This window comes from Apium graveolens, chromosome 5, assembly GCF_009905375.1.
Source record: "Apium graveolens cultivar Ventura chromosome 5, ASM990537v1, whole genome shotgun sequence".
Lineage (NCBI taxonomy): Eukaryota > Viridiplantae > Streptophyta > Magnoliopsida > Apiales > Apiaceae > Apium > Apium graveolens.
This window is the reverse complement of record NC_133651.1, coordinates 32858388-32930476: the sequence shown is the minus strand read 5'-3', so window position 1 is coordinate 32930476 and position 72089 is coordinate 32858388. Positions and strand designations below refer to the sequence as shown.

Below are 72089 nucleotides of genomic sequence, written 5' to 3'. Positions count from 1 at the left end.
AAATCTTATTCCTCAAACTATGGCTCTCATCTAAGTTCTCATCCTTACGCTCTTGAACTTTCGGAACCCAAATTCTATAGGAATACCTCATTATTCCCTTATCATCTTTCTCGATATTAATCTTTTATCTAATTGTTGGCTCCCTGCCTTCATTCATAACTTTTTCTGGCACAATATGATCTTTTCCAATAATTCGGGCTGTATTGCAATCTCAAACAGCTTTTCGGTACCGGCTCCGGTTACCTTCACTACTATTTCCATTTTCTCAAAATCTCTTATAAACTCTCCAAAAGACATCATCATCTTGAGTCTCTCCTTTTTACTAAGGACATCAGCCACCATATTGGCTTTCCCCGCATGATAAAGAATCTCCCAATCATTATTCTTGATTAGCTCTAACTGCCTCCTCTGGCATATGTTGAGCTCTTTCTACGTGAAAATGTACTAGAGTACTTATGGCTTAGGTAATTCTCGCACTTCTCTCCATACAAGTAGTGCCTCCAATCTTTAGGGTAAAACTATTGCCACGAGCCTAAGCTCATGGGCGGGGATATTGAATTTCATATTACCTTAATTGTCTTGACGCAGACGCGATTATCTTGCTGTGCTAAGAAGCACCCTAATTCCTTATGCGAAGCGTCACTTACAAATCACAAAATCTCCTTTTTCCATCCGGCAATGCCAGCATAGGGGCCATCACCAACCTCGGCTTCAGTTCTTGAAAGCTGTTCTCGCATTTCTCTGTCCATTCGAACTTCTCAGTCTTACGAGTAAGCCGCGTTAAAGGGGCTACTATCTTTACAACTTGAACGAACCTCCGGTAGTGACCGGCCAATCCTACCTCTGGTAGTCGACCAAACCATGGTCATCAATTCATCAGTGGTCCTTTATCCAATCCTGTCAGGATCCTCCATGGGATCCTCCTCAATAACTATCCCTTCTAGGACAACATCCTCAACCGCTAAATCCTCAATATCAACCTCATCCGGTCCTGCATTAGGACACTCTATCGGATCCAAAATCCGATCTCCAATTAGTAATAAAATATCATCGCGATGTTGCTCCTCAACCTCAGGGTTCGGAAGCCCGCTACCGTCTACGATAACGAACTACGCTTCTATCACGATATTTATAAGGGTTCCCATAAGGGTTTTAACTGTCAGTACTACGTTAGGTAGCCCGACTATGAACTTGGCAAGAGTTCTTATTATCTTAGTGAACTTATTATCTTAACGTCACATCATCTCTGAGGTTTATAACGCTTAGCTCTGATACCATTTCTGTAACACCCCCAGATCCGGGGTCGGGGATCCGGGTCGTCACGGTCTTTCTTTCCACAATATCACTTCACTTAATTAATAATAAATAACCTTATGCTGTGACCCCACACTAACACACACCACAACCCGTTATAGTCTCAGAGATGAAATTTAAATAAGTACAAGTCTTTGAATCCACAATTTAAAAGTTATTACAACCCAAAATGATTACTTGATAAATTTACAGTTAATTGCCATTATCTGCCACAAGTTATAATTATACATAATTGATTCTCAAAAGTAGATGGTCTGATCTACAATAGATCTACCTCTGCAGCTATAGCAGCTACAACATCAACGGGAAGACGCGGAACGCTTCCCACGCGCTTGCGCTGGGTCTGCTGGAGTCTGGCCATCTTTCCTAACTGTTGTTGTGTGATGAAGAAATAAAGCAAGGGTGAGCAGCAAGCCCACCAAAATAATATGTATAATGATTTACAATATATGAGCCTACTCATAATACTCATGAAAGTATTGGTCAAAAGAAATGAACCAAGTTGATATCTTAATGCGATGAAGTCGCAAAATATTCAGTATATATATATATACATATATACTTTTCAAAATCTTGGAAGTCCTCTTCCATGCATAATATACACAAAGTCCCAGTGTATAACTGTATATAAAAAAAAATATCGTTGCAAGGTGATCTCATATATCTAACCTTGTCTCAACGTTTTTCTGAAAATCTTTGTCATACATAAGACAATTATTAATTAGATATAAGTTTAAAAGATGAGGTTACCAAATACCCCAATATACTTATATCTTTCCCAATACTACTTGAACTACCACCGTTCAAGTTATAATCAGTTTCAAAAGTTCATCACATAGATGAGACTACAAGACAAGATTTGAATAGATTCAATCTTTGAAATATTATTGAATGAAAAAGTTATGAGATACTTTATTTAGTCCCGATATATATATATCCACATATATATATCTCTAAAACATTTCCTGGAACCTCTGTTATGTAAAGTATGAACAGAGTTGCAATATCCAATGAATTTGGAAGGAAAAGAAAACCTTTGGCATAAACCAGATATCTTGCTGATCAGGCAAAGATACCCATAAGTAACCTTTTCTACTAGTAGATGGACGAATTCCCCACTGGTCATCACCCTGGCCGCATTAGGACCTATGTTGGACTGCCACTCAGCCACTTATGCATTTGATGGACTCCCACTGAGCCACTTACACTATCATGGATGCCCACTGAGCCCATGTTGCTTATGCCGACTCAATAGATGGACTTACTTCCCGAACGTTGGGTAAGAATCAATTCATTTACCAAAACTGCAACCTTGTTGCGAATATAAAATACACCACAGAGCCGGATTCCCCAGGTTTTGAACGAGTATTTAAATCCCCTTTAAAAGGAAGATCTTAAATATAAAAATGAGTTTTGGGATCCGCTCTAACTTTTAAAAATCATTTTGAAGACTCGAAAACACTTTAAAGAGTGTTTGGAGTAAAGCTGATTTAATGAAGTAAATCAGTCCCCAGAATATTTAGAAAATGACTGAATATTATTATTTAAATAATATTCCCATAAAGAATAATCTTTTATAAAAATAATTGAAGTAGAAGTTTTAAAACTTATACTTGAAACGAGTATTAAATAACCAAAGATATACTTATATGAAAGTATTATCTTTATTTGAATAATCGAAAATAAGTTTGATTATTAACACCTTATTCTTTAATAAAATAAAGAATATATTTCAGCAAATAATCGGAGTCATAGATCCTCAAATGAATATTCAAATAATATTCATTAAATAATATAAACTGAGTCATAAGCCTTCGAATGAATATTCAAATAATATTCAAATCAATAAATAAAAGGAGTCATACGCCTTCGAATAATATTCAAAATAATATTCATTAATAAAATAAAGTTAAAGTTATCGAATAAACCTTATTCGATTAATAGTTTTAAAAACTATATCCATATATATATATATATAAATAAATATATATATATATATAATATACTCGGGAACATCGACTCCCGGTTTAGAAATATGTTTACCTTTTATCCCCTATACTAAGGGTATACGCAACTACTTGCTTATTTCTAGCATAGGTATTATGCAACTATAAGCATTGAAATCAACAGATAGATAACCAGATTACGAAACAGACATGCATATATACCATATTAGCATGCTCCAATATATCGCAAAATTTGCTAATAACAATCATGCAATATCACAAGATAATGCATATACGTATATTTACATCACAACAACAGTATAACGGGTAGAAAACTTGCCTGAGCGACTGGGGGTTACGAATGGCTCGGGACGAGTCTGGTAACCTATAAGCAACAAGTAAGTTGGAATTAAACCAAAGTCACTTGTAAATCTATACTTTAACTAACTTAGACTCTAACGCTCGTTTTGCGCTCACTGATTCGCTTAAGTCACTCGGGTACCCTCGGCTCCACCATTTTTAATAATTTAACCTTTACGAGTTTTAAAGCGATTCCTTCGCGAGTGTCTTACCAACTGCCTAACACACTTACCATAAATGTTTCATACATTAATTAACCCTTTTTGGTCTTTAACCTATGTTTCAAAGTAAGGCGAGGGAAAAAGTTTCGTTCGCGAAACGCCGTTACTTGAAACGGTCGTTTCTCCTAAACCGTGCATCGGAATCGAACGAACTACATATCAAAACGAAGCTCGTAACATGAGCTATCTAAACATGGCAGTGGTCATAATCTAGCAGGGGGGTTCTCGGGTCCTAATGTTATGCACAAAAACAGTCCAAAGAAAATCGGACGTTACGACGGCTATGTTTACGCGATTACCAATGTTTAAACCATTCAAACCCATTCCAAATCAACCTCAAATCCAACCTCAAATCCATCATACAACAAACATCCATCCTTATCACATCATAACAACCCCAACAAATCCACATTAACCATTTATACTTATTCCTCACATGAACTAAAAGCTTTACTTAGGTTCTTTAACTAATTACCAAGATTTACAACTCCAACAATGCAACAAAACCAACTAATCTCTACAAACTCAACCAAACTTCAACCATTCAAGCATCATGCTTCACATATGCTATATCAAACACATTCAATCCTAATTACTCAAAACTAAAGCTAGGGTTTGTAGTTTATACCTTCCTTGGAGAGTGGAGAATCAAGAGAATGGCTTGGAATCACCTTTAAAGCCCTTATCCAAGCTTAATCTAAACAAAACTTCAAGAACACAAATTTTAGTTCTTGAAAACACTATTCACCATCTTCTTTCATGATTTATAGAAAAAGATTGGCTTGGAATTAGAAGCTTAAACTTATAGGAAGTATGTAACTATCCATGGGGAAGCTTAGATAATTACCTTGCTAAATAGTAAGTGGAGGAGCTTGGACTTTCATTTTTTAAGAAAACCACCCGAGAGCTTCATGAACAAGCCTTGGTTGCTTTTGATTTTTGATGAAAATGATTTTTGCTTGGCTTGGTTGCTTGGTTTTTGTGCTTGCTTTAGTCAATTACCTTCTTGCCCTTGAATTTGTGTGGTTCTCATTCAACCACACCTCCTTCCTTCCCATGTCATGCTTATATCATCCTCATGATGTCATCCTCCCTTCCTTGTCCTCTTTCTATTGGTTGGATGACATCATTCCCACTAATCCCTTTGATTAACTTCCTAATCGTTTGCCTAATGACCGCTGATCTGTTATACGGTTCGCTTAACTTTCGTTTTCATTTATCGTTTGAGGGATCATACCCGGGATCTTATTACTTAGGTTCCCTTAACCTTTCTCAATATATTATATTCCTTTTATGATCCTCTCCTATAATCCTTTAATTTCAATCCTTTTTATCCTGTTACCTTATACTCAATTCTCTCCGTATCTTGTGGATTTCCGGGAAAAATCAAAATGTTCGGGATTGGATTCTGACGATCTTTACATACACTTATATACCACATAGAGTACTAATAATATCCCATAAGATCAATAACAGAACCCCTACATAGTGTGGCATGAAAAGTTTTCTCGTTCAGCAAAAACACTATTCATAAGGGTTTCAAAATTTCTCAAAAATTGGGGTTATTACAGATTAGGTGCAAATGGCATATTAGCAAACTGTGCATTCATATTTTGTGTAGACATAGCATTCATAGGCATAGAAGGCATGGCATTCATGTTGGGAAAATGAGATGGCACAGATATGGAAGTAGGCATGGCAGTTTTGCAATTAACAAACAAATGATTTACACTACCACACTTGACACAGATTTTTCTAGGAGCATATTTATCAGGTGTGTAGTTGTTATGCTTGTTAATTCCTACTTTACCATTTCTATTGTTTTTCCTTTTAGCCTCTGTTTTAACCTCAATCTTTTCCAGTCTGTCACTCAATTGCTTGACAGTCATATGACCAACATTAGCCTTTTTCTCCTTCTTCACTTGACCGGATTCTCCTGGAACAAAATTCTTGGAAACTGATCCATATTTCTCATTTAACTTGACAAGTTTGGCTTTACTAACAGGCTTGCTCACAGTCGACGGATGAGGATTTATATCACTCGACGGATAACCCTTTTGTTATCCGACGGATGACCCTCATCATCCGTCGAGTCTACATCTGTTAGCAATCCTTCCACCAAATTGGATTCCAGCTTCTCCTTGTTCTTCTTCCAGGCTGCATCACAAAAGGACTCAATACCTTGAACTTTGGTGATTTGAGCATGAACATCTCTGGATGTTTTCCATGCCTTAATCACCTCATGTTCTCGTTCAAGCTGCTTCTTCAGGATCTCTTCTTTCTTCAAGGACTAGTTAATTCATCCTTAGCAATTTTACACTCAATTCTTAATTTTTCAAATTCAATGAGATGAGACTCTAGCACATTATTCCTCTCACTTAAAAACAAATTGTTTTCTTTGATTTTAGCATTTTCCTTAGTAAGAGACTTAAGTTTAACACGCAAATGATATATTTATGTAGACATGTCATTTATTGCATCATTACACTCAGCTTTAGATAAATGTGCAAGGTTAGTGGTGATTACCTGATTGCTTAAAGAACTTGTCTCTGTTTCATCAGACTTGGCCATTAGGGGTAGATTGACATAGCTAACATCCTCATCCTCATCCAGACCATCTGATGCCTAGTCATTCTCTTGTGTAATGAAAGCCCTTTCCTTTTGTTTGAGCAACTCAAAGTATTTCTGTTTATAATCCACAGGCTCAAACTTCTTTTTGCTGGAATCTGTCTTTCTACACTCACTGGCAAAGTGCCCTGCTAAGCCACATTTGAAACATTTGAATTTTGATTTATCCACCATGTTTCTATTTGGCTTAGTTGCTCCAAAGTTCTTCTTGAACTTAAGCTTGGCAAATCTTCTGGAAAGAAATGCTAGATGTTCATCAATATCTTCCATGTCATCTTGGCTCAAAGAATCTTTATTTTCTGCTATCAGCCCCTTGCCCTTGTTTTTACAGACCTTTGAACTTGATTCAAAAGCTTCCAGCTTCATCTCCTTCTCTTTCTCTAACTCAGCAACTAGTGCAATGGATCCTCTTTTCTTCTTTCCTCTCTCCATCCTCTCATCTTGCTCTATTTCAAGCTCATAAGTTTTCAGGATGCCATACAGTCTATCCAAAGTAAACTCCTTGTAATCTTGAGAGTTTCTCAATGAGACTGTCATAGGTTTCCATTCCTTTGGAAGAGATCTAAGGAATTTAAGATTGGAGTCTTTTGTCTAATAGACCCTTCCATGCAATTTCAGAGCATTTAGTAGTTTTTTAAATCTAATAAAAATGTCAGTGAGAGACTCACTATCTTCACTGTGAAAGTGCTCATATTGTTGAATTAGTAGCCGCATCTTGTTTTCTCTAACTTTTCAGTGCCATCACAGATAATCTGTATTGTATCCCAAACTTCCTTGGCAGTTTTGCAATTGATGATATTGTCAAACATATCACCATCAACCCCATTGAACAGGATATTCATGGCCTTCTTATCCTTCCTGACTTGTTCAATATCTGGATCAGACCATTCATGCCTTGGCCTGGGTACAGATGGCTCATTTCCAGTTGCAGCTCTCATTGGTACATGAGGACCTCTTTCTATGCAGTCTACATAGGCCTCATCTTGAGAAAGTAAATGAAGATACATCTTTACCTTCCAGTGATGGTAATTATCTTTGTCCAGAAAAGGAATCTTGACTTCAACATACTTTTTGTTCATCTTGTTATTTTGTTGTGATCTTTACACTCTTTGTTTATCAAGAGCTTGCTCTGATACCAATTGTTAGTCCTTAATAATGCAACAAGAATTACAGAAAGGGGGTTGAATGGAATTCTTGAAACTTTTTCAAAAATAAAAAGTGTTCTAACTTAAATATATATCAGTGTGATTTGATTTGCAGAGTGCAGAATAATAACTTGAAATGAATCAAAACACAAGTAACTAAAAACACAAGTCTTTAAAAACTTTCTGGTGGATTTGAAAGTATCCACCAGAGATATATAATATATCAAGAGAACTCTGTTTAGCAATTAGCTCACAGCTGCTTACAAATTTTAACAACTAAGATTGCAGAGAAATGTTAAGAATACAACTTACAAATATTTCTCTATTGGTTGCTTAGCTAGTTGTTCTATTTGCTACTTCTTGGTTTATATAACACCAAGATTACAAAGTAATAAGACAAGATAATAAAACAAAACCTATCAAGTCTAATATTATGCTGCTTCATTACTCTATTCCAGAATCTTTGAATATCTTTATAATAGCATGGAAATGTCAATGCTTCTTTATCCTCTAAAACCCAGTTGAATAGGCTTTCACATTCCATTTGCATACACTCGACGCATGTGACTGTGTTGTCACTGTCAACAGATGTTTGAATTCTTTATCCGTCGGGTTCATGATCATCCATCGAGTTCATGATCATCCGTCGGGTTTTCTTGTTGATCATCCGTCGAATGGCATTGTTGTTTATCCGTCGGGTAGCAATCTGGCACTTGACTTCATTTCATTTATGCAGAATTACAAGACATCATCTATGTATAATTAATCAACCTATTTTGCATATCTAGTTAAAGTCAACATGACTTGAGTACTACTTATAGAATCTAAACAATGTGTATGCAGAAATGTGCTACAGACTTATTATTACACAAGTTACTCACTCGATGGATAATAAATCATCATCCGTCGGTACTATATTGAGTTATCCGTCGGGACTATAATCCTTATCCGTCGAGTGCTACATTTTTCACTAAGTAAAATCTACCAAGGTGTTTTGTTAATTAAATCATCAAGTTCACAACATATCCACAACAACTACTCACTAAACCTGTACAGCCGGAAATCTGCTGGTTTGAACCGGTAATCTGCTGGTTTGAACAACCATCTCTTTCTGTAAAAAATCATAATTTGCCATTACTGGCGAGTGCCAAATGAACGAGACTGGAAACAAGAACCAACATATGCACTATAACCTGCTGATCAGTCATGATACAGTGCGGATTTATACCCAACTACATAGACCCAATCAACATAAGGGGTACTCAGGCAACTATGGCATCATAATAAAGGGTTTGGTTAATACCCGGGCCACATTATAACCATCCAGTCCATAGCTTAGCATTCGGAACAATCGGTATGCTTTCGATGTATCCCAACATCAGGATATATCAGAGTATATGTAATTAAGGGTATCAATATTGTAATATGAATAGAGGATTCAATAAATTGGGAGAAATCAAGAATCGAAATAAAATAGAAACAAGAATCAATAATTGTGTATCAGTATACATGAACAAGAATTATCAAAGTGTAATTGATATGGGAAGTGGGGTATATTTCACTATTCTGAACTTAGAATAGGGGAAAAACTTTCCTGGCGCGTACTTCACCTTGTATGATTCACTGCCTTCTGTCTCTTGCTTGATTCGCCTTGTGGATATGGAATCTATTGTAATATCCGGGACATATCAAGTAATTATTTTTGCTAATAAATATTTATTATGAATGTTCAGTATTTATTCTGTGAATTATTTGTTAAGTGTTAAATGTGTTTGGATGTTTAAAAATAATATTAATTGAGTATTTTAATTTTTATATTTCCAAAATAAAATATAGATAATTGTCATATCTTCCTAATTATTTTTATGTTGATTTATGATTTTATAGGAAATATATGGATTTTATAAAATCTTTTTCCGAGTATTTAAAAATTATTTTATACAATCGGGAACCAACCGACGTCATCCGTTTTTACGTTTTTATAACCCGAAACTCTTCCGAGAACTCCTTCCTAACCTAACTGCAATATTTCCAGCATTTTCCATGTTTCGACTTTTTCGATCCGGCGTACGGTTTGTCTTGTGCGGTTCCCGGCGCAATATTTTCGATACATTATTCGTTTCAGCGCAATAAAACTCGTATTTTCGATAAACGGGATCTTTTATTAAACTATCACAATTATCACCTCGTAATACGTGTAACCAGGCGCTGAGACCAAGACCGCGGTACAAATTGTACTGGTTTGGATAATTATCCCGAAAACCGGAACCGTTTGGATCAGTTTTTATAAATAAACGTACCATTTTATATCTGGAATGATCCAACGGGATACTAATTTTCCGTAATTATAAATAGCCTTTACCGTATTTTATTGTGTACCAAAAATCATTTGCAAACAGTAATTATAGAAATTTACAGAGAAAATTTATATATTCATAAACCTTTCTGAAAATCAAACAAATAATCGGAGGTGTTACTGGAATCCGTTTGGAAAGCTCGAGTACTCAAAACGAAGGTCTTAAGGTGTACTATCAGAATCTGTGTTCCATATCACTGCAGAATCAAAGGTTTATTTTCTGGAAATTTATTTATTTTCGAATTATTTTGATTAAAAATATGATTTTTTGTTCGGGTGATTGTTTGGATGATTTGATGTTTGCATGTTGTAGAGCTTGTTTTCCTGATGATTTTCATATGTCATATGACTGATTTGGAGTTCAATAACATGTTCAAAATTGAGTTTGATTTTCGAATTTTGAAATTAGGGTTTATAACCCGTATGAATGTTCTTAATTGAAATTTAGGGATTTTTTATCTATGGGTTATTAGTTGTTGTATTATAGTGGGTTGTGTTCCTTATAAAATTTGTAATCGATTGGCATATAGCTCGTTAGCAGAGGATGTCTGAATCAAAGGGAGTTGTGTTTTGAAGTTCTCGTCGGGTCACCGGAAACCGGTGAAGTTCTTGGCCATTTTCCGGCCAGGTTTGGGGTTATTAGGACAAAATGATTATTGGGATGTGTTTCTCATGAATTGTAGATGATATTTGGAGCTCCTGAAGGTGTGACGATTCCGGGAACGCCATCTCCGGCGAACCCCGATCGTTTTCCGGCGAGCCCTGTAAAATTTGCAGTTTGGTACCTAAACTTTTGGGGATGATACAGTTTAGTCCCTGAAGTTTCTGGAAAGTTGCAGAAATAGGATTCATATTTTAAAAATATTTAAAAATCATATTTTCTATTTATTTTAATTATAAAAATTCGTTTTTAATTTCTGAAAAATCCAAAAAAAAAATTATTTTAATTCCAAAAATTATTTTTAATTCAAAAATAAATCTGAATTAATTAGTTAATAAATCTCAGTTAATATTTTATTGATTAATTGGTCAATTAATTCAAAAATTAATTGATTAATTGATTTAATTAATTATTAATTGATTTTAATTAATTATTTAATTAGATTTAATTATTAAAAATGATTTAAAAATTCTGAAAAATAGTTTCGAGCTTTAAAATATTATTTTAAATTATTTTCAAGCCTCGATAATTATTATAAAATTGTTTTGAAGCCAGATTTGGCCAACCGTATCCTGTTTATTACTCTGAAATTGATCCAACGACCGGTTTTAATTCCGAAAAATGTTTTAAAAATCATTTTAAATATCCGAAAGCATGTTTATGACCCGAGACTCCTTTAGAAATGATATGTCATTGATTATTTGATGTGTTATGTGTTATATGTGACATGTTGTTTGACTGTCGATCTATATGTTCGATGTTTACTTGTTATTAGCGTAACTTTCGATCCGTTAATCGGATTTGAGTGAAACGAAGGGTAGATAGAAGTATGTTTCGAATATAATCGTATAAGTTGAGTATTGATAGATACTTATAATATGTGAGCAGAAGAGGCAAGGCATAGGAAAGGGAAAAAGATAGTCAAGGAGTAGACGGTTGTGATTGGAAGTTAGTGCAGTATAGCAAGCTAATACCAGGCAAGTGTTCTGAACTTTCTCGAGATATATTATAGTTGATTGATAGTCCTGTTTTATATTGCAGATGCTTTGAAGCACTGAACCCAAAACCCTGATTCCAGTTATTGATCTTGAGTCGTAAACCTTATTCTTTCTAAAACCATTGATTGTTGTACACCCAAATACGAACCACAAATATACGATACTACTCCACAAATACATACAAACTAAATACCAAACACTGAATTGAATTACTTACATACTCAAACCATTGTACCTTATGTTTTGAAAGACCAATTCCTGGTAACCCTGAAACATTGATTTCTTCGTTATCCAATTCTTTTATTACCTAACAGTGAAGCTTTGAAATTGCCATAGTGATCCTTTGTGAAGATAGAAACCCTTTCATTATCAAACATCCAATGTTGTTTATGATTCTGTTTATTGCTTTACATTATTTATTCTGTTATTATAGAATTGGATTGTTTTTATAAAATTGTGGACCAGATTCGTGGTCAGACCATATTAATGGTCAAGTTAGGCCAATGTGTGCCTTAGATCCAGTAGTTAGAGCAGTGATATGTGCTTTACTCAGGGTTAGTGCGTGACTGATCAGCAGCCTAACCTTGGTTTTTAAAATAAAAATATAATATCCAATTTTAAATCATAATTCATTGTTCACTTGATATCATAACCTTTTCACTTGATGATCATTATTCTCAGTTTTGTCATTGTGACTTGCTGAGCTAGTTAGCTCATTTGTACGATGTTGTTTATGTTCTTTTCCAGTTAAGAAGGAACCAGTTGGTAGCGAGGATCCCCAGTCCAGCGTGAGAGCTAGGGGTTCAGGTTGATCGAGTTAAGCTAGTAGGCATCTTTTGAGATAATTTAAGTTTGTAAAAGTTTGTAATAATGCTTAATACTCAGTTTTCAGTTTGAATAGTTGGGATTTGGACGGTTTGTAATATAAGTGTATGTTTGGCGTGTGTGCATACTTTAACCTGTTGCGGTCCGTGGTAGTTGGTAAGTAGGGTCACTACATATTATTATTATCGTTATTATTATTATAAGCAGGTTATAAATAAGGTGTGTGTGTGTGTGTGGACCCCAAACTTCTGACCCGGGTTTGGAGGGCGCCACATCTATCATGGAAAGAAAGTTATCTAGATAACTTATCTCATATGCGTATCTTGAATTGATACCACGTAGCCCTAATTGTCTACCCATATGATGCTATCTGACTCGCATATATAATTATATAAAATATAAGGTTCACATAAGCACGTAAAACACATAGCATATAAGGCACATAATTGATTTTAGACTCATAATTATTTTTAAAATCGATACTAGACTTGAACTCGCATTAACAAACACTATCTGATTCGATTTATAATTATTTCAGGATTTATTAGGCTCGATTCTACCCCTAATAGGGCCTACAAGCAATTAACTACCACAAAACGACTCGCTTCCGAAAGAAATTATGATTTATAATTATTTTTAATGGAATCGGGTCATTTTTCTGAGTCTAAAGGTCTTTGTTTCACTTAAATAGACTAACGGTTCAATTACTAAGTAATAAACAAGATTTAATTAATTATAAATCAATTATAATTAATTAATCATAATTAATTAAACCTTATTTATATTTTTAAATAATTATTTAATAATTATTGTATTTTAAAATAATTAATCCTTAATTTTTTGGAATTAATTACAAATTTTTACAATTAATTACAATTAATCACAAATTATTACCAATTATACGATTAAATCGACTATTTACAAATAGTTATTCGATACGAATAACTATTAAAATACCATTCGAATAAATAAACAACATTCGAATAATAATTCCAACTTATCGAACTACTACTCGTATTATTCACTCAATTATCGAATTATTAATCATATTATTCGATGTATTTAATCTTATTTATTAATTAATTATTTAATTATTAAATAATAGATAAATAATTAAATAATTAACATAATAATTAATTTCAAATTTTTAAATTAATAAAATAATTTAGAAATTAATAATAATTTTCAGAGTTTTAAAACTATTTTTAATTGATTTTTGGGATTATTAAAACTGACTTTGATTTTATAAAAATATAATTAAATAATAGAATTACAGAAACAGAAACAGGAAATCGGGTTGAGGGTTTATTGGATCAAACCCGGGTCGAATTCTGGATTGAAACCAGGTCGATCCCGGGTCGACGAAGAACAGCCCACCGACGTCGTTACCGGTGGGTTTTTCCGGTGAGCAAAAAAAATTGACCAAATCGTGTGGCTTCGATCCCGTTTTTCATCGTTTTCAATCAATAACAACACCGCAACCACATCGTGAACGATCCCCAGCCGTTGTCCTCCCTTTCTCGTTGTCCCCAACGTCGGGAACCAAGAACACGGCGGTGGCGACGCCGTTTCCGGCGAGCCTAAAACGGTAACCAAACTCGACAAAACTGGTACGTTTCGATCAGAAATTCGACGATCTACAATCTTCTAACAACGGAATCATCAAACAACTACTGAATCTTAAAACCCGAATTCAAGAACTAAACCCAAAACCATGAATTAAAAATCAACTAATCAATCAACAAAAAAGATTACATAATCATAAACTACGTTCAATAAGCTTCAAAACGACTACTTACATGATCGATTTGGTGCACAGAAACACTTCCAAAATCCGGTTTGATTCCAAGAACTCCAATCCTTAATTTCAGAGAATTGGGGATTTTCTTGAATTTTCTGATATTTTTATGATTAATTAACTAATTAATTATTAGTAAATCAGCCATTTATATGTATGAAAATAATACCCCTAAATAAAATTAAGGGTCTAATTACACATCTAATAAAAATATTTGGCCCCAATTTTTATAATTTTTGGGTATCAACTATGAATTTTTAATTATCCATTAAATATAAAATAAATGCCAAAAATTTCCAATAATTATGAATATTACAAAAGTCCAAAGAAAAATGATGTTTGATAATTTCATAATCATATAAAAATAAAAATGTGATCTTTGTGGGGTTTTTGACTCCCGAAGGGGTCCGGAAAAGTCATTTTTCGCGAAAGAGGTAAATTTGTAAAACGTCTAGGGGTTCAGAATAGCGATATTGTTAGGTCCCAATTTGTTTGTAGAAGGGGGGGTTGAATGCAAACAATACCGTTTAGTCGAATAAAATGCGGAATAAAATTGTGAAACAAAATTCAAGTTAAATAAAACTTTTATTAAACTTGAAAGGTGTTACAACTATGGTATCGGTTACAAGGGATTAATCTCAAATCAATTATTACAAATTTAGAATAAATTCGACATGAACTTTTTCTATTTTTGTAATTAAAAGATCAAATGCTAAAAGCGATTTGAGATTAAGTTCTAGGGATTTTAATCCGCTAGATTGATACACAAGAACAAGATAAGTATTTCTAGTTGATTGGATATAACTTTACAATCTAGAAATTGATCTTGAAGTTGCAGAATAGATGTAATATTTTTCTGCTTCTTTTTCTCTTTTGTTCTTCTGTATGTTCTGTTTTTGCTGAGTTTTTGGATGATCTTTTCTTCTGCTTCTTTTGTTTCTTTTTAAGTAAACAGCCGAATGCAAATGAACTGCAATGACAATCCTTTGAACCAGCATGACTTTCGGTATGACAATTGATTATCATACCGATTGTTACATAAGTACAATTCAGATTGTCTTGCAAAGATTAATAACAGATTTTTAATCTAATAAAAATTCTAACAAGACAATTAAATGAATTAGCATGACTTTCGGTATGACTATTGATTGTCATACCGATTGTCATACTAATACAATCAGTTTGCTTTGTTTCAATTTAAATAGATTTTAAACCAATTAAAATTCTGTAATTCCTTAATATTAATTCTAAATTAATTAATCAATTTAATTCAATTAATTAATAAATTAATCCTTGCAGATATAATTTATTTTCTTAATTAAATTATATGACTTAATTAATTAATGGAGAATTAATACTAACGCTGAGCAGCAACCATTCTTCTGTCAATCTTCTGAAAGTCACTGAGACTTATGAATCAATTCCGTCACTTCAATGCTGACACTCGATGTACTGTCTGGTTCATGAGTGACTAACTTTCGTGACGTTTCTTCATGTCTTGACTTTGTTGTTCTGATTGAATCCTTGTAATAAATGATACCTTGACGAGATCTCTGTCACTTGATTAAATCCACGATCTTGATTTATATCACTGAGGCATGATCAAATTCTTGAACTTCTTCCAGTGAATCTTCAAGTCTGCAGATGAACAATGTTTCTTTATTCTTTGACAGATGTTACTTTGTGAGATCTCTCTGATGATTGATCCACTATTTACTTATTACATTCTTATTTGAGTTGAGTTAAATACTCGAATAAACGAGTAGGCTATGACATATGCCTTTCAATCTCCCCCTATTTGCTTGTTAGACAATAACAACAAATACCTAGAGGATAACTCAACTAACAAATAAGAAAAAGATATAAACAGTAATGTAAAGTAAATAGCATAAAAGTTCTGGATTATATTTAACATTTTCCAGATTCCAAATGAAATTTACAAGTGAATACAAGATAGATGTTCCTCTAGCCTGAACATATAACTACATTAGTCTATCTTGATTCATAACGCTCTAATCATATTACATTGAGTTTTGAGCTAATTGACTTTAGTTGTCTTCTCTTCTGACTTCACCTTCTTCTAAATCTTGAAGCAATTCCTTGTCAAAGACACGATCTTTTTCTGAAGTGAAGCTTGCAGGTCTGACTGGTTGAACTCCAACTGACTTCAACTTATTCTTGAGTTGATTGTACCTTTTAACATTCTTTTCACAATAAGCTTGAATCAAGTCAGCAGCTTGAGTCTTCAACATGGATGAATATCCAGCAGTTCTCAAATGATGTTCCATCCAGACCAGATGCTTAGCTGAGTAGTCTTTAAGAGATTGTACATCTAGCTGACAGATTTGAAGACAATCAGACTTAAAGAATCTCACCTGATGAGGATTGTTGACCACTTGAGGACTAGCCCTGCTGGCAAACTCTTTAAGCCTTTCCCGAAGAACTTCATTCAATTCTGAGCTTCTTTTGACTTTGTTTAAAAGAACCCAAATCTCTGACAACGAACGATTCTCAAATAGATGAAGTGACACCTTGAATGATCCTTCACTCTGACAGTATACAAAAATGCTCATCTCATTTAGGGATCTATCAAAAGCAGCTGTGATCCTTGAGACTTCAGTATTGATAGCATTCATGTACATGTCATTGTTAGGATTTGAGATTTCCAGCTTGTCAAGAAGATGTAAGAACTGCCTATCATTGTTAGTGCATAGCTGAGGCATATCGAGTACTCTCCTAGCTTCATCCCACTTTTCACCAATCTTTAGTCTGACATCTCTTCTCCTTTCTTGAGCTTTAATGTCATGAAGACGTTGCTTTTGAAGAGTTTCTGTTCTTTGTATGTCTTTTCTCCTGTCAATGATCTGTGAGACCTTCTTGAGTTCAGCTTCTTTTCTTTGCATCTCTGACTGCTCTTTCTGAAATTCTTTCTCAAACCTAGGATCCACTGTATCTTCTTCTTCCCAATCTTCAAAATCACTTTCTTCTTCAGCTTCAAATAACCCATCTTTATCTTCCTGAACTGGTTCAGTGGGAATGTCAAAAATATCGAAGTCATCCTGTTCTCCACTGTAGTAGGCATCATCAGCCTTTCCTTTATCTCCAGCAGAAGTATCTTTTTCTTTCCCTTTGGTACTACTCCCTTTCTTCTCCCCCTTAGTTGAGGGATCCTCTGCTGACTTTCCTTTGAAACCTCCACCACTTCCAGAGCCTGATCCTCCACCAGACGGTCCTTCAAAATAAGCTCTTTGTTCTTCATTAGGGCAATGAGAATTCTTGATCATGTAATATAAGTGCTTCATCCCTTCATTTAGATGTTCCATGCCCGTCTCTATCTTTAGAAATCTTGAGTTGTCCAGTGAATGATTCATCTCAACGAGGTCTTCAAGAGAAGTCATTCTTGTATGTAGGGAGCAGAAGTTGGATATGTCATCAGCTGATAAATTTGGAGTGTCCTGAATAGAATTGAGCTTTGGTATTACAGTAGTCTTTAAATCTGAGATGTCATTCCTTATGATTGCAAGCTGATTGTTGACAGAGGTGGAAGAAGAAGACTGTTCAACCACTTGTGCTTTAAATGCTTGAGCTTCAGCTTGACTTTTAGCAAGTTCTTCTTTCAGGGCAGCAATTTGAGCTAACAGGTTGACAGTATCAGTGTCTGTGTGTGCTCTCACCTGAAGTTCACTCGTTTTTGGTTCACTCATCTCACGTGCATGTGTTTCTCTCAATATGATTGCTCGTGAGGAGTCTTCCAGTTGCTGTTCTTGTGTACCTGCATTAAAAATCACCCTAGCCTCTTCAAGAGAGGTCAGTGGTGGTGCAATGGGAATTCGCGAGTCCCGATCCTCAGTCAATACTATCAAATCTTTTGGAATAGATGTCTGAATTGCTTCAGGGATAGATTGACCGAGTTGCCCTCCACTTTCTCCAAATAAATCTGCGAGTGGAGAATCCCATAAGGGAGCCAGAGGTGTTGGATCTGGGAGGGGAGAAAATGACTCTATTAAAGATGGCGGAGAGTCAGATTTTCCCTCTGAAGCATGTGACTGCTCTTCTGCCGTAACTATGGCAGGCACTGTAACCGACTCTACGTGCACTCCTCGCTGTGTGTCCTGAGTATGATCTGGGGAAGTGTATGGTTCCATTGTGAGTAATGGAATTGTGCTTGACTCAGTACAAGATGCCATGGCCCTATGGCGAATTTCAATAGATGCATCCTGTTGAGAGAATGCCTCTAGTAACTGTTCATTGGCCATTTCAAAGTCCATGTCCTGTTGGGAGGACAAGGATGGGCTTTCAGATGCCTCAGAATAGGTTTTTCTTTTCTTAGGAGGAGGCAGAGCTGAGGGTTCACTCATATTTGACAATGTACTACTTCCTAGTAATCTCCTGGGTAACATTTTAGACAGTGGGGGAGAGGTTGAGATAGAATGAGACTCTGTGTTTGGCTCTATGACCTGGGATTGAAGCTGTGGTTCTACAACTTCATGGTCAGCCCTATCAACCACTGAGGGTCTTACAACAGAAGTAGGAAGAGAGTGAGAGTGAGGAGTTACTACCTGTAATGGAAGAGCCTGGGTGGCTTGAACCACTGGAGATTGAGGTTGCTGTTCATGGCCGGGAAGATTAAAAATAGGTAAGGGAATATAATTGGCCATGAAAGCAGATACAAGTACTGGAACTTGCATAAATTTGAAGGTTGTGTCTTGGCGAGTGTAAATCTTTTTGCTAACTGGTGGGGGTTCGGTTACAGCAGAGTTAGCAAAAAGTGCTTTGTGTTCAGGGGTGAGTAGATGATCTGCTATAAGCATAAGAAAACGAGCATAGTAACATGATACCCTACGATTTGTAGAATGATCACGTAAAGCAGAAGTTAGACGTCTCAAGAGAATGGGAAAAAGTAGTTTGCCAAAATTGATCCTTTGATTGAAAACAACCGCAAGACCAATATACTGCAGGGTGGAAGTAATGTTATGAAAATTAGATTTTGTGCAGTTGGCAAACACTTTGGAAAGTGTATCGAAGAATATATCCCATTCAGACACCAAATATGATTTAGAAAGTTTGGTTAAATTGATCACCCCCTGATAGTGAATAGCATTGAAAAAATTTGTGATATCATTTTCAGAGGGTAAATTACAGAAATTGTCTAGTGGAAAATTTAACGCACGATTGACGACTGTTTCATCAACTACATACTGTGTGTTTGCGATGGTGAATGAAAAAGATTTTGAATCATCGGCCACAGTAGAAGTTGTGCAAATCAGTCTAAGTAGATCGACGTTTAAAATCACATTTGATTTAATAGCAGAGCTAACAATCGAATGGTCATTTAAAAATCTAATCCATGGCTTAAATTTTTCAACATCACATTTTTCCGAATTAAAATAACCAACCTGATTATGCGCGACAATTTGGAAATTGAGAGCCATTTTATAAAATAATAATAAGACACAAGCTTTTCAGAATTTTAAGAATAATATTAAGAAAATTCGAATTAATTAAATTAATTTAATAATTCGAATTAAATTAATTATAATCGAAAAATTTAGACAGAAATGTATCTCGTTAAAATTCTTAACTCACAAACACAGTTTTGACAAACCAAAAGACACAAATCAGAAATTAAAATTAAAATAAAAGGTTCAAATCCAATAACACAACTGGAATTTGAAGGGGCAAACTGATTTTTATTTGATTTTGCGTTTTTTATAATAATTTTTATTTAAGAAAAATTCAACAGCATCTCTTTATATATATACTTGTATGTATATATCACAAAGTGATGATTTTGTGTGCTGAGTAAAAACTCGAGCAAGGAAGAAGACAGATTGTTGGTTTGGTTCGAAGAGAGAGAAGAGAGAAAAATTAGGGAGAAAAACTGTTCAAAATTTTTGAAATGAACTGTTATGTTGAAATGGTTTAAAACAAAACAGCAAAAGCCTTTATATAACAGCTGGTATGACAATCCGGGATTGTCATACCGATTGTCATACCAGGCAAAAAGAAGGAAAAGAAATAACAGAATAAATATTAAAATTATAACTGGTATGACAATCTGATAGTCATACCGATTGTCATACCAGTATAATAATAAAATGAAAATAATTATCTATATGGTTTATAACTGGCAAGACAATCCAATAGTCATACCGATTGTCTTGCCAGTATAAAACTATACTGAAGAACATAATTAACATAATTTACACTGAAATGACTTTCAGCAAGACAATTTCAATTGTCTTGCCGATTGTCATACCAGCAATAAACACAGAATTAATAAGAAAATAAGTATATATATATATAAGTACTGAAATGATTTTCAGCAAGACAATTCAATTGTCTTGCCGATTGTCATTGCAGTAGAAAACAAAATAAAATAAAATAAATGGAACAGACTTCTATTTGAATACTGAAACTATATTACAAGATAGTAAAACTGAAATAAACACTTAAAATTTTTACAGAAACAAAGATAATATATCAGAATTTATTATTTTTATTCCAAAAATAGATTTCTATTGAATTTTAGCAAATAAAATTCATAGAAAAATATTTTTAGAGGAAATAAAATATTCTGAGATATTTTAAATTAACAAATAGGGAAAATAAAAATAGATAAGATAATATATATTACATAGAAATAAGCAAGAAATATGATAAAATGATAAAATAAATTTGCAGATGAATTTTTCATTTATGAAAAATTCATTTGTAAATTCATTCAAAAAACAGATTCCAGATATTAACTAAATTAATCACTAAAACTATTCAACATGCCCAATTTACCAACTAATCCGGTAAATGTGGATTCGTCAAGTAGTTTAGTGAAAATATCTGCTATTTGTTCTTCTGTTGGAACAAAAAATAGTTCAACAGTACCATTCATGACGTGCTCTCTAATAAAATGATACCTGATGTCAATGTGCTTTGTCCTCGAGTGCTGCACAGGGTTGTTGGTGATGGCTATTGCACTTGTGTTGTCACATAAAATAGGAATCTTGTTCAATACAGAGCCATAGTCTCGTAGTTGGTTCCTAATCCACAAGATCTGAGCACAGCAGCTTCCAGCAGCAATATATTCAGCCTCGGCCGTTGAGTTGGAAACTGTTTGTTGTTTCTTGCTGTACCATGAGACTAGCCTGCTTCCTAGGAATTGACAACTTCCTGAGGTGCTTTTCCTATCAACAACACTTCCTGCATAATCTGAATCTGTATATCCGACAAGGTTAAAACCAGATTCTTTAGGGTACCAAATACCTAGATTTGGTGTTCCCTTAAGATTCGTTTAACAGCAACGAGATGAATATCTCTAGGATCCGCTTGGAACCTTGCACATAAACATGTAGCATACATAATATCTGGTCTACTTGCAGTAAGATAGAGTAACGAGCCAATCATACCTCTGTAGCTTGTGACATCTACCTTAATGGAGTTTTCACATGGTCCAAGCTTGACAGCTGTAGTTGATGGAGTCCTTGCTGATGCAGAATCCTCTAGATTGTACTTTTTGAGGAGTTCCTTGAGATACTTGGATTGACAAATAAATGTTCCATCTAACCTTTGATTTACTTGTAATCCAAGAAAGAACTTCAGCTCTCCCATCATGCTCATTTCAAACTTGCTGTGCATTAACTTAGCAAATCTCTTACAGAGATTATCATTAGTAGACCCAAATATTATATCATCCACATAGACTTGGACTAATATAGTATCATTCTTATGTTTTTTAGAAAAGAGAGTTTTGTCTATGACACCTCTAATAAAGCTATTTTCAATAAGAAATTCAGCGAGAGTGTCATACCATTTTCTTGGAGACTGTTTTAGCCCATAGATAGCCTTGAAAAGAAAGAAGACAAAATCCATATGATCTGGATCTTCAAAACCAGGAGGTTGCTCTACATATACCTCTTCATCCAGCTTTCCATTCAGAAAGGCGCTCTTGACATCCATTTGATAAACTTTAAAGTTTGAAAATGCTGCGAATGCCAGAAATATCCTGATGGCCTCAAGTCTAGCCACTGGAGCATAGGTTTCATCATAATCAATACCTTCAGCTTGAGAATACCCTTTAGCTACCAGTCTTGCCTTGTTTCTTGTAACCACACCATCTTCATCTAGTTTATTCCTGAATACCCACCTAGTACCAACAGCTTTCTTGTGTACAGGCCTAGGTACCAGTTTCCAGACTTGTTGACTTTCAAACTGATTGAGTTCATCTTGCATAGCAATCACCCAATCTGGATCAGTCAGTGCTTCTTCAATTTTCTTAGGATCCATCTCAGAAAGAAATCCTGAGAACAGACACTCATTTTGAGTAGCACGTCTAGTTCTGACTCCAACATCTGGATCACCAATAATCAACTCAAAAGGGTGAGCTTTATTCCAGACAGTCTGTCTTGGAAGATTTGATCTTGATGATTCGCCTTGAAATTCATTGTGATGTTGTGTCCTACTAGATGATCCTTCAGCATCTCCCCCTGAGTTGTTGCCATGTTGACTTGAAGATTCTCCGTCAGTAGCAGTGGTATCTCCATTGTTGCCAGAGTTTCCATCATTATTACCTTGAGTATCATCAGGATTAACAGGTTCTTCACCAGCAACAACCTCAGGTTCTTGACCATGTTCTGACTCTGAATCTGACGTATCATCAAACTTCAGTTTCTCAGAAGGATCTTCAGTTTGGATACTAGGGAGTTTAGTGTCATCAAATGTAACATTGACACTTTCAGTTACTTTGTGTTGATCAATGATATACACTCTATATGATCTTCTTCCATATCCAACAAAAATACCCTCATATGCCTTTGCCTCGAACTTACCACGACGATCATCTCCATCCTTGAGCACGAAGCATCTGGCACCAAATATATGAAAGTATTTGATAGAAGGTTTCTGTTCATTCAAAATCTCATAAGGAGTTTTTATGAAGTCTTTGTTGATTAGAGTTCGATTCTGAGTATAACATGCAGTATTGACAGCTTCAGCCCAAAAGTACATTGGAAGACCTGATTCATTTAACATCGTTCTTGCAGCTTCAATCAATGTACGATTCTTCCTTTCTACCACTCCATTTTGCTGAGGGGTTCTAGGAGCTGAAAATTGTCTGGTAATCCCTTTGTCTGTACAGAATCCATTGAGAAGTGCATTCTTGAATTCTGTTCCATTATCTGACCTTATTGCTCTAACAGGGACGTTAGAATCTAACTCAATCATCTTGATATGATCAATCACAACTTGTGGTGTTTCATCCTTAGAGTGAAGAAATAAAACCCACGTATACTTGGAATAGTCATCAACTATCACAAGACAGTAACACTTCTTTGACATAGAAAGGATATTAACTGGACCAAATAAATCCATGTGCAATAATTGCAGAACACCAGTTATGGAAGATGTGTCAGTGCCTTTGTGACTTGCTTTTTTTGACTTTCCTTTCTGGCAAGCCTCACATAGTCCTTCTGGAGAGAATTCCAGCTGAGGCAGACCTCTTACCAATTCTCTTTTGACAAGAGAATTCATTGTTTTGAAATTGAGATGGGAAAGTCTCTTGTGCCATAGCCAACTCTCATCTGACGATGCCTTTGCATAGAAACAATTGACTTCAAGATTGCTTCCAGAGTTCATGTCAGCTACGAACAGATTTCCTTTCCGGATTCCCATTAAGGAGGGTTTTTCACTTTTCTTGTGCAGAATCTGACACTTCAGCTTGTCGAATAAAACATTGTAGCCGTTGTCACAGAACTGACTAATGCTAAGCAGATTGTGTTCAAGTCCTTGCACAAGATATACATTTTCAATGATAACATTTCCAGCTTGCAAACAGCCATATCCCTCCGTTAAACCTTTGTTGTTATCTCCAAAGGTAACCACTGGGCCAGCTTTCTCAACCACATTTGATAGCAGGGCTCTATCTCCGGTCATATGTCTTGACGATCCGCTGTCAAGAATCCACACTACCGGTTGTACCTGTTTAATGCCCTGCAATACAAATGGATTAGAACTTCTTCGGAACCCAAGCTTGGCTGGGTCCGGCATACTTGTAAAATTGGCCTTTATTAGGCAAAACAACATTCTTAATTTCACTATTCTCAACATTCTCAATGACTGAACATTTGACCTTTAAAACAGCCTTATCAAATTTATGTTTAGGCTTAGGCACAAATGTCTCCTTTCTAGCTTTAGGAGGACTAGCAGTCTTAGACCTATCATGCTTTCTATTATTCACATGCTGACGAGGAGTAGTCTTATCATTAGAAACATGCTTACCATTAAAATAAGCAAACAACAGATTAAAAGCACAAGACATACAATCAGGAACACCACATGCTTTATGAGAAGGATTAACAATAGGCAACTTATGCATGGTAGACATGGCATTTGTGTTATCCAACTCATGTGTGTCTGAATTAGTCTCAGTTGCTTTCACAACCTTGACTGGAACTATTGACACACTTGTCTTGGAGACAGCTTTCCCATTAGCATTATCTTCAGCACGGATTTCTTCTTGAATAATAAAAGAGGTCTCATCAAATGGTTCAGCAATTGATTCCTTATAGAGGGGTTCATCAACACCCTTAAGCACATGTGGTACTTCCCTGCCTTTAGCACATACATGAGGAGGGGAGTTTATGCCTAATTTTCCAATAGCAGCATTGTAATCATAACCTATTCCGTGTGTTTGATTAACAGCTTGCTTATTGTAAAACTCTTTGGACTTCGAACAAGAATTAAAGTAAGCTTTAACCTTAGCCTCAAGACCGGTGATCTTGTCTTTGAGAATAGTTTCGAGTTGTCTATAACAGTCAACTCTATTCTCTAGAAAAGATACTTGATCTTTAAGTTTATCTTGATTAATGTGCACAAGTCTTAATTCATTGACCTCTTTCTCAAGGTCTTTGATTTGTTGATTTAACAATTCATTATCACGACGAGCACAATCTAAGTTACCTCTTAGATGATAAACCATTTCAGCATCAGAAAGTTTTACCTCTTTTCTTGACGATGAGGTGCTTGCATCACTAGCCATGAGAGCAAGATTCCCAACTTCTTCATCTTCACTGTCAGTATCATCCCAGCTTCTTCCCTTTGCCAGGTACGCCCTTTCATATTTACTCTTCTGATTAGAATCGTAAGAGTTCTTCCTTGCTTGTTTTGGCTTCCTGCATTCTGTGGCAAAGTGTCCCAGCTCATTACAGTTGAAGCATCGAATGGTGCTTCGATCAACCATCCCTGTTTTATACCCACCACTGCTGGTGTTAGAGGATGAAGATCCACCTTTCTGGAATCTGTTGTAGTTGGACTTGTACTTGAACTTGGGATTCCTTTTGAATCTGACATTTGAGAATCTCTTGACAATCAGGGCCATTGACTCATCCTCCAATTGCTCCAGTTCTTCCAAGGAATAATAATCATCTCCTGATTGATTTGTAGTAGGAGAATCAAATTCTGCTACTATCACATTATCTTCAACCTTGGAAGACTGTACCATTCTATCTGACTGTTGAGATTGTTGTTGATATAGTGGTTGTTGTTGCTGTTCATCAGCTACTAGAGCAGTAGACGTGCTGACCACTCTTCCTTTCCCGTAAACTTCTTTCTGCTGAATCTGCTCCAACTCATAAGTCTTTAACACACCATAGAGCCTTTCCAAAGAAATCTCACTCAGATCTCTTGCTTCTCTTATGGCAGTGATTCTATGTTCGAGATGAGTTGGCAGTGTCAAAAGGAACTTTTTGTTGACCTCCCTGATGGAATAGTATTTACCATTAATGTTCAGGTTGTTGATCAATGCATTGTACCTCTCAAACACTTCAGTGATTCCTTCTCCTGGATTGGATTTAAAGTATTCATACTCAGAGGTTAGGATTTCTAGTTTGTTCTCCCTAACTTCCTCTGTGCCTTCATTAATAATCTCAATAGTTTCCCAGATATGTTTGGAATCTTTACAATTCATCACATGTCTATTCATTAGGGGATTAAGGGAATCTACTAAGATTAATTGAAGGCTAGCATTCAGGGAAGCTTCTTCTATTTCAGCAGGAGAGAAGTCCTCAGGATCCTTCACATAAGTTCTCGCTTTGGTGATCACCACATCATTTTCTATTACCTCTGGTTCAATAACCATAGGTATTTTTGGACCCTTCTTCAACACTTGCAAATATTTGGGATTAGCAACCTGTAAAAATAGTAGCATCTTCTTCTTCCACATAACATAATTTTCTTTATCGAAAAGTGGAATTTTAACGGTTCCATCTTTTTGTGTAGTCATTATGAATTTTTTGAGTGAATAAAAAATTCAAGAAGTGAAAGAAACACAAAAGTCTAGGATCTAGATTTGTACGTTAATCAGAAGGCTCTGATACCAATTGTTAGGTCCCAATTTGTTTGTAGAAGGGGGGGTTGAATGCAAACAATACCGTTTAGTCGAATAAAATGCGGAATAAAATTGTGAAGCAAAATTCAAGTTAAATAAAACTTTTATTAAACTTGAAAGGTGTTACAACTACGGTATCGGTTACAAGGGATTAATCTCAAATCAATTATTACAAATTTAGAATAAATTCGACATGAACTTTTTCTATTTTTGTAATTAAAAGATCAAATGCTAAAAGCGATTTGAGATTAAGTTCTAGGGATTTTAATCCGCTAGATTGATACACAAGAACAAGATAAGTATTTCTAGTTGATTGGATATAACTTTACAATCTAGAAATTGATCTTGAAGTTGCAGAATAGATGTAATATTTTTCTGCTTCTTTTTCTCTTTTGTTCTTCTGTATGTTCTGTTTTTGCTGAGTTTTTGGATGATCTTTTCTTCTGCTTCTTTTGTTTCTTTTTAAGTAAACAGCCGAATGCAAATGAACTGCAATGACAATCCTTTGAACCAGCATGACTTTCGGTATGACAATTGATTGTCATACCGATTGTTACATAAGTACAATTCAGATTGTCTTGCAAAGATTAATAACAGATTTTTAATCTAATAAAAATTCTAACAAGACAATTAAATGAATTAGCATGACTTTCGGTATGACTATTGATTGTCATACCGATTGTCATACTAATACAATCAGTTTGCTTTGTTTCAATTTAAATAGATTTTAAACCAATTAAAATTCTGTAATTCCTTAATATTAATTCTAAATTAATTAATCAATTTAATTCAATTAATTAATAAATTAATCCTTGCAGATATAATTTATTTTCTTAATTAAATTATATGACTTAATTAATTAATGGAGAATTAATACTAACGCTGAGCAGCAACCATTCTTCTGTCAATCTTCTGAAAGTCACTGAGACTTATGAATCAATTCCGTCACTTCAATGCTGACACTCGATGTACTGTCTGGTTCATGAGTGACTAACTTTCGTGACGTTTCTTCATGTCTTGACTTTGTTGTTCTGATTGAATCCTTGTAATAAATGATACCTTGACGAGATCTCTGTCACTTGATTAAATCCACGATCTTGATTTATATCACTGAGGCATGATCAAATTCTTGAACTTCTTCCAGTGAATCTTCAAGTCTGCAGATGAACAATGTTTCTTTATTCTTTGACAGATGTTACTTTGTGAGATCTCTCTGATGATTGATCCACTATTTACTTATTACATTCTTATTTGAGTTGAGTTAAATACTCGAATAAACGAGTAGGCTATGACATATGCCTTTCAGATATGGTATAGGTTGTTCTTGTCAAAATAGGGCCAATGATTTTGTTTGAAATATGGGCTTTTAAAACACTGTTTGAGTTGTACGGATTTTGATATAAGACACAAAATTTCATAATAAAAGACTCGATAAATAACCGAAACACATTCTGACTGAAACAGACAACACGTAGCACATAGCAGTTAGGGTTTTACGACTCAACACATTTAATCACATAATAATACACATAATTTATCTTTATTAGAATATAATACAAGCGTACTTTCTCGGTCGTTACACCGTGGATTTTTTATTCCTGTTTTAGCATTACTTTCCTAATTTATTCGAATGTGTCTTAAACAGTATCAAACCGAAATGTAAGTTATATGGTGAAAATTGTTATTGTCGTGTGTTTGTGCTTCTCATTTTCTGTTTGTTTGTTGATGCTTGAAGTCCGCTATTACCGACTATATTGTCAGGGACACTGGGAACTGCAGTCCTCGGTACATGAGATGTACAATTAACCAGGTCTTGTCTTTTTTTAATGTCCTCATGCACTATAAATTTTCAACACTTAATATTTTTCTCAAAGTCGTGATAGATGCTCGATTTGTTTTCAATAGATTCCTTGCACCAATGATCTTCTAGGAACATCTGGGATGCAGTTGGAACTGTTGGTCCAGCCCTTGGCCCTTCCTCATCCGCCTGAGTGACCTTATCAGGTTGGCTCTTTCCCTTTTTTCGTTATTTAATTCTTGAGACTAACATCTGTTGGTTGTTCAGTTGACAAGTAAAGGTAGTCGCTATGCTATCCCAGCCTAACCTTTTATTTTGTTGACCATATCTAAATGTAACAACCATGAGATTAAGTCATTCAAAATACATTTTCAATAAATTAAGAGAAGAAGAGGGTTTCTTTGTTCAGTTGTCTAAAAAAATTGGTCATTCATTAAGCTGCTTACTATAACTTTGTTCGAGCTAATTCTAAGTTCTATCCCATCCATACAGTGGATGCATAGAGAGTCGCCCAATGTTAAGGTTTAGACTGTTCAGTACCACTAAATAACTGATGCTTTGACCTTAGTGCTGTAAATTAATTGCAATGTTATTAGCAAGTCTGGACTGAGTCTGAGATTATTATGGCATTTCTGAAAATTGGGGCTCTGTCTATTTAAAAGAGCTGAAAAAAACTGAATTAAAATAACATTACAAATAATATGAGCTGAAAAGTATCTTTTAATAACTGAATTAAAAGATGCTATCTATTTAAAATGCTGAGTGATAATCTAGCAGTTAATTTTGGAATCTGAAAATTGTACGTTGTATAAACTACGACCACCATTATGTAAGTTACTCAATGCCAGACCTTATATCTACAAAAATTTACATAATACACAGACTCATGATACATTACATGCTTATCTCGTGGAGTTTAAGAGTATGGTCCACCCTGTCATAAAATAAGTAAAAGTTGGAGTAAAAGTTAAGATGGATTAAATGACTGAGAACTGAGAACTGAGAATCACAAAACAGAGAGACTGAGATTATTTAATACAATATGTATACCTTTGAAACTTGAAGAATGGAGGCAATGATAAATACAACAAAGAGAAATCTCAGAGTTAAGAAGCTAGCCATATAATTCTTTGATTTTAAACAACCAGCAGAATGCGCAAGTTTATTATAGTCACCGTCTTCTGATTGGCAACGAATCATTAACAGAGGTGATCTGTCGAGAAGATGGTTAGTGATATCAACATGCATATTAGAAAGACATGTTGAACATACTAGTGAGGTTATTGAAATATTATTGAACAAAGATATGACTACTGTTTTGTTAACGAGTTATACTAATTACTAGGAGTGTGCAAAAGAATTACAAGTTCCACTTTATGAGCTAGTTGTTTGAGAGAAAAGGAAACTAATCTCTTTTGTTAAAGTCTTCGCTCGAGGACATAAAATTTTGTATGGAATAGGTTATATTATAAAACAATATACTGGGTCCATGGTGAACACTACGCTCTTATATTATTTGGTTGCTCGCAACTATGCACAAACTTGTGTTTATATTTATTTATACATAACCATATTACCATATTTTATTTACATATTTCTTGTTCTTCCTTTCCTTGCTACCATAATTGCATGAACTGCTAAGAGAATATAGCAAGATATATCCATCTTAAAGTCAGATTTGGAAGTTCACAAAGTATAGTAGTGAGTTTTTTTAAATTTGACGTTTGTGGATGAGTTTCTGTAGCTAATATTATAGTTTTGAGTGTTTAAAAGGAGAGGGGAACTGATGTTGAGAGTATGTTGTAATAGTATTGAGTAGAATGTGATGAATTTTGATTGCAGGTATGCGCTAGACGTGAATGTTGAGATAGCAAAAGATGTTATTATCCACAAGAAGCTATTGAATGTGGCGCATGACCCTGCTACTAGAATTGATAGTTCAAGATTATTTATTTTTTTAAATTCAGTTTGTATTATATTAATTGGAATTTATGAGATGAACGTGTAATGTGGGATGGTAGTATGGTGATGGTGAAGGTAGTTGTGTTTATTTGTGATAACTGATGTTATATTTGGTGAATTGGTTGATTGTATTGATTTTACGACTATGGTCTTATTTTTATGGGCATGCCAATTTACAAACAGTTCCTTGCATTTTTTTTTGTAAAAGCGCTGCAATAGGTCTTTATAGTGTTGCTAATAATCAGTGTAAAATATTGCAAAAAACACTAAAAACATTGTAAAAAACATTAAAAAATATTGCAAAAGGGTTGCATCAATACCCCACATGTGGGCCCCACCAGTGGGCCCACTGGTGGGGCTCACATATGGGGCCCTATGTGGGGCCCACAAATATTATATTGATAGCCCAAAACCTGTTGTAACACTTTTCAATTCCTATTGCAACCCCATAGGTGTTGTAATTGCATGTTTATGTAACGGATAACCAAGGGTTGCAATAGGGTGTCCGCAAAAAACTCTATTGCAACGCCTAAAAATTGCAACCCCGAAAAAGAGTCGCAATAGCCTTTTTTGACCTTTAGCAATGCTTTTTTGGCCTTTAGTAATGGTTTCTTGGGGTTGCAGAATCCAATCTATGGCGTAGTGTTGGTTAAATTTTCAACTGAAACATTTTGCAATTTATCTACTGTTTACTGTAATATTTTTTAATTAGGGTATTTTTGTTATCATCAAGTTAACCTGAATTTATGCCTATAATTCTATTACACAAAAATTGGGGGAGATTGTAAGAAATATGTTGTAGGCTTGATGATAACATACCAAAAACATTCTAAGTAGATGATCACATTATTTATCCGTTGAAAGAGTAGCTTATATTAAATAAGTTTGTAATACATTTTATATACTAGATTAGTTTGGGGTTTTAGGAGTTTTAATTATTTTTAAGTTATTTTGACTACTAGCAAGATATACAAAATAGGTGGGCTAATTGTATATAGAAGTTGCCTTTTAATTTTGTATAAGTGAAAGAGTATCAAATGCTATGAAAACTACTTCAACTGTTAAGCTACAAAGCTTCAACGGATGACCCTAAAAAGCTCGACGGATAATCCAGAATACTTTCAACGGATGAGCTAGTCAGGTTTCAATGGATGACAGATGAAGCTTCAATGGATAATACCTATAAAGCCTCAACGGATAATCAATTCAAATAGCAGTTGAAAGGGACTTGACACTGACTTGATAGTCACATGGGTTGATTGTATACAAAAGGAATGTGGCATCCTGGAATCAGGATTTAGAAGAAAATGAAGCATTTCCATTTCAATGCAAAATAGGGACGTTCAAAGATGCAGTACCTTACTGGATTGCATTGAATAGAGAAATGAAGAATTATGTGATTGGACCTAGCTAATAGGTTTTACATTTTGTCTTATTTTCATATATGACTTTGTAATATATATAAACCAAGAGTAGCAAGTGTTTAGAAGTAAGAATTATATTTTTTAATTTAGAACAAAAAAGCAAGGTAAGCTGTATTCTTAGTCTCTAGTGTTCTAAGTTGTAAACACTTGTAAGCAGCTGTGTGCTATTTACATCACAGAGATTTCTTCACATATATATATATATATATATATATATATATATATATATTTGCTGGAAATATCAATCCACCATAAAATTTTTAAACACTTGTTTATTTACTTTGTGTTCATTTGTCAGGTTTTCCAGATCTAGCTTCCTTCCAATCAGTATCTCTTCTGTTGTTCCTTTTATCAGAGTTTGAGGAACTGGAACCTTTTCTGGAAAATCTTCTCCCTTTCTTGAAGTTTCTGTAGACCATCTTCTTGAAACTTCTAACCAGTAGGGCGGCCATTTGATCCATATATTCATTGTTGTTGTGATCACTGTCAGTATCTAATTCAGTATCAGTATTTGAGTCATCATCAGAATTTGATGATTCAGTATCTGACTTAGAAATCATGGCTTTTCCTTTGGAGTAGCTTTTCCTCCTGCCTTTCTCCTTTGGCTTCTCTTCAACTTTGAGTGCAACTGGTCTAACTTTTGATCCTTTCCTCTTGCTCCTTTCCTCCATCTCTAGTACATGAGTTTTCAGAACTCCATAGATCTCATCTAGAGGTGTGATATCAAGATTATAGTTATCCCTGATTGATGTGACTTTAACTTCCCACTTTTCAGGAAGAACAAGTAGGAACTTTAAGTTTGATTCCTCCAAATCATATTCTTTGTTGAAAAGGGATAAGTCATTCAGAAACTTCTGAAATTTGTCATAGATCTCAGTTAGGGACTCATTGTCCCTTGAGTCAAAGTACTCATATTCTTGAGTAAGTACTGTCCTCGTGTTCTTCTTGATATCAGTTGTACCTTGACACTTTACTTCTAAAGCATCCCATATCTCTTTTGTTGTTTTACATCCAATGACTCTATTGGACATAACATTATCAAGACTGTTGTGTAGGATATGTCTAACCTTAGCATCCTTCATGATAGACGAGATATCTTTAGGGGTATACTCCTTCCTGTCTTTGTCTATCATCTTCTCTGGTTCTCTTGTAAGCGAAACAACTACCTTCATTGGTTCATGAGGACCATCATAGATGTCGCTTTCCAAACACATGGCCATCATGACTTTCCAGATTGGATATTCATGTATCTTCAGGATATACACCTTGATTGCTTCATACCTACTCATGTTGCTGTCTGTGATGCGGCTGGGGTTGTGGCTTAGGATTCTGTGTCTCTTCTTCTTTATCTGCCATTGTAGATTGATCTTTAGATCTTAAACTATTTGTATGTTAACAGCAAGCTCTGATACCAATTGTTAGTCCTTTAATCAACTATAGAGGGGGGTGAATACATTTAATTTAATCTAATCGACAAAGCTTCAACAGAATCAACAGTTTTTAGATTAACTGATAAAAACTTATTACAAAAGTACTCTCTCGAAAGGATGAACAAATATCTTTGAGAGTTGTTAGGTTATGCGAAAGATATAATAATGTCGCAATGCTTATAGCATGAACCTAATTTGTGCTTTATATAAAGCACATCTACCAATGTATAAGGAATCCCATTCTATTAACAACAAGGAAACCTATACTATTACTTCTGAGATAAAGTCCTTCACCTCCTTAAAATTCTTGTTTCCTTTTCCTCCTCGAAGATCAACTGATGTGACAAATACTGATTTTATTATCCGTTGACATCATCATCCATTGATATCCTATCATCCATTGATGTTGTCATCAGCATCTGTTGATATATAAGTTCTGAAATGAACTTTTGATAGTTTCTGTTTGATGTCATCAATTGCTCCTAACACGAACTGTTGACAGGGAAGCTGAAGTCACGTCAGAAATCCAGTCCCCAGTCGCCTTCCTCCCACTCTAAGACTACACACTTGTTATTCCATTGGTGGATTGAGTCATGAAGGGAGTGAGTGTTCACGATATGGGGAACACGAGGCATGTGCTGAATCAGGACCCACCAGGGCCTAGAAGAAGGAGAGTTCTTCAGCAAAAATGAACTTCTGAACAACATGACACTCAAAGGGATGCCATGGTCATTGTAACTCACGATAATTATGATGCTGAATGCCCATACATTGGGATAAAGATGACAAGGGTGAATCTTTAACTCAGCAAGAAGTCTAGGAATAAAAGGATGCAAGAGAAACCTTAATCCAACCTCCAACGTCGCTTTATATATGAATAGTCTGGTACGACTCAAGTTACAAGCCCTTTCATTAAACTTGGCTTTGCAAACTCTGATACATTCAGGGAACGGGTAGCTTGACCTGATTTTATTGACGTCCTCTCTACTAAGCATAATCTTATGTTGGAAGGCGTCAAGATGCATAGTGTTCGGGTACTCATCAGCTAGTTCATCTAGCATGCTCTTCAAGTTGTTCGAACAACAGTTAGGAGAATATGGAGAAATGAAAGCTATACCTTCTAATGACAGCATCGTAGCACGCTTGTTCATCGCTTCCTAAGCTGAAAGGAAAGGCTTATTGAAGTGATTTTTAGCCATCTTGCAAGGAGAAACACTTGTGAGAATGAGAGCTCTTGAACTAAGAAAGTTTTGAGAGAAGTTGAGAAATGAAGGTGTGTTTGAAAATGAGCACTTCTCATCTTCTTATATAGGAAAAGGGGCACCTGCTACAAAAGGTCACAACTCTATCTGGTTCACGTTAGCATGTAGCACTCAAAAAAAGACTGGTATAACGGCAAAAAATAATCAAGAACCGGGAGAAAAAGACATAATAAACGAGTAAAAGCGATATAAAACATCAGCTATCGTGTCAGTCCTCCAAGATAAGCTTAATGAAAGCTAAACACAAGGCATTAGTCCTAATCCAAGACTAATTATGCTAATCATAATGATTAGTAAAAATGATTATGGAAAAATCAAAGGTTAGCTCTTAAGCTAACGTTAATGGCCGTCTGTAGCCACGACTTGAAACCGAGAAGGTTAAAGTTCAAAAATGTTCATGAGAATAAGTTTCGTGAAGATTAGAGCGTTTACGGAAACAAGTTTCATCAAGTCAACTCCCGGCCAACCAGAACCCTTATAAAGGCCTAGTCCTAGCCGACCAAGAGTGATCTAGGCCGAGTCCTCCACATAGGGGGATTTGGGAGTAGAATGTTCACCAAAAAAAATTGAGGAACTCCACTACCAAGACAAGGCTCAGCCGAGTCCTCCATATTGAGACCTCAGGCCGACCAAGACAAGGTCCAGCCGAGTCCTCCACATTGAGGCCTCAGGCCGACCAAGTCATGTTTTGGCCGAGTCCTCTACATGGAGGCCTCTGGCCGACCAAGATGTGGTCCGGCCGAGTCCTCCACATGGAGGCCTCTGTCCATCCAAGACCGCCACGTTGGATGATCTTGGTTGGCCCAGAGCCTCATGGGGGATTCCCCGTGACCATAATGTGAAAAAAAATTGGACTAGAATTCGATAAAAAAATCAAATTTTTAACTAAGCCCGGTTTAGTGGATTCTAGCACCTATTAGGGCCAACAAGTGAAGGTTAACCCCGATTAAGGGTCAATTAGTGTATATAGCATGTAGTCATCCTAAATTAAGGTTAATTAGTGACTTGTGTTATGTAATTAGCCTCGTTAGGTCCGTTTAACCTATTTGCATTCACATTTATCCTAGATTAAGGTTAATTAGTGACTTGTGCGTGTTGATTAGTCCTGATTAGGGTCGATTAGCCCTGATTAAGGTTGTTTAGCCCTGTTTAGGTCCGGTTAGCCTGAATTAAGGCTAAATAGTGTACTTTAGCTTAAAATTAGGCTATGTTAATCCTAATTAATAGATTGTACGTGAAAATTAGCCACTTTAGGACCGATTAGCCCTGATTAGGGCTATTAGCGGCTTTAAACCTATAATTAACCTTGACGAAGGTTAAAAGGTGATCGACGCTCACTTTCTAGTCCCGATTAGGAGAGTTTAGTGTTTAACACTATTCGATTAGCCCGTTCAAAGGCCTAAAGTGTGTATAATCACATGAAATGTATATAAGTCATTGTAAATGTGTAGGTCGCTCTACACTTTATGAATAAAATGAAGATACCATGAAGGGTCGATACCCATGAAGGGCTGATACCCATGAAGGGCTAAAAGTACCCCGAGCAGCGAGTAGGCCATTATAATTTTCATGAAAACTCGACTAGTGTACTCGGAAGTTGGGGGGAAAATGATATGGATAGAAAATATATCTTAAGACCAATACGAACTAAGTCGGTCATGGCCTGTCACGAATTGGAAATGGCCCAGGTCGTTAAAGTCCGTGAACATAAGTTGTTAACGTGCAAGGCCCAATACGGCTGGAAGACTAGAGACATGACGTCCAACAAGGATACAATTCCTACAAGGAAGGATCTAGAATCCACTTCCTTATAGGATTCCTAATTACCATCTAAGTTGGAGACTTGTCCACCAAGTCTCCCAACACAAGTCTAAACCTAGAGTCATCTCTATATAAAAGACTCTACCCCTCAACCTAGAACTATATTTTTGGCTTGATTCTCTACAATACATATATATGTAGGCATCTTGTGAGGACAACCAGTCCATGAATGTAAGAACAACCATTAAAGCTTGAAGCTCACAAATCCTAGCATTAAATACTAACGAACCCTAGTTTGTAATCCACAACATATATGATATGAAATTATAGTATTTATGATTTGGTTTATTCGGTCTATTCAGTCTGGACTGAAACATTTTTTAAAAGAACTGGACCGAACCAAATTTTATTTCAGTCTATTCGGTTCGGACTGAGTAGACCGAGTTTTTGAGAATTTCTGAAAAATCAGGACGGAAGTGAACCGAATTAGAACAGTTCAGTACAGTTTTTTTAATTTTGGTTCAGTTTTGCTCAGCCCTACTTGTAACGTAAAGAACGCAGAGGTCCAAACTATGAATTGTTGAAATATTTATAGATCAAGTGTTTGATTAATGTTGTTGAAGAGTTTTTTATTGTTCTTTTTAATTTTCAGGTTATATTTAGTAAGATAAAAATCAGATTTTTCGGCCAGGTATATGATGTATATTTAGCTCTTATGTTTACTTTTATAATGCTTGACAATTTAAATATATGATTTCATTACAGCTTTGATGAACGCAGTTTGTTGTACCCCAACTATTTGATAAAAGTTATACAATAGGTTCAAAAGAATGAATATTTCAACAGTGAGGTGTGATCTTCCTTAGAAACTTAGTTCATCTGCATATATATTTCGTATATCATTTCACTAGAACTTGAAGTTGGTAACATTGCTTAAATGGTTAAAAAAATTAGTATTTAGGTTGTTGAAACTCATTTATACTTTAGTTGCCCTAAATGTCGTTTACCATATAGGTGCTCTGTGATTTATCATTTTAGTTATGTGAACAAACAACGATCATTAATTGAAGGAAAGATTTGTGTTTTGACGGATGGAAGTTTAGTGTTCAAATGTGTCACACTTTTAATTTCTCTCACTTCACATTTTATATTCCTGTCATATTATTTTGTTATTGATTGTGCTAGGTTGGTCAGTAATGGTCGTTCTGAGATCTTGGGCAGAAGAGGAGTGAATGTGGGCAGAAGCAGAGAATTCAGTTTTTTCGTGCTCTCTCTCAAGATACAGATATATCTCTTTGATGATACATTCAGTGTCATGGATGCACATACTGCTACCATTTTTTTCAATGTACGTACTTTTATTACTATAGCAGTGAAACTTATTTTAATAAGTACTTGCTTAAATTTAATTGTAAGTCTGACATGAATATGTAGTGGATGCTCTCTCAGGGAAGACATTCATACTTGTGATTCACCAAGCTGATTTCCTTCATGCATTTGATTCTGTTCCGGTGAGTTGAATAAATCCGACACTTTTTTATCTTTACTTGATAAAATGTTTAAGTGTAAATTTATCGAAATTTCTTTCATTATGTAATGTGCTGCTGAATATAATTTACTTTATAATAGATTCAATGCCTTTCTACAAGTATTAATTTATTTAAGTATTGTTGAGATTGACATTCTCTTTAACTTGATCTTCTCTGTTGGAGCCTCCATCAAAGCTAATTCTAATTTTAGATTGGTAACTGTTGTTACTTTGAAAGTTATATTTGTTGTCATACCAATGATTTATCTGGCTATCCTCTTAAAGGTAAAACACTCGTAAATAGTGTATGCATGTAGTAGCATAGTTTTTTATCCACGTTGAGAGAATACTAAGCAGCAAACAGTTGTCTTAAATATTTATATTGAATTACTACGGTTTTGCTCAATGCCTTGTTTCTTTGTATGATAATTGTTAATTCTAATCTTTGTTTAATTAGTTAGTTCAGATGAAGTGATATGGGATCACAGTAGGAAACAATCAACTGACCCCATTATATCTAGAGTTTGTGAGTTTTTTTTTTTGCAAGACCTTAATTTTTTAATTGTCAATTGGATCATGTTTTAGTTATATATTGAAATTTTCAACTAAATTTTAGGGAATTATGACATATCGAATGTATCAAAGGGATACCACTTCAGATTATATGTAATGTCATGGAAATGTATTTTTAGAAACACTATGGAAATTAACACACTTACTCCATTATTGACATTTATAATTTATCAGATGTGTGTCAGTATTATCATCATTTATAATCTAGCCAAAGAGCTTTGGAATTCTCAGATGCTAGATGTGATCAATCACAAGTTTGTGAATCATATATATATATATACATATATATATTATCTAATCTTTAGTCATTATTTTTATATCATAACTATCATTTTGGGAGAAATTCAATATTACAGTGTTGATCCTAAACTTGTTGTTAAAATTATTTCGGAATGTCCTTTTAGAAATGAGATTAATCTGTCTTAATTTTGATTTTCATTCATCTAATTAATTTTATTTGTTTTTCAATCTCTTCACGCATTTCGAGTATGTCCATTCCAGTGTCAAGAAAATCGACTTGAGCAGTGTCTATTCTGGAATTGCACATTCGGTTGTATCGGTCTCTTCTTTCCTCGGTAACAACTACTCCTTCAGTTAATCATGGACGTATTATAGTTTTGTAAATATATGTTATAGGTTTCTAACTAATAATAGTTTAAGCAATTTGATATATTTTCATGCTGAATACCCATTAGTTGTAGTAAAGTTGATCAAAAACATACTTCCAATTTAAGTGCGGAAAAAGTAATTGATTGTTCGGGCTTAATAATATACTGGAATTCATATGATAATGAGACAAACATAATTGACCTCTGCCAAACTTTTTTGGAGTCCAAAAAGTTTCGATTTTGAGCTTCATGTAAGTTTATATTGATTGTTATGTTTTGTTTTTATTTCTGTTCTACACAATTAAACTTAACAAAAGACTTTCTTCAACTGATTGTAAGGTTGGAAGATGGAACCATACATATGGCTACCAAAAACAGTGTAGACTTCTATCGCAACTGAATAACTTTAAATATTAAGTCTGCTATAAAACTAAAAGTAGTAGATCTGGCAACTAAATAAGCAGATATTATTGGTGAGATGAATGTATGTTGCTCTAGGTCGTTCCTTTTATACATGGTTCATGACTAATTTTCCCGGAGAGCTATATTTGTATAACTCATTGTTTGGGTGTGATGATCTCTTGTAATCTACATGCAACGTCTCCGTGATATTTTCTCTATTCCATTGTCTTTTAAGTATTCATTCGAGTAAAAAAAATCATTAATTTTTTTTAAAATTATTTCCTTCATGATTCTTAAATACAATATTGATTATATCAATGTTGTTAATAATGAGAAAAGTAGTGATATTATCTGTAGTAAAATATGACAAATTACTAACTTAATTCGGAAAAAATTCATTAAAAAACTGAAATGATTATGATTTTAAGCGGTACATATACATATATTCTTAATATAAAAATAAATGGTATCGCATTCAATTTTTGGCGGTATTTTATCTTAAATAAGATATAATTTATTTTAATTTTAAAAATATCATTTTTATAATGAAATATGACATTTGCAATTAAGAAAATAAATTTATTAGTAAATGCAACGGTAATATTTACATATTTTTATTTTCAAAAAAAATGTGTCCTCCTCTGAGTACGTTTTACAGTTTAAAGATTCAATGGATGATCTTTATCATTCAACGGATAAGCTTCATCAATTGTTGATTCAACATCCGTTGACAGACCATCAACCAACTCTGGTTTCAGTTTCTTCTTGTCTTTCTTTCAGGCTTCTTCACAAAATGATTCAATTCCTTGAACTTTAGCAATCTGTGCACTAAAATACCTAAAAGATTTCCAGGCTTTAATGATTTGTTGCTCACGTTCAAGCTGTTTTCTCATAATTTCCTCTTTATTCAAAGAGTCTGTTAACTTATCTTTAGCAAATTTACAATGAATTTTTAATTTCTCAAACTCAATGAATTGAGTTTCTAACACAACATTTCTATCACTCAAAAACTGATTATTCTCTTTAATTCCAGTGTTCTTTTTAGTGAGTGATTTAAGTGTGACACGCAAATGATAAAATTCAGTAGACATATCATTAATAGCAGTATAGCATCATTGCATTAATCTTTAGAAAGTTGTGAAAGATTTGTAGTGATTACCAGATTGCTGGCTGAGCTAACCTCTATTTTATTTGACTTGGCCATGAGAGCTAGGTTGACATAATTCATGTCTTCATCTGCGTCATCTCCATCAGCTGCCCAGTCATTTTCTTGAGTGATGAAGGCCTTCTTTTTCTGTTTGAGCAGCTCAAAATATTTCTTCTTGTAATCTACAGTCTCAAACCTTTTCTTTTCAGAGATAGGCTTTCTGCACTTATTTGCAAAATGACCACTCATCCCATATTTGAAACATTTGAATTAGCTTTATCAACCATATTTCTGTTGGATTTTGCAGCTCTAAATTTTTTTTTTGAATTTGAGTTTTGCAAATCTTCTAGACAGAAAGGCTAGATTCTCATCAACTTCATCCATGTCATCTTGGCTTGGACATCTTCAGCCATCAACCATTTTCCCTTTCTCAGCTCAGACCTGCCTTCATAAACATTACTATTTGGTGCAGTTTTAACAGCATCAACCTTCAATTCTGCCACTCTCTCTTGCTCAGCTACCAATGCTACATATCCACCTTTCTTTCTACCTTTCTTTATCAGCTCATCTTGTTCCATTTTAAGCTCATAGGTCTTTAAAATTTCATACAGTCTCTCAAGAGTAAAGTCCTAATACTCTTGTGAATTTATGAGAGAGATTGTCACTGGCTTCCATTCTTTTGGTAAAGACCTCAGAAATTTTAGGTTGGAATCCTTGGTTTGGTAGACCCTCCCATACAACTTTAGACCATTCAGTAGTTTTGAAATCTACTGAAAGTTTCACTCAGTGACTCACCTTCTTCAAAGTAAAAATATTCATACTGTTGTATGAGAAGCTGCATTTTATTTTCTCTTACTTGCTAAGTTCCCTCACACAGCACTTGAACAGTATCTCAAATCTCCTTAGCAGTTTTGCAGTTTATGACATTTTCAAACATGTCATGATCCATATCATTGAACAGAATGTTCATGGCCTTTTTATCTTTGTGAACTGCTTCAATGTCTTCATCAATCTATTTTGATTTGGGCTTTGGCACTGTCTGCTCATTTTCAGTTGCTTCTTTACCATCTGTTGCAACCCTGCGAGGGACATGAGGTCCATTCTCTATGCACTTGACTTAGATTTCATCTTGAGAGAGTAGATGAAGGTGCATCTTCACTTTCTAGTGATGATAGTTGTCTTTATCCAGAATTGGAATCTTAATGCTTACATCCATCCCGCTCATGTTGTTGATTGCTTTGATCTATAAACTCTTTATATGTTAAGAGCTTACTCTAATACCAATTGTTATTCCCTAACAATACCGCAACAGAATTACAGAAGGGCTTTAAATGGAATTCTGGTTTCTTTTTGCTATTCTGAAAAATTCTTTCTTAAATATACAACTGTGTTTTGAATATGCAAGAATACAAATTAGACTTTCAAAGTATTCAACAAACACAAAGTAAATAAACACAAGTTTAAAAACTTTTTTGTGGATTTGTATTTTCACCAGAGATGTGTATATTGAAGAAATCTATGTGATGTAAGAATGCACACAACTGCTTACAAGTAAGTAGGAACTAGAGAGTATTTCTCAAGATACAGCTTGCTTTCTACTTGTTGTTCTAGTTGATTTCTTAGTTCTAAGTTACTTGCTACACTTAGTTTATATATCAGCAAGTTACATGTTCAATAAGACAAATAATATTCAATCAGCTAGGTCCATGCACATGCTTTTTCATATCTCTGTCCAATACAATCCAAGTTAGATACAGCATCTTTGAACAAGCTTTTTGCATGGAAATAGAAATGCTTCATTTTCTTCTAACACATGCAAACAGGCTCCCACATTCCTTTTGTGCATTATCAACACATGTGACTCTGTCAGCTTCTGACAAGTCACTATCAACTGATATCTTGTTGATTATCCATTAAAGTTTCATAGGAGTTATCCGCTGATACTATATTGATGTCATTCGTTGAAACTTTCTTTATAGCATCCATTGACAACTTTAACTATTATCCGTTGAAGGCTTGACTTATTCATTGAAGGCATATTGATTTATCTGCTGAAACTTGTAGAGTCATCCGTTGAAGCTTTGTAGATTAGCAGTTGAAGTTATTTTCATTGCAATTGATACTCTTTCACTTATACAAAATTACAAGGCATATTCAATTTACAATTCACCCGCCTATTTTGTATATCTTGTTAGAAGTCAACATGACTTAGAAACTACTAAAAACTACCCAATCCTCCATCTATTCCAGTGTACAGAATTTGTTGCAAACTTATTTACATAAGATACTACTTTAACGGATTGATAAATGTGGTTATCTGTTGAAAGTTATAAAAGACACTTAATAAATTTACTTAAGGTATTTTGGTGAATTATCATCAAGATCACAACATATTCCTAATAAGTCCGTAAGCCGCATAATTTTCATAAGACTATGCTTATGAATGTCCCATTTCCCGATCCAAAGTCCGTAAGCCACACAATTGTTAAAAGACTGTGCTTACCAATTTCTCATTTCCCGGTCCAAAGTCCTCGGTACATGAACCATCATAGCATTAAAAATAGTTTTTCGGTTCATTTGTGTTTCCAATCAAAATTTATAAAAGTAGATTTGATCTGAATTGCACACTAATGAGATATACTTGTGATCTATAAATTGTTAAAGGTAAAAAAATGTAGATCATCACTTTCTCATATCGGTCGAACCATCATAGTTTGGCTCTGAAATGTATATCCAGTCCGGTATGTCTTGTGCCCCCACGTGACTCGTTGCTTCATTAATGAACTGGTTCGTCACTAATTTAAGACGTATACATATTATATCATCGTGTAAGTGTCGATAGTTCATCAGAACTTAATTATTTGTTAACCCCAAGTGATATATCAGAAGTTCGGGTTTTAATCAATTTATTGTCACAAATGATTGTCAATTGGTCACAGATCTGGGATGGAAATTCGATTCCTCCCCAAAGCGTTTGATGACTGGTCACTTGTCCCGGATTTAACAATTTTGTTGTCCCAAGTGACTCTCGGGTAAACGCTTGTTTGGGTTATATTAATTTTTGTTTGGGTTGAATCGATTTTTCTTCCATAATATATATGCGTAAAAACTTGAGGGAAAATATTGATTTTTGCACAACATGAAAAATATGAGTGCTAAAGAAATATAGCATTTATCTTGATTTTTCCGTGAAGATTTTGATTTTGGATTTAAAAGCTCTAATCAGAGCCTTTTGTGATTCCAGCTTGTACTACTTTGATTTTCCAATGATTCAATTCCCTCTGAAATTTTTATATCGTGAACATAGGGCCTTTAAAGTGCACACAGTGGCAAAATATTTCTTCCAAAGAAACCATGCTTTGTTTGTTATCATATTGCTCGAAAATTGTCTTTTGAATTCCAGCAATTTGCTGAATTAATTTTATCTCCTTCTCTGTACTTTTCTGAATTTAATTTATCACTTTCTCAGCTTTCACTTCTCAGTCCCCTGATGTCAACCAAAATGAATTTTGCAGTCCTTGATTGTACTGCATTTCACAAGATCGTCTTTCATAATAGTTGTTTATAGTCGACAATGCTGAATTATAATCTGATTTTTATTTTGAAGTTAAAACTGCTCTGCCTTATTTGTGGAATTATTTTTCTGGTAATTGATACCCTTCCTTTTAATTCTTCGACGGGATTTTGGCGATTAGTAGCACCAGTGTTGTACCTGGTGATTGTAAAAGCTCTTTCCTGCTTGAATAATACTGCAGTTTAATCTCTTCTTCCACGCCTTCTGTTGTTAATTAGGCTGATAACACTTGGTAGGCTGATAAGTCGCCAAGTTGGTCTGTGTTGTGTTTGAATGTTGTCATTCCGGTCAATAGTTGTTGCAGCAGAATTCATTTGAATCCCATAAGTGATCTGCAATTTCTGCTATAATACTCTTTTTTTCCTAAATCTCCCCTCGTGCAACGAGCTTCTGCGTTTCATATTATGGTTACTTTGCTGGTTTGAACCTCCATTCTTTAGACTAACGATAGGGTTCATAATAAGGCTCGTATAAGCAGTCACCATTCTCAAGACTCTAATGTAGCCCTGCCAAGAATTATTTTTACTAGTACCTCCGTGCAATATCCTGCGGAACCTTGCCACCATAACTTTGCTTTTATTTCTTTGCTTTCTCCAAGTCATCAAAGCACCAACCATGCACATCTCTTTGTGTGTTTATCTTCTTTTTTTTCTTTCATAGCTGTAGTACTTTTTTGTAGGCCTCTGCCCTCTGATTAAATCGCACTAAAGTGCATTTGACCACTACCATGTTTTTGCAGAAGAAGGTGATTCTCAAGTTGTTTAGAGTCTGATTAGGTAAATCTTATCATTTGCTAATCAGAAACAAAAATTTGAGCAATAAAGTTTTCTGCAGTGCAAGTCTTCTAAGCGCAAAACAGAACTCCTCTCTTTCAATTTCAAGTTCCCTCTGAAAAATGCTACATCCAACTCGACTTCCCACAACCCGCTATATAAGATTTTTCTTAGCATAATCTTGAAAAAGGTTGTATCGTAATTTGTACATAATTTTATCTTTATATCTCCCTAAAAACCGCTTTCAGAACTAGTAGAGCACACCCATTTGGCCATCGTTCGTATCAACACCAATTTAGCTGCTTTGTGATTTTTTTAATATCTAATTTACAAGGGTACAAAAAATATGTACAATTTATTTTTCAGATCTTGGTATAATATAGATGAGATGAACTAATAGATTTGAACTAAAATGTACAAATGCAATGGATTTTTGTTTACTGATGATCCTAATATTGAATCATATTTAAGTGAGGAACAACGATCTTTATTGATACTATTTTTCCAACCGTTCTCATATGTAGGGCAACTAGTCTCTGTTTATTGGGGACCCTTAATGGGCTTTTCCTCTACAATTGGGCCCCTATTGGGCCTCCTATTACAAGATTATATATTAAAGTCCCTATCTATAGTCCTTCTTTATTCTCAGGCCCAACATTTGTCCCCCACGAACATTATTGCAATATCTTTAGATTTGCTGCTATAGTTCCTTATTAAAACCTGTAAAAAATACAAAATAAAGACCAAAATAGAGAATAAGCTAAAATATAAAATATTAAGATTTTTTTTTCTTTTTTTTTTACATGCTTCCTTTTATTATTTTGTTTTCATCATTTAGTTGTATGTTTAGGGGGCGTGTAATGATTAGCAGTCCAATGTGTATAGATTTTTAAATATGAGAAGTCTTTTCACCTTCCCTATCTTCTATCAAACAGGTGCTACAGTATTTTTTTAAAAGGACCGTGCTTTTCCTCCGGCGTCTCCACTCATGTAAGTCTTCTGTAACTTAAAGCTTTATTCTGATTAACTCTTTAACATTTTAGTGTCGTAATCTTGGTTTGTAGCCTTTGTTTTGAGTCTTGGCTATCCACGTTAATATCTTTACAGTTCCTTCTTTATTCGATTCCATAGCTAAACCGACTTCTGCTTCATCCGATCTCTTTCGCAATCCTGAGAAGCGCCCTTTAGATGAGGGTGACGAAGAATCTGCCATAAACTTAGATAATCTTGAGATTCCCAATTTGAATTCGTGTAAATCCTTCGACTTCATGAATGAAGACGAGATCTTCTCTGACGTCGAAGTAGCTTCGAAGGAATCTCCCCCGCTCAGCCCTCGTACATTGGAGTATAGAGAGAGAGTTCTTCGTGAAAGCTTAGAACTTGGTCGTCTTGAGTTCCCCCAGGGTAGCAGCCTTGATTACATAAGCCATTTTACTAACCATAAATTATATATGACCAAACTAGAGTCTTGGGTTGACCTAAACAATGGGTATAGATTACGTATCCCGACCCCCGAAGAGCGGATGTGGGTTATGCCGGAATTCGGTATGCACGGTATCCCCTTAATTATGTTCGAGTATGGTCTTCGACTCCCGATGCACCCCTTCCACTTAGCTATGTACGAGGCTATAGGGTGTGGGGTCGCCCAGTTGTCGCTTAACTCGGTAGCTCAGATTAGTGATTTTATAGCTTTGTGTAACGAGAAGGAAAGGATTCCTTCTGTGAAACTGTTTTTTTCGATTTATTGTGTTCGATACCATAACGGCCAGGTCTATTTAGATACCCAAAGTAAGCGACCTAAGATTGTAAGTGTGAAATCCTCTGACTCAGGATATCATCCTAAGTGGGTTTATATCGGGGGTAAGGATTTAGAGTTTGTGAGGCCTTGTCGTAAAGTAACTCAGTCGACGGTCGAGTATTTGAACAGTCTTGATAAGTATGATAGTGAATATCTTGATAGATTTTAGGGGTCGAGACCCGTTTTTACGCATAACGATTTAAAAGACTCTAAGTTTCTTGAAGGGCATAACCGTAAGTTTTTTGCTACTTGTCCTTTTAAGTTTCCTCCTCTCCCTTTATTTTTCTTTATATACTTCCGTTAATGTGGTTTTATATGTGTTTTATTTCAGTTGCTGGAAGTTCCTTGAGAAAGCTTTTGGACCGTGGAGTTTCGGTGGAAATGGACAAGGCCATGATGATGTTGGTTAAGAAATCCAAGGCTGGAGTTGTCGATGCACCGAGGGTTGATGAGAATACTTCATCAAAAACAATTTCGATTGAGCTGTTGGATGATAACGGTAACAAGGTGGTCGGGGGGTCTGAACGTGTCCCTTTTGAGGGGGTCGAGACACCTTCTCGGAAGAGGGCGAGGACTGTAACTGTTGAGATTCCAGATGACACAGAAAAAGAGGCTCGTGAAAGTGCTGCGGGTTCTGGAGTGAACAGAACTTTGACGATAATTGGGAATCGGAGGATTATACAGCCTACCGTTGACCCTGAGGTGAGCAAGGAAGTTATTCGTGTTGAGATTCGTCCCACCGAGAGATGGGTTGGTGGCTCGACAGTTCCTCTTCGAACTTTCCGAGTTTTTAATCTGCCTCAAGATTCCAGTGCTTATGCTAAAAGATCCAGAACGGATCTCGTTGATCGATGCTTATGGAGAGCTAGAAGGGTATGCGTTTCTTTTTTAGATGCTTATTTAACCTATTTCTTAGATATTGTAATTATATATCTCGTTGGTCAAAACCTTTATTTTTGTTTATGTTTTGACAGTTTTTGTCCAATATGGTGCACCTTCTTAAGGATTATAGAGCTGATGAGAGCGGGGATTCTTCTTCAAAGCTTGAAGAAGAGAGGGATATTTTAAAGAGTGAGAAAAAGAAGCTTGAAAATGATTTTATTGATGCAAGGAGTCGTATTGTCGAGATTTCGAAGGCAAACTCAGCTTTTCGAACTAAGGTGTGCGAATCACATATTTTTCTCTTTTAAATTATTTTTAATTATATGCTCGTTTTATAGCTACATATTTTGTCTAATGTAGATAAGTGAATTGGAGTTGACTAATGATTCCTTAAAAAAGGAATCAGAGGGTGTCGGGTCCCGACTGATGAGTGCTGAAACTTCTCTTGGTGAGGAGAAGCAGAAGCGTGAGGCCCTGGAAGTCGAAGTCGTCACTCTTTGTGAGAAAAACGAAGCTTTGGAGACGGACAATTTGAATTCAATCTTATGGTAAGATGACTAAATAAATTGGACATACAGCTAAGAGTTATGTACAAAAGAACCAAATACTGAAAGCAAATCACCTCCACCCTTCAGCAGCTGATGTCAAAGTACTTGGGGTCCGATGGAACATGATATTCCACATTTAACTGCAATGTCCAATAACGCATGCTCGTCAGATTATAACACAGATAAAAATTCTGCATGACTTGCAGGTTTATGGTAGGTTTATATTTTGTTTGCACCTGCGGCATCTATGACCAAGAAACAGATCAGAATATCAGATTTTGCAGAGTAGGTTCTTCCTGCTTCCCTGATATTATGATCTTCAGGTATTGACCGGGATTGTAAATTTATTCAGTCTCGGGGATTATCAAAACTATAATACCGTGATTGCATGCTAACAAGCGAAACAAGTTCAGTTAAAGCCTAATGTACTTTACTGAGTTGAGTACTGACTCTCTTAACCTCTGAATTATTGCAAAAAAAGTATGAAGGATTTATCAAGTACGTCCGAAAATTTTATATAGGGGGAAACAATATATATTGTAAAGAATAGCATACACGTTCAGCTCGAAAATAGTGAATGACTTATCATACCTTGCCCTCATCAGCATCTGAATGACGTTGAGGAAACACCACCCTCATGTCATTATATAAGTAGAAGCGCCTTTCACCTTCAGAGTTTTTATTTTTCTGTTCTGGTTCAGATAAAGGGTCAAACTTGCATTTTTGGGCTGTCCTCGAGAATTTTCTAGGGAAGGGGCACATAAAGCGGAGATGAAGAGCGTAGCGCAGAACACCAGATACACTTGTATTTTCATTCACCTTTAGGGAGGCAATTATAGATCTACTTTCAGCAATTCTTGATATAGTTTCAGTGATTTCATCAATGCCATCAGTATTTATATGTTCCTTTTGATCTAATTCACCAGAAGGTAACAACAGTCTGGTAAGATCCCGAGGAAAGCTAGAGTATAACTTGTTTGAACCATCCTCAGTAGACTTCTGCACTCTACTTGATTCAGTAGACAATGTTTTGCTTTGTAGTAAAAGACTACTATTTAGATCCGAAGAAACATTGCCATCTTTCTCATCTTTAGATCCAACATTCCCTGGTCCAGCTGATAGATTGATCTTTTGGCGCATAAATGTCTATAGGATAGGATATTTAACAAAAAATTAACGAGCGTACTGCACAAAGAAATCCACTGCAAATATGGTTCCTACTAACAAATAAGCATATCAATATGAATTGTAAATTACGTGTTTTATCGGCCCTTGGCTCAGTCATGCACAACCATGAATCTCTAAACATGCAAAATAAAACCAGTTACAAATGTCTAGGGCATTTCACCACAACCACTCAACTTGTTTAAATGTAATAAGCACCTCTATTTTGCAATCCTAACTTTCCACCTATATATGCTCAATGCTGTCTGCACATCAAGCAGAATTATATTATATGAGAGAACAAAGCCACGGGTGTGACAGTGGGAGTCTGTCCAAACTCCAACTATACAAAAATTAAAAGTAAGTAAACAAATTCTTATTCCAAGGATTATATGTTTTCTTAGTCGTTTTCTCTGGTTTTTTTGCTATGGGCTCTAGCACTGCTGGCAGGCATCAAGAGTTGTTGTTTATCCATTTAATTATGTGTTTCATCAAGGTTTTGTAGATGCTGTTGAGAAGTAAAAGAGAAGTTGGTGTGTAGGATGATATACTACATAAATATTGAATCAGAAAAAGTATGCTGTGTAAATAATTTGTATCAAAAGCACGTCTATTGAGAGAATCCCGCTCAAGAAATCTGCATATAGTTGAAGTTTCGATGTTGCATAAAAACTGTATAATTTATTTCCTTACTTACCTTAGTACCAACTGGCATGTCACTTAAATCATAGTTACAAAAGAAAGTGTGTATGGGCGTCTTTTCTGGATTACTGAGGACCTGACATATGCAACATATATCAATAAAAAGAAATAAAGTATTTGCTTATGCTGTACCAAAAGAACATGGTTGGTTACAAACTATAATCATGTATTTATGAATGTGGTAAACACATGAATGTGTTGGATGATTAGTCAGATTATGAGAATGAACTGATGGTCTAATGCAGAAGGAGCCAGTTAACCAAACTAGTCAGTGATGTTGCTAAATACTAATACAAAAGGACAGGAGGAGGAGATAGCTAAAGTATAAAAAAACTGTACCAACTGTATTCGTCCTTTCATTGGCACACGCATGCGGCTCATGTTTGCCAGGGAATCACCACTGCTGTAACTCCTCTTCATTTTTGGACCCTTAACCTTCTTTGCCGGTGAATTTCCTACAAGATTAACAGAAGAATAATACAGCAAGCAATTATCCCCATCTACACTTGTTACTGCAAATGGAAGTTTCTGAGGACGCGGTGAAAAACTTCCTCCAGTAACGTTAAGTATGGCAAGGAATCCACCAATTTTCTGCATGAGAAGAACATGAAGAAGTTATTACTGAAATACAAGTACATGAAAAAATAGTAGAACCAGATTAGATGTTACAAAACCACAGTAAATCTATCAACAATAAAGAAATTCAAAAAAATACAGGAAAACTAATTGCTATATGGCAATACCGGAATACATGCATAACAGGCTCCCTTGACAATGATATATGGACTCTAACCTGATTGACAATTCCAGATGTTAAGCGTCCAGATAACAATGACTCCTCGAAAGAACCCACTAATGACCTCCTTACAGACAATGCACTTAGACTTCTTCCAAACCTAGTAAACTTATTGGTAGGTGTAGAATCCTGACAATAGTTGTCTTCCACGACTCTCATACTTTCAGGGGTGAACTGACCAATCTCCTGCTGCAAATTTTCAACTTCGGTTAATGATTTACATGTCATTTGAACGTCCGCTTTTTTCTTAGAAGATATAATTCCAAGAAAAGTTCCGTCAAGTGAATTTTCCATATCCTTCAATGTTAGATAGCTGCAATCTAATTCTTTGCTGATATCAGGACACCTTCCTGATGTTTTCATTCTCCCTGAGAATTTGGGACCAAGAGGTGATAAAGACAGAGATGAGGAGGCTACCTTATCTGGTAATATGAGGGAATCCCCTCTGTGAAAGGATGATGAAAAACCCAGAGGTAAAGCTTCCTTCCTATTAAGCAAAGGCCCGTCAGTAAGAGAGCTGAAGTTTGTTACATGATGTACATTCTGTGAAGTTATCCTTTCTTGGAAGCTGGACGTAGACCAACTAAGATGGCTGAAATAGTTGGTGCTGCCTATATGAGCTTTTTTATGCTCATGTGAAATTGCATTATTGCTTGCTACACTGCTTACTTTAGAATCACGGTTATAGATGGTGCCACCAATATTTAGATGTTCCCCGTTAAATTGATCAGTTATAAGCATCCCATTTATAGGTGACAACATTCGCTTCTTAACTACTGATCCATTCATAGTTGCAGTTTCAGAAGAAGTAACCTTAGATGGTGAATAAAGCTCGTCATGTTGGTCATCATCTGTGTCAAAGGCAGGGGATTTTAAAGGCTTAGATTCGAACCCCACTATTCTGGAAACAGGATTCAGAATATTTCTCCTACTTCTATTACTGATTATGCAGCTTTTTTCTATGGAACCAGTCTTCAATCTGTTAGCACTGGTAACACCATCTTTAGGTGCATTCGCACTGTCTGGCTCATTTGATGTTGTACAAATCATATCTTCTGGCATTCGATTGCCAAAAAAATTTAGGCACGTACCGCTCACATCACAACTGCTTCCTCCAACAAATTGTGATGGAATTTGAACAAATGTGCTCAAAGATAGTGCCACTTCATCAGCAATGCTGGTGGAGGGGACATGAGGTAAACCCATGACAAATCTTGATGAAGGAGTTCTCTAGAAAATTCTAAGGATCCTCAACTTGTATGGAAATTGGAAGCTATCTAATCCACTTAAATCCGATGATTTCCTATACAATCCCAGATCAGCCAGATAACATATGTCTGACATTACTACCAGCATAACAAAATTCAATTTTTAACCCCATTGCAGCTACAATAGAATAAAAATCACTGGAGCCTGATTACACCTAACCAATTTTCATGTTTGTTTAGGAGGAGTCACTATCTACCTATGGAAGTATGGAACTGCAACTTTATTTCAATATCAATTACTACAAAAGGTGGTACTATTACCAGAACATAAACTGAAGGAGAAAAATTATCAATGTCACCTTCAGAACAGCAAGCACAACCGAATAGGCTGTAATAGTAATTTCCGCAGGAATAAAATTTAACTCCTGAAAAATGATTGCACAAATGTCAGCCCAATGTGATACAAATTGTGAAGACAACAGAAGTAATGACACAATCAGTTCTAACCCAAAATTAACTTCAAGAGGCATATTAGAAAGGGGGGGGCGAGATTCTAACTAACAAATTTTCACATTTGACTACAGAAATTCACTTCGGTTTATTGCTAAGACTCTTCTAAAGCAAACAAATTCCAGGTAAACTGTTAACATGAGTATAAGAAGCTAATTTGCAGTCCCTGCATCATTTTACTATCACAAACAACAGCTCAAAAACAGAAAAGCTCACTTATGCTATTGTTGACTAGCTGAAGAAATGTTATTACTCAAGAAGACTAATACTACTACATAATTTATAGCCACAACTACACTCAAAACTGGTTACATTGTTTCACAGTTTGCTTTTCTCAAACCAAGCTATTTCAGATATTGCACACGAGGTCAAGTAAAGCGTTTAAACAATGACAAGGGTTATCAACTTATCAAACACTGAATTCATTTGATGTATAAGCAGAAATAGAACTATGACATTATAGTGATGCATCAAGAAAAAATAATGGAATGTAGTACAAAGTCATCTGAAGCACCATTTAAGTCTCAAAAACTCGATCCTCATATCAATGGTGATCAATCATCAATCTAAGGGCGAAACTATCATAACTCAATTTCAAAAACATAACTTGCACAATACCATGATCAAACCATTACTAACGTAAAATCAAAAAAATGATCTGCTTGACCAGCTAGGACTAAAATAGATAAAGATCAAAACTTCCGATCATCAGCTCAAACTTTCTCCACAACTTTCAGCTAAGCAAAACACAAAATCAATGACAAAAATCAACAAAATTTCGAGAAATCACATCAGTTCTTCCCCAGCAAAACAAAGCATTTGTAACAATCCAAATAATACAAACACAGAGCACAATACCAACCCACCCCTTTTATCAGGAATCAAAATCTAAGCTGCCCATTAAAAAATATCAACATCTATACATACAAAACCCACCAGATAAGAAGAGCAGACAATGATGCATCAATCAAATTTGTACCGAATTAGATTAAATTCGGTACAAAGATCCAAATTTTATCAAGAAAATCTGATCAAAGCTAGTTGGTCAAAGTGAATTCTTCACAATCTCGATGTTCTTGATGTTCATCTTGGTAAAAACCCAATATTTATGCCTCAAAAGTTTAAACCTTTGTTTTCTAAAATCTTGTAAAAAAATGTGTCTATATATAGTATGTACAAATAGGGTGAGTTGAGTTGGATGGATAGATAGGCGTGAATGAAAAGCAAAGCAAACCAAAAGTAGACCCATGTATGTATGTTATGTATCCTTTGATTGAGGTTCTCTTTTGTTTTGCATTTCTGTCCACTCTATTCTTATTCCATTCTCTTATTATTATCAAACTCTCCACAACCATCTATATCTTTCTAATCTATTCATACACCTGCACTTTTTTTTTACCACAACCCCCCAATTCGTGATGCTAATATACTTGTTTTTCTATAATTTTATGATCGACATTTGTGTTAAATGCAGAAGCGCGCACAAATTTTTAAAAACACATAATTTTTTTACAACATTAGTTCAACAATACTAACACAATATCGATTTGTGTAATTATGGTTAGGAATCAATAGAATGTCGTTTCTTTAACAATAGTGGTGAAGAGTTCACATGGGTGTCTAATGCCGTTGGCATACGACAATGCAGAGCCTAAAAGTTACCGGAGTTTGAATTGTTGGAGTTTGGTACAAAGCTAAATGTGTGTACTTTGCTTTTCAGTATGTTCCAATGAATAAGAGAAATAATAATCTGTCTAGAGATTTTTAATTACAACAAAAACAATTTTAAAGGCCCCAAGATTATCTCAAATTTATATATAAGCTAACCAACTATGACTCCGTAGAATCATTGAGAAGCAAGCATTTTATATGTAGAAGATAGAACAGAACCACCATTTCCAAACTCCAAAGGATATATGCAACTTGCAAGACTTGTAAAGCGACATACCTTTATATAATAGTAATAGTTATTTACAATCATCTTGATGCGGAGAAGATTACATTACTACATGCAAAAGCCTATCCAAAGTCTCCAAGATACAAAGAAGAAAATAGACTACAACTTACAGAAGCTGCTTATATATACAGTATCCAACATTATATGGAAGATTGATAAAAACTGAAAACATGAACACATTATTCATAGCAGTGGTAGATAGCAACTCTCCTAGGAGGTTGTGGTGGTATACATGTAATGAAGAGCACCATTACAATGACAATCACTGCCACCAATCCCAGAAGAACTGAGTCATTGTCAGACTCACAACACAACTTTCCCATTCTCTTCTTGCTATTGCTCCTGGCTTTGCTTTTTAACTTTAAAACTCACTTGCCATTATGGTTTTTAAGTACAACTAGTTTAAAGCTACAAAGAACCAATAATTCTGGGACTCTACATTTCCCGTGAACCAGATTAGCATTGCTTGTTCTTTCACTATCAATATTTAAATGTTTTTGGTTTATTCTTTCACAAGACTTCCAATTTTAGTTACTTGGCACATACATTATGCATATGTGGTGTATGTGTGACTTCCTCCGAAATAAGATATTAGCTAGCTTTTGAGGCTACCACTGAACCTCTACTACTAATGAACAATGATATGAGTATTGATAGTATTCTTTTTCTTTTTGGTTTTTTATCATAATTTAAATAAACTTTTTTTACAATTTAACCTAATTTGGAAGAGTTTTTTTTGTCAAGACCTAATTTGGGATTGTTGTTCTCAGACTAGTTTAATAGTTTTTAACTTAAATATTATTGAGTAAAATTTAGAAACGGCTTCTCAGACTAGTGTTTTTGACTAAAATTAATGTGTAGGTAATTTAATTTTATATTATCACAGCTCTTTTGCTGTGGAACTTAAAAAACTGCTTTGAATTTGAATTTAACATTTATCATATTACCATCCTGTCTGATTTTTAGAACAACAATTTCTAAGAGTAATCCCAAACAAAACCTAATATACTTTTTTACATAACACTTAAATACAAGTTGTATTTGACTCAGGGCCTGGGCGACTTCTTCAGATGCATGCAAAATTTCATCCTTCTGCTCTGATTCTGATTTATATTCGGAGCCCTAGCATGTGAACTATATATATTGATTAATTGTTACTCGTGTGTTGTAATTTGCAGAAAAACGTTTAGGCATGGATATGATGAAAAAACTAAAATCTAGTTTTCAACTCAAATCTTCCTTCTCCTCTGAACAAGTTGTTCTAAACCTTAATGAAGATTTATTAACATTAATCCTGTTGCGTCTACCATGGAAAAAACTCATGTCGTTGAAGTGTGTTTCAAGACAATGGAACTCACTCATCAGTCATCACCAATCCCCACTTCACTCACCTACATAATTTGCTCCCTCTCCGTACCTCTGGTCTATTAATTCAACATGCTTCAAAAGTTTATTTGGTACCTCTTGACCATCCTGACGACACCCCCTCCTTATTCAGTAACCTCACTTCTGCTTATGACCCTCTTGATCCTCAACGTTTTTGTGTTTTGCAGTCCTGCAATGGCCTTTTAATGTGCATTAAGAGCATCAAAGTCCCATGTGAACAGCGTAGATGTTATATATATAACCCCTCTACTGATCAACTAGCCATCCTTCCGCGTCTTCCTGGCATTTGGGTTGATTACATTGGCTTAGCTTTTGATCCGTCCAAGTCACCTCACTACAAAGTTATTGCTTTTGTTCCAACATTTTCACCAGATGATGAAGTTGGTGTTCGCTTTCATATTTACTCCTCCAAAACCAAGACCTGGAGGGTCTGTGTACAGTCTTTTGCTCTCGGTGCAGATATGTACTTCGACAGGGGTATCTACTGGAAAGGCTGTGTTCATTGGTTAAGTATACACGACATCAAATATGAACTAGCATCGGATGTTCCTGATGGTTTGTACTTTTTGTTTGACGCTAAGAACATTCCCAAGGCCTCCTATTTGAGTGGGGTGCATTTGGAAAGGAGTTTTTATTTTGGGGAGTCTGAAGACCACTTGCACTTTACTGAGGTTTGTCCTCGTTCAACTTCAATCAGCGTGTATGAGATGAAGAGTAATTACTCGGAGTGGTTTCTCAAGTACCAAATTGATCTTGCTCCTATTTCTAAAGCTTTCCCAGAAATGACTGGTTATAAGGCTTTTGGCTTCAAATATAATTATGCGGTTGAGTTGCTCTCAGTTGTTAGGAGAGAAAACTTCGAGGAGGATTCATTCTTGGTATTGGGAGTACCTGGTAAGATTCTACGTTACAATCTTGTTGATGGAAATTTCGATTTGCTATGGGACTTTGTTGTAGACTTTGCTGTAGAAAATGTTGATTGGGGCGATTATAGACAGCTTAAAGCTTGGCAGTACATTGAAACTCTGTCATGTGTGTAATTAGTTGGTTGAGCTGCTACAAATTTAGCATGATTTATCTGATAAAATTGTACTAATTATACATGCAATTAATCACTTTCAATATTTATTATGCAAAAGTACGCTGTACACTGCAGTATGTTTTTTTTATTTTTTTAATAGTCTGTTTTGTTAAAATTGTCAAATGCTATTAATACCAATTTGACAATCAAAATTGTGAAATTAAACGAGTCGAATTCGGGTAAAGCTTTAGACTCGATTAAGTGTAAAATTAAACGAGGCGGCTCGCTCGACTCGTTAAAACCGGCTCATTTAGCTAAACGAGCCGGCTCGACTCGACTCGTGAAATTAAACGAGTCGAGTTCGGGCAGAGGTTTAGGCTCGTTTAACTAAACGAGCCGGCTCGGCTCGACTCGATTAATCTTGGCTCGAATTACACCCGGCTCGAAACTCGACTCGCTCGGCCCGAATTACAGCACTAATCAAAAATCAAAAGTCTAGACTAGTTTTCCTTATATGTAGTGATGCAGTAACCTTAATTATTGGCGGGATGGAGGGAGTATTTGTTTTCTTTAATAATTCAAAGCTCCCCGCAGTTTGCAAACTATATAAGCATGCATGGTGGTTATGCTAAAACACATTTAGTTTACAATCACAAGAGCGCTTTGGGAGAAACAGGTGGCACTAGCATATATACAATATTTGATTAAACTGTTGAGTTTACAAGGATTTTCCTAGGGATGGAGATGGCAGTGCTGCAATAGGCACACTAGTTCTAGTGACAAATTTGGGTGTGAAGTATAAATCTCTGTTAAGTTGCTTAATGTTTCTGTGTGTATGTAATGTAACATAAGATATGTTAACTGCTGCACAAGGGTAAACAAATGCATTTCAAGTATTTCTCTTAAATCCGGCCTTGTGGAGAATTGGATGTGTATTTTGTGATTTATATTGTGTCAGCCTAAATAGTGTAGGATCGGTGGAATTGGTGTGAAAGGGTGAGTGAGATCTAATTAACTCAAGTGTTAAAAGGAAGGAAAAAATTAGTTAAGTTTAATAATCAATGATAATAAAAAGAAGGCATATGATAATAAAAAGAAGGCAGCGCTGAAAATCGATATTTCTAAGGCATATGATCGATTGGAATGGGATTTTATACTGAATATGATGAGAAAATTTGGTTTCAATGAAATATGGGTTGATCGGGTAATGAAATTTATTCAGTCTGTGTCTTATAGTTTCTTACACAAAGATGGTGAATTTGGTAATATTGTGCCACAAAGGGGTCTGCGTCAGGGTGATCCTATTTCACCTTACATTTATATCATGTGTGCGGAAGGTTTGAGCTCTATTATAAGGAGGAATGAAGAGATGGGCCTGCTATATGGTTGCACAGTTGCAAGAGAAGCTCCGACAATATCTCATCTGTTATTTGCAGATGATTGCTACTTTTTCTTTCGTGCAAATGCTGCAGAGGCAGGTGTAATGAAGCGAATTCTGAACCGATATGAGAAGATTTCTGGACAAATGGTGAACTATGACAAGTCAGTTGTAACATTCTCTCCTAATTTGTCTGTTGACTGTAGGAGAGATGTTTGTCATGAGCTGGGAGTTCAAGAAGCAGAGGTAGTAGGAAAATACCTTGGTATTCCAATGAATATCGGAAAAAATAAAGCGACGGAATTCAGATTCTTAACAGAGAAGATTGACCAGAAATTACAGGGATGGAACAATCAGATCATATCGAGGGCTGGTAAAGTAACTTTGCTTAAAACGGCTGCTCAGTCCATACCAAATTTTTGGATGCAGATGTTGTTGATACCGAATGCAGTGTGTGATAAGATAGAGAAGAGAATGAATGTTTTCTGGTGGGGTAAAGGTGGAACAAATGGTGGGATCAAATGGTTATCATGGGATCGAATGTGTACGATTAAAGAGGATGGAGGTTTGGGTTTCAGGAAATTGATGGACTTTAATTTAGCGATGCTGTCAAAACAGGCCTGGCGGTTAATTATTGAAAGTAATCCTTTAGTCAGTAAGGTTATGCGAGCTCGGTACTATCCTCAGTCGGACTTCCTAAATGCATCGCTTGGGTCAAACCCAAGCTATGTATGGAGAAGTATTTTTTCAACTCAGTCAATGATGAAACAATGCGTACGCAAGAGGATAGGTGATGGCTTGGACACCAGGGTATGGAAAGTGCCTTGGCTCCCGGATGTAAATAACGGGTACCTTACAACTGAAGCTCCAGAGCAGCTGCAACATATAATGGTAAATGGATTGTTGGAGGAAAACCAGAGAAGGTGGGATGTAGGGGTGATATCTGACTTGTTTGATGAACGGGATCAGCAACTAATTTTGCAAATCCCACTTCCTATACGAGCAAAGGAAGACTCTTGGTACTGGAGTTTGGAGGATAAAGGGATTTTCTCAGTTAAAAGCTGCTACAGACGTATTCGAGACGAGTCTGCAGGTGAGGATAAACGGTTTTGGAAGAAGATGTGGGCATTAAAGTTACCTGGAAAGATTTTGAATTTCCTATGGAGAGCATGCGTCAATGTATTACCAACAGCTGTGGCTTTACAGGGTAAGCGGATTGAGATTTCTGGTGTTTGTACATGGTGTCATATGGCCGATGAAGACGCAACTCACACATTGTTTAGCTGTAGTATTGCAAAGCAAGTTTGGAACTCGGCTGGATTACTTGACCTAGTGAATCCTACGCAGAATGAGACGGTGTTGACAGTACTCAAACGAGTTTTCGAAATAGGTACCAGGGAACAAGCAGTGTTGGTTGGACTGATGTGCTGGGCATTGTGGTCAAGGAGAAATAAATGGATATGGGAAAGAGTGAACATGTCTGCATTTGGTATTAAGGCCATGGCACTAAATCTATTGTCAGACTGGAAAAGAGCACGACAACCAGAGATTGTAGGTAAAATCGTAACTCCTGGTCATTGCAGAACTTGGTGTAAGCCGCGAGAGGGATGGATTAAAATAAATCTGGATGCATCTTTTCATGAAGGTGCTGATAAAATTGGTGTTGTTTGTGTAGTACGAGATGATAGAGGATGTTTTATCCGGGCAAGAACAAATGTACTACATGTTACAACACAGGTCCGGGAAGCTGAAGCTTGGAGCTTAAGGGAGGCTTTGGAGTGGATGAGAGAGTGGAGAATAACTAAATGCATTTTTGAATCAGATGCCATGCTACTAGTGGAAGCTTTTAATAGAGATAGAGGTCGTTCTAATTTCGATACTATAGTGGAAGCTTGTAGCGAGAACCTTAAACACTTTGAGGAAGTGTCCATTATTTATGTGAGTCGATCTGCGAATAGTGTAGCTCATAGACTAGCTCAGGCTGCATATTCTATGTTAGGTCCTATGGAGTGGATTGATGTTCCTCCAGCTTTTATTTCATGTAACCTTGATTTGGATATGAATTAATATATGCAAGTACGTTTTATTCAAAAAAAAAAAGGGTTAATTGCATAGTATATCTCTTTACTTCGGATAATTATCATTTTGGTATCAATATTTTGAATAATTACACTTCACGCCCTAAATAAGTTTGGGCGCTGCATTTTGCACACTTTCCGTCAATTTCTGTTGTTACCGTTTAATAGGGCAGGGGTAAAATAGTAATTTGACAAAATTTAATTACATTTTGACCATTAAAATTCAACAGATTTTTCATTTTAACCCTTAAATATTTTTTTTAACAATTTCGACCTCTAACTATAAAAAATATATATTTTAACCATTTCATTAAAAAAAATTATTTACGATAATATTTATATATAGTTTATTTACGAAAATTCGATAATAATAATATATAGTTTATTTTATTTTCAAAATTTTAAATAGTTACATATAGTTTTTTTTATTTTTTGAAAATTTGTTTTTTTTTGTTTTCGATAATAACAACCCCCAAAATGATATTTTTGAAAATTTGTAAATAAAACGAAAGTGATAGATAATAAACGATTTTTCCAAAATGGTAAGCCTCATTAAAAATAGAATTATAACGACTCGAAAATTAGATAAAACGTACACCCAATTAAAAATTGTAAAAATGAGTTTTGTGTTTATATTTTATTTTTTATGATTATAATTTAAATTATGTATGATGAATCATACTAATTTTTTATTAAATAATCTGTATTTTTACGTATTTTATATTTTTATTTTTTATTCAATTATATTTCAAATATTCTAAATTTTAAAGTAGAATAATTTTTTTATTAAAAGGGTTACAATGGACATTTTTTATAGTTAAAGGTCGAAACTGTTAAAAAAATATTCAGGGGTTAAAATGAAAAATATGTTGAACTTCAATGGTCAAAATGTAATTAAATATTGGGAAATTACTATTTTACCCCTCACCTATTCAACAGTAACGGCGGAAATTGATAGAAAGTGTCCAAAATGCAGCGCTCAAACTTGCCTGGGGTGCGAAGTGCAATTGTTCAAACTATTAGCATCAAAGTGACAATCTCCAAACGAAAGGGAAGCACTATGCAATTAACCCTAAAAAGAAACTCTTAAGGAGGACCTTTCATTTACTCTGAAGTTTGAGTCTGCTGCCTCATTGGCCTCAATGGATATTACTGGTGATCTGATTCTGCAACAACAATTTAACTATAAACAGCAGCAACTAAGCTGAGCTTTTATGGCGGACGAACCCGACTCTTCTTTTCCATGATGGTTTATGTGTAGTATGTGCATTGCACCAAAGATGGTCAGATTGTTGATCAATCTGTTAGAAAATTGGATTTTAGATCATAATTTTATTATGTTCTTGATGATAATCCTAAAATCTAATGATTGAAAGTTGTTCCATGATATGTGAACTTAAATTTTCAAATATGGTTTTAAGAATTTTGCTTAATGAAATCCATAGAGAATGTGACATGAAGTTAGCTTCATGAAGCTTGAAAATAATGATTGAAAGGTGTATTTTTTGTCCCACATTGAAAATAATTAAAGAAGATATAGTTTTTATATGGTATCACACACATGGGTAGTATACAACTACTAAGGTGTGTGATGGTTCATTTTGTTGTTGTATGCTTTACGCGCGCCGCCACGCACCGGGCTGGGTCCAAGGGCGCTTTGGGTACCCGGGCGAGGATTTTAATTATTTGTGATTTAATATTTTAATTAGAATTTTTTTTTATCAGTTTTTGCTGAATTGGGCTAGTCAAATTCATTTGATACATTGAAATTGGACTATAATATATTCATTGTAACTGATAATAATATTTCAAATTAAATATTAAATCTGATATAATAATGTGAGTGATAAATGTAAAACTGTTACAATTGTAATTTAAATTCAAAATTCATCAGTTTTGATTTTTTAATTAATTGTGCAGTTTAATTCCTATATTAATAGTGTTGTCAATATCACTTAGCCTCTACTATAAATAGAGGACTAAGTAGTTGAGGTTGAACACACTACACACTTATATTTTCTTCTCTTCTCTGCATTCTCTCTTCTCCCAAACACAAGTCCGAGCTGCTTTGTTTTTTATTTTTTCCGGCGACTGAGGTGTTAGTCGAGGTGGAGTTTCTTGTTGTTGCTGTAAACATATAACTCCGAACTGTTTTATCCTGGTGGAGACATTGCAAGCATCCTAACGCAGCAGGTGGGGGCAATTATCTCTTCAAGAGCAGTCATGACTTCGAGCAAGGCCTGGCAACTCAGTTGTAAATTTCTTGGTGTTTTGTATCTGTTGGCTGCCATCTTTTCCAGTCACTATATCGCTCTGTTAAAGCTATGGTTACGAGTATAATTTATGTTCTCTCTTCGGTAATTCAGTTACTGATTTGTTTATTGTTTATCTGCATATTTTGTTACATTAACTGGTATCTTGGTCTTACCTTGTTAAATATAATATATAATTTCCTCTATGTTGAGGTAATAGTTAGTATTATTTCCAACACAATCCTCGTCTTTTATGTATTTGAGTTGGTGTTTATTGTATTTAAATTGTTAGCCTAAGAGCTTTAATTTTTTCGCCAAAGTATGCTAGATAATGCGTAGTATTGGGATACCAGAGTGTCTTCTTCATTTGAAGCATGTGCCTGCCTTGGAGAACATAAATCAAACTCAATTCAGTAGTTGAATGAAATATGTGATGCCTATATACGGATATGTGTTATAACTTCTAAGCACGCACATTTTTTTCAACAATATTAGCACAATACTAATACAATATTAATTTGTGTAAATATGGTTAGGAATTAATTTAATGTCATTTCTTTAACAGTGGCATCGAGTCCACATGCCTATCTACTGGGGGAAAATGCGGAGCCTGTTTCTAAATTGTCTCAGTTCAGTACACCTAGCTAAATCTTTGATTATTTTTTTTTATCTAGATCTTCCAACAAGTAAGAGGAATAATAATCTCTCTAAACTTGAGAGATAGTTTCTCCACAGCAAAAGGATTAGTGGAAGTCCGCAAGGATTATATCAAATTTACCTTAGCTAACCAACTACGACTCCATAGGCATCATCAAGATTCAAGAAGCAGGCATCTATGTATGAGACAGAACTAAATTACCCCGTAAAAAATCCAAAGTATTCATGCAAGACTTGTAAAAAATCATATTGTATAATAATTTTTATTTACAATCGTTTTTGTGTGAAGAAGATCAGATTACTATATATATATACAATAGTCTATCCACGTATTCCAAGACTCAAAGAAGAATGTAAATCTACAATCTCCAAGATTGTATGTTGGGCGTACGCAGTTCGGATCGGATCGGTTTTGGGTAAAAGTCGAACCAAACTGCGAAGAGCGGTTTTAGAAAATTGTCATCCGCAACCGCGGTTGCGGTTAACCGCGTCAATTGCGGTTGCGAATTTGCTATTATTGCGGATCGGTTTGCGGTTCAACCACTTATTTTAAAATAATTAATAATTTGCAAAAAATTAAATTCGGAATATTAATAAATTCAAGTTTAAGTTACGTGATAAATTTACATTCAAAAATAAAATACAAACTAATGATCCGCGTGAAGTAAGGATATTAAAAATATACAAAAATATGGAGGTGAGAGAAAAGAATAAAGAAAATGATAAAAAAAATTACATGTTGATTACATTTTCCGTTTTTTTGGTTATATATTTTATATTGATTGTGAATCTTATGAACGAAATCTTTACATTAATATAAGATTAGTTAATAAATGTATATACTTATTAATTTATATGATATCAACTACATTTTTGAAATATATTTTATTATAAATATGTGTTGCGAGTTGCGGTTGTGATTGCGATTTTGCGATTCTCAAGAATTTAAAACCGCATTCAAGCCACGAATGAGCGGTTTTTAAAATTTAAATCCACAACCAACCAGCGTTTCACGATTATCCGCAAAATGCGGAACAGTTGAGCGGTTTGTCTGTACACCCCAAATTGTATATGCGGAAGATTGATAAAAACCGAAAACATGAATAAATTACTCATAGCAATGGTACAGATAGCAACTCTCCTAGGAGATTGTGATGCTATACATGTAATGAAGAGCACCATTACAATTTACAATGACAATCACTGCCACCAATCCCAGAAGAACCGAGTCATCGTCGGACTCACAACACAACTTTCCCATTCTCTTCTTGCTATTGCTTCTGGCTTTGCTTCTTTAACTTTAAAACTCACTTATCATAACAGTTTTTTAAGTATAGCTAGTTTTATTGCTACAAAAAAACAATAATTCTGGGCCTAAATATATTTCCCGTGAACCAGATTAACAATACTTGGCAAATACATTATATGCATATGTGGTATACATTTGTCTTCCTTCAAGATTTGATACCTCTAACTTTATCCTTCTATATAACCACAAGTTTAGTAATGAAACGTGTAGACAATTTAGGCTATTTTTATTTTTTCAGTATGCGTATGAGTACTAATTAATAGTCTCTTTTTTCTTTTCAGATTTTTTTATCATGCGAATTAGTTTTTTTTATGTTTTTTTAAATAACAGACTTTGTATTTGATTTGGGCCTGGGCCACTTCTTCGGATGCATGCTAAATTTGATACTCATAATCTCATTCTGATTCTGATTTTTATTGGTAGCCCTAGCATAAAATAAAAACTATATATTGGGGATGATGATTCTGGATAACAGACAAAAACATCAGGCATGGATATTATTACAAAACCTTCCTCTGAAGAAGTTGTTCTGAACCAGGACGATGATTTATTAACATTAATCTTGTTACATGTACCTTGGAAAAACCTCAAGGTCTTGAAGTGTGTTTCAAGACATTGGCACTCTCTCATCACCACTCCCTACTTTCGTAGTTTACTCCGGCCTCCTCTGCGTGCCTCTGGTCTCTTTATTCAACGCCCTGTCAGTAGTGATCGTCCAGATGATAAAGTCTATTTCCTTCCATTAGACGATCCAAAAACCCCTTCACCATTCAAAAGCCTCACTTTTGCTCCTCAACGTATTCGTATTTTGCAATCCTGCAAAGGCCTTTTATTGTGCTCCAGTGACTCCCTTTCCCCGCCCCAACTTCATAACTCCTATATATATAATTCCTCTACCAATCAATTAGACATCCTTCCTAAATATCCTACTCGCGCTGAAGTTGAATATATAGGCTTAGCTTTTGATCCGTCCAACTCACCTCACTACAAAGTTATTGCTTTTGTGCATGTACTAGATCCTGTTGGTAATTTTCATATTTACTCCTCTGAAACCAAGACCTGGCTGGTCTCTGTACAATCTTTTTCTCCCGGTCCAGATATGTATTTCGACGAGGGTATCTATTGGAAAGGCTGTGTTCATTGGTTAAGTCCGTTCCACATCAAACATGAACGAGCATCGGCTGTTCCTGATGGTTTGTACTTTAATGTTGACGAGGGTCGGCTAGGAACATTTCCAAGGCCTCCTATTAGTGTGGAGTCGACTTCATATAGGAGTTTTTATTTTGGGGAGTCTGAAGGCCATTTGCACTTTACTGAGGCTTGTCCTTGTACCACTTCACTTAGCGTGTATGAGATGAAGAGTGATTACTCGAAGTGGTTTCTTAAGTACCAGATTAATCTTGCTCCAATTTCTAAAATTTTCCCAGAAATGACTAATTACAAGGTTTTTCGCTGTAGATATAAATTTGCAGTTGACTTAATGTCACTTGTTAGGAGAGAAAATTTCCAGGAGGATTCATTCTTGGTATTGGCAATACCCGGTGAGGTTATACGTTACAATATTGTGGATAGAAGTTGCAAAGTTCTGTGCAACGTTGCTGCAGACTTAGGTCTGAGAAATGTTGATTGGGGCGATTATAGAGAGCTTAAAGTTTGGCAGTACATTGAAACTCTGTCATGTGAGTAATTAGTCAATATGATTGATGTTTTTGAAGATCTATGTCCAAGTACATTGTTTTTTCTTTTTAATTTGTTTGGTTGATCTTTTTCCTGTTTAAACAGGCCTAGCGTTTTAGAATATACTGTTTTTTTTCTAAATGTCTGTTTCATTAACAACCGTTCTCAATAAACTTGTATATCTGCTCCAACTTTTTCCATGGTAGCGGAACTGATACTAATTTGACAATCAGAGATTACAATGGAAGCATTATACCCATTGTTTGCATTGCATATTTTGAAAAGATTTAATGCAAGAAAGTCATTCTTAAACATCTAGAATTTAGAAGCTAGGAACAGACTTGTGCAGTTATCCATGTAGGATCGAATGGAAAGAATACATTTATCCGTAGTTATACAACTACTGACGTGTAATTAAGCCTCACAAAGTATCGAAACAAGTAAACTGTACAAGTCATATGAAGGTCGTTCCTCTGTTACTGTTAGACAGACCTGGAGAGGAAATTTAAGTCTTTTTTAACTAGCAAATTTTTTTTCAGCAGAAGTTTATGTCCTTGCACTATCAAAGTCCCGTAGCGTAGATTTCAGGGAAGAGAAACTCTCCATGTATTCTAAGTGATTCAAGAATCTGGAGCTTCACCTTCTGATTAAGATTATTCTACCAGCACATGAAACTGATCTAGGTCGTCTACCATCTGCTCTTTTGTTCACTAACAGCATCTCCAACCATGACCTCCTTGTAGCTATGTGGCACTCAGGTATAGATATTAGGTAAAAAAAACAGCACTTCAACTACAGCACATATTAGCAAAAAATTTAGATATCCTTCAGTAGGTGTGAGCTATATCATCCACGTCAGATTTAATTCATGTTTAAACCTAAATCTACACATTACTATGTACACACATTAATACATACATATATTCTATAATATTTAATACATAAATATTAAAATTATTATTATATATATATATATTTTAATTTATATAATATTAAGTGTGAAAATATTGTTCTCTTGTTAACATAATTTATTAATTATTTTTAATAAACAATATATATATATATATATATAAATATATAATACAATATATATTAGTAACTTTTTATTAAAAATATTATTGTTATATTTATATGTTATTATTTTCAGTTGTAATAATTATTAACTTTTAATTATATATCTTATTCATGTATTGAATTAAGTATTAACTAAATTTATTTTATTATTTAAAGTTTATATATATACATATAAATCTGAAAAATAAGAATAAAACAATATTTTTGAATATAGCTAATGATTATAGCTATTACCAGTAGAGTGCATGGTCTTACAGGTTCAATAAAATTTTACATAATAGTTTTATAGCCGTATTTTCTTATTAATTTTTATGTGTTTTTAGTAGTTTATTTCATTGTTCTTTTAGAATTCTAATAAATTTTTGTGAATGGTTTTCAATTTCTTTTTTATTATATTTAATATTTTTGATTTTTAATTACTCATATGCATATTTTTAATATAAACATCAATGATGTAATTGATTATTTGATAAATTATTTTCAATTGTATTAATATTATTTTAAATGGTGTTATTAAATTTAATACATTACTTTGGACTATATTAATATTATTTTTTATTTAATACATTATTTCACTTGTATTTAACATAAACTGTGTTATTTATTTTAATTTGTAGAATTGTTTGTCTAACTTTATAAAAATTTCTAGTAACATTTTTATTTAATTAAAATTTAATTTTTTGTTATATTGTTATTTGTATTATAATTTCAATATGCGTAAACATAAACGGTGTAATTGATTATTTAACAATTTATATTCCCTGTATTAATATTATTTTTATATGGTGTTATTGAATTTAACACATTACTTTTGATTTGATATTATTATTTTTTATTTAATACAATATTTCACTTGTATTTAACATAAATTGTGTTATTTATTTTAATTTGTAGAATTGTTTGTCTAATTTTATAAAACTTTCTAATTACATTTTTATTAAATTGAAATTTAATTTTGTGTTTTATTTTTATTTGTATTATAAGTCCAATATGCACAATCACATAAAAATAGTATCATGTTATTTATATTACTATAATATATATTAATTATAAATGATAATATCAAGTTATTTATATTATATAACACATTTATTTTTTAGAAACAATATTGTTTTTCAAATTCTAAAAGTTTAATTTTAATGAAAAGAAGTTAACAAATAATAGAAATTTTCTTTCAACTATTTCAAATATTAATATGCTAATTAGGTGTTGTTTTGTTTTGCCTAGAGTAGGTATTTATCAGATATTTATAGGTTTAGTTATTTAAGTGTTAGTAGGATTGTGACTACCATCAGAATATTTGTAGGCTTAGTTATATAAGTGTTAGTAGGACTTATTATCTGCTTTACTCTAATTATATATAAGGATATAATATAATTTGGCTAATCATTTTTGCTATCATGATTGGAAATGCTCTAAGCAACTCTTTGGCACAAAAGGAATAGATTAAAATATTAATATAAGATTATGTTAACCATCTAATAAATTTATTTAGAATATATCATAATCAAAAGTAAATCTGAAATAAAATTAATCTAACCCAAAAATAATCTGACTATCCGAATTGTCAGATTTATTTTAATATCATCTATCTCCTATTTTTGGTACACGGCGAATTTACCTTATTACCCTTATTTAGTTAATTTTTATAAAACTAATTTTAAAACTAAGTATATTTAGAAAATATAAATATCATTGGTCTTATAACACTGTTTTTGTGACGTTAAATCAACAACTAGGTTGGTCCGTAAATACAGAATCGACCTAAAAAAACAAATTAAAAATAGATTGACCAACTAAAAGTATCTCAAAAACACGTAACTATATTCTTATTTTACTACGCTATGAACTGAATCATTATATTGAGTAGGAAAATTTGAAAGTTGAGCTTTGGCGATGTGAATTTCATGTTATCATTATATACAGTATCTATACTAAGGGATAATATTAAAAGATTAGTATATTTTTATTTTAAATGATATTGAAGTCACATATTCTATTAATTTATTTATTATTTAATTAAATTCTAAAATAATATTTACTACATCAATCAAATTAATTATTATTTAATTAAACTATTGAGATAAAACAAGATGACAAAGACAAAAAATTGAAAATTTTGTTGGTAGTCGTTTGTTCCTCTGGTCACATGTAATTTTTATTATTCTCTAATTTTATAATTATAAGTTAAAATAAAACACTCTCATTAATATATATATAAATAAAATTATAATCTAAACACATTATTCATCCGGACTTAAATGAAATTATACTAATGATCCGAGTTCAAATAAAATAAATAAATACATAAATATAGTTAGGTATATTTGTTAGGAATATATGTGCATTAGTTTGATGATATGTTTAACAAAACACTTAAGTAGAAATTTAGTGTCTGTAGCCTCAACGGATAAGACCACTTTGGCTATCCGTTGATGGTGTAGCTTTACTTAGAAATAAGTCTAGTATTGTAGCATATTTCAGTCTCTGTATTTAAAATTGTAATTCTTAGAAGTTGAGAGAAACTATGAGTCATGTTGACTACTAGATGATATGCAGATAGGAAGGCCAATTGTAAATATTTCATGCCTTGTAATTTTGTATAAATGAAGTGGTATCAACGGATGACTTAAAAGACCTTCAACGGATGAGAAGCTAAGCTTCAACGGATGTCTCTAAAGCTTCAACGGATAACATCCTTCAACGGATGAGAGCATCAACGGATGAAAGCTTCAACGGATAACATCCTTCAACGGATGAAGTCATCAACGGATGAAAGCTTCAACGGATGTTCTGCTAATCAGCCGTTGATAAGTGGTAGTTGTACCTACAAGCAGAGGCACGTGGGTTGACAGAGAAAACTGAGATGTGGTAGCCGAATTTCAGGATCAACAGAAAAAGCAGCCGTTCTTCTTTTGTACAAAGTTGCAATAGTCAACAAAGTACTTGAGTGAACAGGAAAAGAAGCAAGTGAAGAACTTATTTTACTATTGTAATTTTATATTGTTTTTCACTTGTACACTTGGTAATATATATGAACCAAGAAGAAGCTAGTAATTAGAGAGATTTTTCCAGAGCTGTTAAGAAATATCTTGAGAGAAAATTCATCTAGTTTGTACTAGGATGCAGCTGTGATCAACATTGTTGAACACAGATTTTCTAATACACCATCTCTGGTGGAACAACAAATCCACCAGAAAAGTTTTTAAGGTCTGTTGTGTTCTTTACATTTGTGCTTGAATATATATCTGTCTGTATTAGCTTAAAGCAATTCACACACTTGTTCTTCTTGAACACACAACTTTATAAACTGCTCAAAACTTGAAAAAGTTTTGAGATTTACATTCAACCCCCCTTCTGTAAATCTCATTGTTAGTCTTCTAGGAATAACAATTGGTATCAGAGCAGGCTCTTGACACACAAAGAGTTTAAAGATCTTGGAATCTAACAAAGATGAGTAAGAAGGATATTGGAGTAAAGATCCCAGTTCTTGACAAAGACAGTTATCACCACTGGAAGGTGAAAATGCACCTTCATCTACTCTCCCAAGATGAAGGTTATGTCAACTGCATTGTGAATGGTCCTCACATTCCCCACAAAGTAGCCACAGTTGCTACGGCCACAATTGCTGTTGGTCAATCCATTCCAAAACCTAGAGCAGAATGGACAATGGAAGACACAGAAGAAGTCCACAAGGATAAGAAGGCTATGAACATTTTGTTTAATGGTCTTGACAAGGATATGTTTGATAATGTGATAAATTGTTCAACTGCCAAAGAGGTTTGGGACACAGTTCAGCTGCTGTGTGAAGGTACAGAACAAGTAAGAGAGAACAAAATGCAGCTTCTCATTCAACAGTATGAGCACTTTCATTTTGAAGAAAATGAATCTTTAAATGACACATTCAATAGATTCCAAAAACTGTTGAATGGACTGAAGCTGTATGGTAGAGTGTACCAGGTGAAGGATTCAAATCTTAAATTTTTGAGATCCTTACCAAAGGAATGGAAACCCATGACTGTTTCCTTAAGAAACTCTCAAGATTATAAGGACTTTACTCTTGAAAGATTATATGGAATCTTGAAGACTTATGAACTAGAGTTGGAACAGGATGAGGTATTGGAGAGGGGGAGAAAGAAAGGAGGTTCAGTTGCATTGGTAGCTGAAAATGAGAAAGAATGCAGAAAAGAAACTGTGAGATCTACATCAAGCTCCAAAGATGGTGTAAGAAATCCAGAATCAGACAAGGGTAAAGGGCAAGTTGCTGAAAATGAAGACAACTCCAGTCAAGATGACTCTGATGGTATTGATGAGCATCTTGCATTTCTGTCCAGGAGATTTGCAAAGATGAAGTTCAGGAAAAACACTAGAGCCACTAAACCCCATAAGAACATGGTGGACAAATCCAAGTTCAAGTGTTTTAATTGTGGTATGAGTGGACACTTTGCAAGTGAGTGCAGAAAGCCAACCTCTGAAAAGAAGAAGTTTGATCAAGTAGATTACAAAAAGAAATATTTTGATCTGCTCAAACAGAAGGAAAGGGCTTTCATTACTCAAGAAAGAGACTGGGCAGCTGATGGAGAAGAAGAGGATGAAGACATGGAATATGTTAACTTGGCTCTCATGGCTGATTCTGAGGAGAATGAAGTTAGTTCATCAAGCAACCAGGTAATTACTACTGATATAACACAGCTTACTAAAGAAGAGTGCAATGATGCTTTTAATGACATGTCTACTGAACTGTATCATTTGCGTGTATCTCTTAAATCTCTTGCTAAAGAAAATAGTAGGATTAAAGAGAACAATCTGTTTTTAAGTAATA

The 72089-nt window shown here is 34.7% G+C and overlaps 3 protein-coding genes across 6 annotated transcripts; 2 read left to right on the top strand and 1 right to left on the bottom strand.

The window, feature by feature from the left end:
- Positions 1 to 45341: 45341 nt before the first annotated feature.
- Positions 45342 to 53843, bottom strand: LOC141723802 (uncharacterized). Of its 4 annotated transcripts, none has more exons than XM_074525698.1 (7): positions 53415 to 53837; positions 50758 to 52393; positions 50304 to 50555; positions 49960 to 50040; positions 48690 to 49244; positions 48173 to 48238; positions 45342 to 45590 (listed from the first exon to the last, which is right to left on the bottom strand). In XM_074525698.1, exons 2-6 carry the CDS (start codon positions 51964 to 51966, stop codon positions 48182 to 48184), a joined length of 2154 nt encoding a protein of 717 aa, XP_074381799.1. In that variant the 5' UTR covers positions 51967 to 52393; positions 53415 to 53837; the 3' UTR covers positions 45342 to 45590; positions 48173 to 48181. The 4 variants fall into 4 exon arrangements, with proteins under 4 accessions (XP_074381799.1, XP_074381800.1, XP_074381798.1 ...); XM_074525699.1 differs by lacking the exon at positions 45342 to 45590 and having other exon boundaries at positions 48081 to 48238; positions 50758 to 52063; positions 52328 to 52393; positions 53415 to 53836; XM_074525697.1 differs by lacking the exon at positions 45342 to 45590 and having other exon boundaries at positions 48081 to 48238; positions 53415 to 53836.
- A 1900-nt stretch (positions 53844 to 55743) lies between these two features.
- LOC141659961 (F-box protein At5g07610-like) lies at positions 55744 to 56861 on the top strand. The gene is made up of 2 exons (XM_074466909.1): positions 55744 to 55857; positions 55989 to 56861. Exons 1-2 carry the CDS (start codon positions 55744 to 55746, stop codon positions 56859 to 56861), a joined length of 987 nt encoding a protein of 328 aa, XP_074323010.1.
- Positions 56862 to 65006: 8145 nt separating this feature from the next.
- LOC141659960 (F-box protein At5g07610-like) lies at positions 65007 to 66203 on the top strand. Its single transcript, XM_074466907.1, has one exon. It carries the CDS (start codon positions 65007 to 65009, stop codon positions 66201 to 66203), a length of 1197 nt encoding a protein of 398 aa, XP_074323008.1.
- The last annotated feature ends 5886 nt before the right edge of the window (positions 66204 to 72089 follow it).

What these genes read in the sequence shown, in the direction of transcription:
- LOC141723802 (XM_074525698.1), bottom strand. Translation starts at nt 51,966, where the DNA reads ATGGGTTTACCTCATGTCCCCTCCACCAGCATTGCTGATGAAGTGGCA. An exon ending in TGAAAGGACGAATACAGTTG is followed by an intron (nt 50,041 to 50,303) that starts GTACAGTTTTTT and finishes TGCATATGTCAG; the next exon opens with GTCCTCAGTAATCCAGAAAA. An exon ending in ACATGCCAGTTGGTACTAAG is followed by an intron (nt 49,245 to 49,959) that starts GTAAGTAAGGAA and finishes CCTATCCTATAG; the next exon opens with ACATTTATGCGCCAAAAGAT.
- LOC141659961 (XM_074466909.1), top strand. Translation starts at nt 55,744, where the DNA reads ATGGAAAAAACTCATGTCGTTGAAGTGTGTTTCAAGACAATGGAACTC. An exon ending in GCTCCCTCTCCGTACCTCTG is followed by an intron (nt 55,858 to 55,988) that starts GTCTATTAATTC and finishes TGTGTTTTGCAG; the next exon opens with TCCTGCAATGGCCTTTTAAT.
- LOC141659960 (XM_074466907.1), top strand. Translation starts at nt 65,007, where the DNA reads ATGGATATTATTACAAAACCTTCCTCTGAAGAAGTTGTTCTGAACCAG.